Genomic DNA, 72,089 nt, shown 5'->3' with positions numbered 1-72,089 from the left:
TCCTCTCCACTCCTCCACTCTTCTCCTCTCTACTTCTATGCTACTCCTCCACTCTGAATTCTCTTCCGCGATTCCTCCTCCTCTCCTCGGTCTTCACGCCACTACTCCTCCTCTTCCTCCTCTACTCTATTCCTCAACTCCACTAGTCCCCGCCCTATCAGCTACACCCAGCCCGCAGCTGCCTCTCTGGCTAATGAGCTATGAGAGGGATAGGGGGGGAGAGAGTGAAAGAGACAACGAGAGAGAGCGAGAGCAGGACAGGGGAGCTATCCTCATTCATTAATTCTCGACCTCAGTCATTGTTAACACTCACTGCTTTTGTTCATCTGCTCACCTGCTGCCATGCAAAGCTAACACATTAGCGTGACAGGCTAGCACATCTATCCACTTCCATTCACATTTGCCTGGCTGGCTGTCTCTCACACATGCCTGTGTGTGAGCACACACACACAAAACAAAGAATCTATTGCTAACAAACAGTGCAGGGATAGAAATAAACACTCCTGGGTATTGCAGTTAGGATGTCTATACCTCACAGGGTCACACACACAAACATGATCTCACAAATCCTGTTTATCTTTCAAATCCTATTGTTATGATACCTAACAATACACACACAAAGAGGCAAAGCGCTTCCTAGCAGAAAATAGCAGAAACAATGCTCCACACACACACACATGCACACACACACATGCACACACACACTGCCCTGTCTACATGCGCCGAGTCGCTAACCCTCATTTAGCCAGTTAGCAACAAAAGACAGGTGCCAGGGGACTGATGCTATTGTAGTGTGAGTGGGAGCAAATACACCTGTCCAATGAGATATACCCAGATTAGAACCTGCCTCTTCCGAACAACAAACAATTTATACAACTAATTGGAGGCTAGGTAGGGTCAGAGGTGGGTCATATAGTACCTTCCTTCTGTATAGGTGGGAGAAATCCACTTAGCCACATCTGCTTTCACTTTCACCAAGTCGGCCTCTCATCTGTTTCCCATTGATTTGTTTTGTATAGGCGGCTCCCTAGGGCCCCCAAAGAAATGTCTGGAGTTGCCAGGGCCATCTTCTGAAGTTGTGATTTAAACCAATTGAGGCCATTTTCTTTTAGGCTTGGGGCAAGTATAGTTCAGTATAGGATCACTGGTAGGAGAAAACATTGAGACAGTTGTCTGAGATAACTTGTTATCCACAACAGTGTTTTAAAAGCCAGCCGAATAGCACCTGGGTGGTTGAAATGGTTGTTGTTGAAATGCAGTTAGACATTTCAGCAACACCCATTTCAGTGAGCTCTCTAACTGCATTTTAACAACAACCATTACCACCAAGCAGTATCTAAACAAGCACACAAGCTTATTGCTCTTAAGGCTTTAGCTGGTCTGTCTGTCTTCATTGTCAACGTCTTGTCACTCTAGTGAGTGTGAAAACATGTTTAGAGGCGTTGTTGTTACATAAGAGGAAAAAGATGGGACAGTCACAGGGACTAGTGCCACGTTCAGGTGCTAGTCGGAACTTCCTATTTCACAGTTGTGATGTTGGAAATACAACTTCCCTTCATTCATGTGCTTTTTGGTCGGAACAATTCTTCAACCAATAAGATTTTAGCTAGCTTGATAAAGCTTGCTAACATTGCTAATAATAAAGTTAGATAGCTTGCTTAACATTGACAATATGGTCAGACTAGCTACATTATCCATATTGATAAGGTTGTAATTGTCAAAAACAGATTTGTTGTCATCTTTTGGTTGAAAAGGTCAGTGGTGAAACTTCACAATGTGGGTAACAAAATGTTATCTGATCTGACTTGGAGGGTCATCCCAGCTAACTATTCTATGGAGAGAGAACGTTTTTGTAATGTTACCCGTCTTTCAATGAGAAACTCATTTTAATGAAATCAGACAAGTGTGTAACTGTTGCCAAATAATGACATTAAAACATATTGCTAAGAATGGGACAGTAGGGTAACTGCTCTAGCGGGTCTCGAACCCAGGCCACTAGCACCAATGACAAACAACCTAACCACTGTCCCAATAAGGGATATCTCTACAGTATGTGCTTATTGGACCAGTATAGTTAGGCCCTGTCCAGAAGAAACCCTAACCCCTCCTACCTAGGCACTTGTGTAGATCTGAAACAACTTGATAGGTGTAAGCAATAGAGTGAATGCACTTTGAAGTAAATCTCAGCTCTGTTAAAAGTACACTCAAGAAAATTCACTGAACAAAAATATAAATGCAACATATAAAGTGATGGTTCCATGTTTCATGAGCTGGAGAAAAAATAAACAGAAATGTTCCATACGCACAAAAAGCTTATTTCTCTCAAATGTTGTGCACTCATCAAATCAAATCAAATCAAATCAAATTTGTTTACATCCCTGTTAGTGAGCATTTCTCCTTTGCCAAGAATATCCATCCACCTGACAGGTGTGACAAATCAAGAAGCTGATTAAACAGCATGATCATTACACAGGTGCACCTTGCGCTGTGGACAATAAAAGGCCACTTTAAAATGAGCAGTTGTTTCACACAACACAATGCCACAGATGTCTCAAGTTGTGAGGGGGCGTGCAATTGGCATGCTGACTGCAAGAATGTCCATCAGAGCTGTTGCCAGATAATTTAATGTTAATTTCTCTATCATAAGCCGCCTCCAACGTAGTTTTAGAGAATTTGGCAGTACGTCCAACCGGCCTCACAACCGCAGACCACGTGTAACCACGCCAGCCCAGGACCTCCACATCCGGCTTCTTCACCTGCAGGATCGTCTGAGGAGGGGTGAGGGTGCTGATGAGTATTTATGTCTGTAATAAAGCTATTTTGTGGGGGAAAACTAATTCTGATTCGCTGGGTCTGGCTCCCCAGTGGGTGGGCCTATGCCCAACCATGGCTGCACCCCTGCCCAGTCATGTGAAATCCATTGATTACGGCCTAATGAATTTCTTTCAATTGACTGATTTCCTTATATGAACTGTAACTCAGTAAAATCTTTGAAATTCTTGCATGTTGCGTTTATATTTTTGCTCTGTATATTTTATTGATCATAGTGATTCAGGACTATCATTAAAACAGGTTAATTTGCCCCACCAACATTGGACAACTATACAGAAAGCCATTAAATTGCTGAAATAAGTAAATAAAATCAATGAGAGAATAGTCAGATTAATTACTGATACCTTACACAGACATGTTGGCGTAACATGAATATCAGAATATCATGAACCGAGAGGTTGTGAGTCCAAATCCCAGGTGAGGTCATGTTGAATAATAATTACTTATTAATTGAACAAGCACAATGTAATCATGTATGTCAAAGTGTGTCAAATATGTAAATTGAAAACACTGTCTTAAAAGCACTGTGTGTGTGAGTATCCCTAACCTTGCCAACAGACAAAGAGCTGTGAATGGATCAATGGTTCACCTATCAGGGCCTTGATTGGCTTGGCAACAGTAACATGATGTGTAATGATTTTTTTGGGGGGGACACAAACGTTTTGGACACATTCCCATGAAACATATATTATGTTCTGAGAACATGGCAACTATATTCTGTGTAGGTTTGGTGGGACATTGATGGAATATTATTTTAACCCTCCCAAAACTGGACAAATTAATTTTCTTGAAACGCTCCCATAAAACATGTCTATGACATTAATATCTTATATTCTGAGAACATGGCAACCATGTTCTGTGTATGTTTGGTAGGACGTTAATGGAATATTCTCCTAACCCACAGAAAACTGGACACATTGATGTTCTTGCAACGTTCGCATGAAACGTGTCTAGAACATTAATACCTTCAGTTCTGAGAACATGGTTACCCGTTCTGGGTAAGTTCTATTTTACATTAAGGGAATGGTCTCTTGGAAAAATTCCTTGCACATCACGGGAACATTCCTATGAAAACGTTAGTTAATGACCTAATGAGACTCTTAAGGGAACGTTCTCTAAAGTTGTGGGAACGTTTGTTGTTAGCTGGGATTCAAGTGAAATTTCCCACTGGGAACTAGGCTTTCTGATAACTCCGATTGAACGTCAAAGCGGCAATCCCTCAAAAAGACAAATTGGTGCAATAAAATACCAGGTCAACTGTGCAGGAGGCCTAAAGGCTAGACATTCAATATGTACTCAACTGTCAAAGGAAGTAACAAAAAATGTCCAAGAAAGGTAGCCTCCCTCGAAAATATGTAATTTGTGTGCGTAGTTTTGTGGGCAAAAACCACAAATTGCTGTGCGTAATTTGTTGGGAAAATCCAGAATTATAATCCGAATAAATATAATTAATTTGAACGTGCCTGGATTTTGCTGAATGCTAAAAACTGTCCCATCTTTGCCAATTTCTGCACCTTGAACGGAGCCTCCCAGACTAAAAGAGACTTGGCTCACTGCCCACATTACTTGTGCAAGTTGTGACATCTTCGAGTCCAAGTGTCAACATTTATTTATTAAATTAGTCCCGCTTGAAGCCACAGTCCTTACCTGATGTGTCCCACATGTTCAGCTCAATCCTCTGTTTCTCGATCTCGAAACTGGCCGTGTAGTTCTCGAAGACAGTAGGGACATAATTCTGAAAAGAAACATTTCAAATGGCACAATGAAAACCTATATCTGCCCAATGATTCAAAATGAGACCATGTTCCATTCCTACTCATCTCGGCGGATAAAGTCTGGTCTAGACCTATTCCTCTATCACATATCACATGTAGGCTATGTGCATATGGCATGCACCAGATGAATTCTGAGCCCATTCTAAAACACACATGACCAGCTTGAATGTATAGGGCTAAGGCAAAATTTGTGTCATTAATTAAAAAGATGTTCCATAGATTGAGGCTATTGATCCTAGGCTATAGACAGGATCTCAAGCCTAAAAACTTTAGAATCCTTTAATTGTTATAACGTCATTTATGGAGAAGGCTGATGCGCGCATGGCGCGTAGGCTACACAAATATTTTTTTAAATAAAAATAATGACTTATTTATTACAATCGTACAAACTTCGTAATACAACCGCCATAACTTACCTCTGGGTACGAGTCTTTGGCGAAGACATGAAGTAATGCCGTTTTGCCACATCGCGTGTCGCCGACCACCACGATTTTACAGCGGCTGCCCTTGCTCTCCATAGTGCGGTCTATGTGGTTATGATACGTCGCCTCCTTTTCATTTAGCTACACTCCAGAATAGTCCCAAAGTCAAAGTGTAGAAAGCAGATACCGGTGAGGTGAGATTTTCCTCCCTGTTTTCAGTTGTATTCCTCCGTGTGTATGCCTTCCGGAAGCTTTGACTGTCAGACTCAGAACTTTAATAACTCTTTAGCGCGGCTGCATAACCTACTCCACAATGTGCCTGCTTGCCACGGCTGGATGCTGACAGAGTGTGAGTTTGTGTTTTCACTTTCCTCTTTAGATCCGCCCATCAGCCACTAACACCCAATGAGAAGGACTGAGGAGCTAATGTTTATTTGCATGCCAACTGTTTGGGATTATGTCATAATCATCCATCAACAACACCTTCGATCAAATCTGTAGAATAGTTTTTTCCCCCCTGTTTGTGAAATAAATCCCCCTTTTACAAGAACACATGCCCCTATGCTATCTCTCGCTCTCTCTCTCTCAGACACACACACTCTCTTTCTCAGACACACACACTTATCTCTCTCACCTCTCTCTCTCATACTGTAATCTCCTGGCGATTTCTCTTTTTAAGAGTTGACTAAACCTTACCGTACTTGGCAGTAGTGGTTGGTGCTCGTTGTGGTTAACAAATGCCATGCTGTGAAAAAGGAGTGGCATACTGAATCCAGTAGAGGTTTAGTATTCTGTGATTATAACATTAATATCTACACAATTATCTTCATCAGTGCTCCCTTCATGACACCTCTGGTCTACAGGGCAATCTCTCCAAACATCTGCAGAGATTTAGTTCCGTGTTCTGAGATCATGGTCAGACGCAACACGTCTGCACTGGTCTTGCATTGATACAATGACCAGGTTTCTATCGCCATCTTCTGGTGAGAGAGGGCATACAAGAATATTGAGCGTCCAACTCAAATCCTACTTTTGTATTATATTATATAGACAAGTTTACGCGCTGTATCCCGGGTGGCGCCATAACTCTACACAAATGCATTTCATTTCCGCCGGAAGTTGTTTGCACAACGTCTGCCGGTGTAAACACAGCGATGTCGACGCTAGTTTGGGAACACGGTTCTACTACTTTGACAGCGAGCACAGCTAGAAAGGTGCCCATTCGCTCAACCACGGCGCCTGACAAGTTTTTGTCAGAACACTTACACCCATCCTTCCGTGGCAATGCCGCAACCCGTCAAGGAGCGGATGGGGAGGAACTTGCAAGGGACTATTTGGAAACTCCGGGCAACAGCATTGAAACCAAAGGCTTAGTGGTGTGCGAAAAGGAACCGTGGCTTGCAGCATCTCCCGATGGAGTGATAAACAACGACATTCTGTTGGAGATCAAATCACCTGTGATGGGAAACAAGTCACTTGCAGAATTTTTGGCAACAAATAACTGCGAAATCACAACTGTGGCAAACGGAGATAGATTACCATATTGCCTGCAATGGTCCAAAAGGCTACTACATGCAGGTACAAATTGGGATGCACTGCACAGGGCTTCAGCACTCCAAGTTGGTGATCTGGAACAAAACTGAGCACCTAGAAATCGGAAGTACCCTACGACCAAGGCTTTGTCCAGGGGCATATCATAAGGCTGCGCACATTCTACTTTGCCCACATGCTCCCGAAAATTGTTGATGATTTTGTTGAGGGAAGGTTACAGTTCTGCAGTAAATATCTTAGCATTTTAAAACCAAAATAAACGGCCTTATTTAGGTCATGCCCACAGGAGCCAACAGATGTCCATTGTTTACATGATCTCTTTATGCTGTGCAATATATCAGTGTGCCTACTGTTTGAGTGAAAATAAAGTTTGATGTAATTTCAATCCTTAGAGTGCTACAATTTATTTTAACACGGTTCATAATTCATAGTAAGCTCATACTGTACATAAATAACACTGGATTAATTAATTGTTTTGAGGAAACTAAACAAATGGCTTCAACAAGAAAGATTGCGTGTTTAATCTTAACAGGTATTAAAAAGTAAAATACAAAAGCAGCCCACACAATTACATCACTATGAAAATATTCATATATAATATTAAAAAATACAATGCATGCAGTATTTGTTGTGTTTATCTGTATTTAATGAACAACATGGCTGGGTGTTGGTAGACAGGGACACAGGGCAAGATTCTAAACCTCACTGATCAGTGGACTCTTCAGGTTAACTAGGCCAGCACAGATGGTTAAGATGTTGTCCAGTTTCGGGGCCATGCTGATGGGAACATTCTGGGATAAAATCTTAAACACCTTCAGTCTCTGGATTGCTCTTTCCACATGTATGCGGACATTGGCTACTCGCCTGGTGCGTGTCGTCTCCTCATTGGTCAACTGATTGCGCCTGTAGGTGAAAGCAGGGATGTTCAAACTGACCCTTCTCTCATCAAGCAAGTCTCGAATGGTGAACCCACGGTCCGCCATGACCTCATCACCAGCCCTCAGATAGTCTAGGAACCCACTGTCCATGGTGATAAACTTATCGCTGCTTCTGCTAGCATAGGCATCAGATATAAACATGATTAGCCCATTAGGGGCCACAGCGACGAGATATTTCACAGTGTTGCATGATTTATACTGGCTGAAAGTGTCACTCCTTGAGTCGTGGTTTGTGGCTCTCTGCATGGCACTTTCGGCACAGTCAATGATGCAGGTGGTTCGAGGGTAGTTCCTCTGAAACGACAAGGGCATGGTGGCACGAATGGTCTCTCTTGGAAGCCAGGGGATCAGGACTTTGAACTGTTCACCCATCACGTCAATCCAGTGACTAATCACAATGCTTGCCATGGATGTAGACACATTGAAGCGGTGAGCAATATCTCCTAATATTAGGTTTAGTTTTAGTTTCATCAACGTCATAATTATTTGGTCAACAACAGGAAGGGTAATTGATGGCTTACTGAAAGGCAACAACACCGTCACCAGGGTGAAGAATTGAACCATAAGCACTCCTGTATACAGCCGGGACCTAGCATCATCAATGACCGTGGTGCTGGTCACAGTAGGACCCATTTCTGCCTCGCACTGTGTGGCCTTGTCTACTTTAACAGACTGTGTTGTTGAACAGTAAATGTGATCAATATGTGACGGATCCTCCCATTGGGTCTGGGCATCTCGAAATTTTGGTGTAGCAGGCTCGGCCTCACAGACAGGCTGACAGGTTTCTGGAGCATCTAAAAAGGGGAAGAGAAAACATGGATGCAGCAAAATTAATGCAGGCATAGAGTCCTCTCACTACAAACATCACAATGGAAAAATGTGTACTACAACATTGCACTCACACGCACACACACAATCATCATCACAACAGCCTGCCACCTTGCATTGTATTTATGATGTAGACTAAGGCACACGCAGGCAGGCACACACAAACACACAATTAATGATGTAGCTATCGTGGGCATTGTTTGTCCCATCTCCAAAACAATCAACTGCCTTAGCAAAATACCGGTAGCAATGTTAATGTATGACAACTTCTTCATAATTAACAGTATTGTCAGCTTCATAGCTAAAGTTGCTGAACTTACCCTTAGATTCAAGTCTGCGTTTCTTTATCTGGGGGGAGGCAGTGGTCCGCTGGGTGAGTTGACGCCTCTTTGGCTGGGGAGGGCGATTGTATCCCAACCACAACTCTGGGAAAGGATTATCCTTGGTAGGTTTTTGGTCAACAAAGTGATAGGAACAAACAAAAACGTTGAGGGGTGGTTTCTTTAGATTCAATGCCTTCAGCCAGGTCCTTGATTCCGAGTCGGTATCAGGCTTGCGAAAAAATGTAAACAATGGAGCGCATGGACATTGCCTCTTCGTAGCTGGTTTGTGGTCGTAGCACTCTCTATCTAACCACTCGTTCAGGTGCTTTCTCGAGTTTTTGCAACCAACTACCGCACACGTCGTTCCCGAACCACTTTTCTTCATGTTGTAATTGTAATTTTTATATCCTCTTTGTCACTGCGATATCAGTGCTTTGTCGGCACAACGGAGCTAGCTAGCAAAACAAACCCAGCCCGGCAGAACGGAAGTGGATTGCATCGACGGGAGGAGTTCAGGAAGTAGAGCGGAAACGGCTCAAAAACTTGTCTATATGCCATTTAGCAGACGGTTTCTTCCAAAGCGATTTACAGTAGTACGTGCATACATTTTCATATGGGCCTATTACAGAACAAGCCTGGACTGTCAGACTTGGACTGTCAGACTTGGGTCCCACATTGTAGCTTACACCATAGAGGCCAGGACATACATGAGTAAAATGTGTTTTGAGAAAAGGGATAAGAATACTTTCCATCTCGTGTAGACAGACATTGTAATATCACACTCGAGGAGAGGCGATAAGCTACATGGAGCTATTTTCTTCCAAAGGCCATTCTTTCCATTGACTTGTTGGTGCGCATCCTGCACAAAGAGAATGCCATGACATCCATTCAGCTGCAGGTGGCAGCACAAGACAATGCACAAAGCAATGTACACAATATTCACTACATGTATTCATCACTCCAGAGAACTCATTTCCAATGGCGGCGAGCTTTACAGCACTCCAGCCAACGCTTGGCATGGTGATCTTAGGCTTGTGTGCGGCTGCTCGGCCATGGAAACCCATTTCATGAAGCTCCAGAGGAACAGTTCTTGTTCTGATGTTGCTTCCAGAGGCAGTTTGGAACTCGGTAGTGAGTGTTGCAACCGAGGACAATTTCTGCGCTTCAGCACTCAGCGGTCGTGTTCTGTGAGCTTGTGTGGCCTACCACTTCACTGCTGAGCCTTTGTTGCCCCTAGACATTTCCACTTCACAATAACAGCACTTACAGTTGAACGGGGCAGCTCTAGCAGGGCAGAAATTTGCCGAACTGACTTGTTGGTAAGGTGGCATCCTATGACGGTGCCACGTTGAAAGTCGCTGAGCTGTTCAGTAAGGCCATTCTACTGTCAATGTTTGTCTATGGAGATTGCATGGCTGTGTGCTCGATTTTATACACCTGTCAGCAACGGGTGTGGCTGAAATAGCCGAAGCCACGACTTTGAAGGGGTGTCCACATACTTCTTTATATATAGTGTATGTTGTCGTCAATAAATAAATTCAATAAATCCGATTTTATTTGCTAAAGTGCCAAACATCTGCATTCTGACATGTCACTCGTCATATTTTTCAGACATCTAGGAATATTTTTACCCACAGGCGGTGGACACGGAGCTACAGCAGCACGCGGTGATTAACCTCTCCAAAAAAGAGCTCACTGACGCACAAGTCTCAGTCTTATCTATGGGCCTCTCTTTTGTACCTATATGTACAGACAAACCCTTTGATACGAAAGTAGATCTGTTTAAATTATTTCACAAAATTAAACTTAAACATGTGTTTTCCCAAAATACTGTTTCTGGCTTAGAAACCCAACAAAGAACTGTTACTCAATTTAAGCCCAAAAGCAAGTTTAATAATAAAGATAAGTGATACTAGCAAGAGCAGTGTGAGGTTTTCTTATTTCTTCTCACATGTTATTCAATTGTTACCATGCACCTGCAACAAAGACAGCGAGTGCCTTTTGAATTTTGACCCACTTAATCCCAAAACGTCTCCCAAGTTTTCACCATCATTGCAAACCCCTAGTTATGTTCTTGCTTTGACAAAGTCATTTCTGAAGATTATTGTTTATTTCGTGTGATTAATGATTAATTTATGTCTGTCCCTCATTTTAAGGTCAACCCTATTATGTGAACTGAACTCTCGTTTTAATATGGTGAAACTATTCCTTTTTAAAATATATTTTCAAAATGAACATTGAACATATAATAGTCAACCCATAGTGTAAAAGCAGGTGAGCTGGTTCAACTCTTTTTGGCAATGTTCTGGTGTTTTGTGGTGGATTTTTTGCCCCTCAATCAGACCCCTACAAACCAGAGGAGATGGAAGTGAAAGATGGCAGCTCTCTATTAACTCAGGCATTTCCTGCCATGCCCCCTTGGCCACATCTTTATCACCCATATAGTGACTTCCTGTTTCACAGACTGGGACAACACAACAACTTTCATGACTGCCTTTGGCAGTTTTAGGACCCCTCAACTACGGGTTTCATTATGTCAATGGCTCCACACTGGTTCTAATTGTCTTTTTACACAATGTCATTGAAAATGTGCCTGTTTCTGCAGTAGGCCTCTTGTTGTTTCCAGAGAACCGAATGTCTTGAGATCAATAATAGATTGCAAAAGTAGACCAAAATGTTTAAGCTTGTTGAAAATTGGTCTTCTTGTTCTATCTCTAGGCTATATTTTGGTCATCATCCTTTCTATATCACTGTTGACATAGGCCTGTGAGCCCCATGCACATTGATGGCAACGCCACCTGTTGCTAAGCGAGCTCCGACGACCTCTTTCTTTCGCTCCCCTCCTCTGACAAAAAATCCACTTTCCGGCATTTAACAGTGGCCACATCCCGTCTGACTGCGCACTGCTCTCCATTGCGAAGTAGAGGTCTGTCACTTTCCTGGCTAGGGTGTACGCACGAAAATCACCTCCTGGTTTAACCTGTTGTAATAGGCTATCTATATTTTTACAGTGGAATTGTGCACTGCAATAGGCTAGTTTACGAAAAATATATAATTGTACTGCAACTTCTTCTGTAAGGTATTTTTTTAGGTTATCAGGTAAACCTTAGAAACAGAACTATAAAAAAAAGAAAAGCGCATTGAGAAAAATAGGCTATTTTCGTGATCCCGATCATGTCTGGCGAAGAGGCACCGGTACAACAGCAGCAAGAACCCACAGAGGAGAAGACAGAGAACCCACCTACTGAGGAACCTCCATCGGAGGCAGCCCAAGAGGGTGAGCCATCCCCCGCGGAAGAGCCAGTAGACGAGCCTGCGGCGGCGACCCCGGACAAAGCGCCTGTGGCTCCCGAGGAGGAAGTTTTCACCTATCGTGCTTTGTTCCTAACGGGCTATGGAGGCTATGACAAAGTGAAGCTCCAGATGAAAAAGGGAAAGCCAAGCCTGAAGAGCGCAGAGGTGCTGGTGCGGGTCAAGGCGTGTGGTCTGAACTTCGCCGAGTTGTTGGGGAGACAGGGGTTGTATGAGCTGCTGCCGTCGCCGCCCGTCACGCCCGGGATGGAATGCTCGGGCGTGATTGAAGCCTTAGGGGAAGAGGTGACGGATAGAAAAGTGAGTCTAAAAACATAACATCTTGTTTCTTTCAAGCCTTTTCTTTCTTTCTTTGTGGCAGCCTGTTGTTCATAATTTCTATTCAAATTAAATTCATGGGCGAGGCCCGCCCAATCAATAAATCAAGCGTAGCCCTTTTTGTCCATGCACACAACCGTTATATAGGCTATAATATTTTATTGAGGAGTCGTGCACCATATAATGGTTACCAGTACAGTATGACAGCACTGGTTCGGCGCTCCTTTATATGATTTATCTCTTTAATATATTTCTTTCTGCCTTCATATCATTTTGTTAGTTATTCATGCAGTCACAAGGTTGAAACAATATTGTGTCTCTGTATGACAGAGTTATTACAAGATAATAAACATTTTAGTTGTTTTCATCCTTGGCCACATTATTGTCTTGAGTTTAGTAGCAAATATTGGGCTACTGTAATAGCAGTGAGCATATTCTGTCTTCCCAATGAAAGTCACATATCCTGTGGTCAGGTGGTGTGCCTTCCTGCTCCATATCTTGATTTGTTATAACACCTCCAAGAACCTGTTGAGATGTCATTATTAGAGGTTGGGGTTAAGAACTTTGGTTCTCCCCTGTCTCAATTTGTGCCCTCTATGATACTTTCTGACCGTGAATATACGAAGTGAGGTGAGATGTGAAATGAGTGATGACACTGACACTGCCTTGCTGTGCATAGAGCATTCCCCCAAGGGCTATCAACTCATGTGGGTGTAACGCTGCAATGACATGATCCAGTCTATTTGATAAAGGGCTCTGATATAATATGTTGATAGCAGCAATATTTCCTTTGGTGTGTGTGTGTGTGTGTGTGCGTGTGCGTTTTGGCCCATGTTTTGTGCAGTTGTTTGCCGATGTGCAAGGTGAGCCTGTGTGAGTCTGTCTGTCTGTCTGTCTGTCTGTCTGTCTGTCTGTCTGTCTGTCTGTCTGTCTGTCTGTCTGTCTGTCTGTCTGTCAGACCTTCCCCAAACAAATGGCTAGAAGAATCCTATAGAAGGACAGCACATTCTTTCTGCACAACTGGCCACAAGACACCTAACCACCACCAACAACAACAACAGCCTAGAGTCAGAATGCTGCCTGATCTGCAGACAATAAAAATACAGAACCCAGCTGCTGCCTATAGAGTCTGTTTTGGGAGTAGCCTAGGCTTGGACCTGTTCCTGTTTCTGATTATGCTGAGCTCAGTTTGTGTCTTTTGGCCAACATGGTCTCATCAAACTCACTGTTTTATCCACGTTTGTCCAAACTGCCGCTTTGGCCAAATCAGTGAAGCTATCCAGAGGTGGACTGAGGGCGGGGCTGTTTCGGATGAGGTCACATGGGATATTTTCTGGGCTGAAACAGACACCAGATTTGGGTCGTATTCATTAGGGCAAGCATTGCAACATTTTAAAGCTTTTTGCAATGAAAAAACTGAAATTAGCATTTCTTACTGGACAAATTCAATTAGTCCCTCTCTGTTTCAGTCCATTTTCGTCCGTTTGGTACAAATGAATACAACCCTGTTTTAATATCTTCAGCCTTGGTGAATCCTCTTCTCCCATCCTAAAAAGACAGTAATGGTGTGATCAGATTGGTCAGTGATCACATGATGTCAACCGTTAACATATTCACTTATTGAGCATAAAGCCCCACCCACATTTCCACCTTTTCCTCAGTGCCGTTTGTTTTTTCCGTGTCCCTTGTTTTTCTCTTTTAGTCATTCTTTCCTGGTATGTGTTATTGACTGGTTCTGTTAAATACTCAACCACCACTTCCACAGAATGTTCCTGAACAATGGCCTATTTTCAAATAGAAGTTTCATAGAGGTTCTCTTAGGTCTCAATTGGTCATGCACCCTTTGTGCAGACTTTGAGATCAGTGACCACATGAAATGCAGTGTGGGCAATGTGATCTGTGAGTCATGAGTACTTTATTGTCATGTGTTTGTGAGCAGCAGGAAGAGAAGCAACCCGTACATCTTGAGGAAATACAAACAGGAAATGTTTTAGTATTCAGAGACCGATTGGACCACTTTCCTGCGTCTTCCGCCTCTAGGCCTCTTTCGAAACACAAATGAAAAGTCTATGGCTTGCCTGGTCCCAGATCTGTTAGACAATGACCATAGGAGTTGGGCAAGACCGCAACAATTGATCTGGCCCCAGGCAAGTAAGTCAGCAGTGCTCTCCTGACATGGGAGATTCAGCAGTTGCAGGAGTGCATCTCAATAAAGACCTCTCCTCCTCTCCTTCATAATATACACAAGGACCATAGAAATAAACTTCCCAGTTGGCAACCACCACAATATTACTTTCATCAGAAAACTTTGCCACTCAACAAATAGTTGTTAGGATTTTCACTGTGTTTAAGTGTGTTTTGACTTGTGACCCATGTGAAATGTACTTTAAATAAATCCTGATTCTATTTTATTTAACACAATCTCCATCTCTCTCCCCCCTCCCTCGCTCAGGTGGGTGACCGTGTGTTGGTGTTGAGTCGTCACGGTCTGTGGCAGGAGGTGGTGGGTGTGCCCGCTAGCCACACTTTCATCATGCCTGAGTCAATGAGCTTCGAGGAGGCGGCGGCCCTCCCCGTCAACTACCTGACGGCCTACATTATGCTTTTTGAGATGGCCAACATCAGGGCCGGACAGAGCATCCTCATCCACATGGCAGCAGGTACAGTAGTGGTGGACACACACACAAGAGTGCAAACACACACACACATACACACTCACACAAGTACACATACATTGTTACAAGCATACACACACGCTCACATATGTTTACTTACCGGAATGTGACTGATTAAACATTGAGTAGCACACACATGTCACATACAAACACATACTAGAAACATTTACCCCTTTCCCCACCACTCACACACAAACACACTCCACAGCCCCAGAGGGTCCCCTCGCAACCACGGTAGTACTGTATAACACAGGCCTATTCAGTGGTGCAGATGAATGGCCTTAGAATGGGAGACTGCCCAGTATATAGCGTAGGTGGATATACAAGTCTGTAGTGACTCCCCTGTCCTTTTGCCCTGAAACAATATGCCTCCATTTCCATGGCAACGCCACCTCTTACCTCTTAGGATAACACCGTACAAACATGCAGTACCTTAGCCAACTGACAACATAGATCGTTATCATCCTGTTTCTTTGCTAACACTCGACATTTCACATTTTTTGTGAGCTTCATGGCCTTGAAAAAACAAAATAAAGAAGGATAAGATAACTTGGGTTTGGTTTATACTGTACTGCAGCGTTTCCTAAACTAGGGGTCACGGCCCCATGTTGGGTCACCTGATTTGAAAATGACGATGCGAGATAAAAAAAAAAATAGAAATGCTTGGTTCATAGAACCGCGGTTATGTGAGTAACCTTCGCGCTCCGCTATTAGTGGTTGGAACAAACAGAACGGTTTCTGTTTTCTTCCTACAAATTGGGCTCTACCTTTTTGAACAGACACAAATTAGGGGCTCTATTTTAACAAACTTAACACAATGGTAAATCTTAGTGCTGGCAGTAGCGCTATAGGTCCAGGGGTGTGTGAGAAATATTTTTATGGGCGCAGTAGCTGGCAACGGTGGTGCGAAAGGGCACGCCTCAACCAACGTGGAATAGACATTGAATTACTGTCTGTGCCCAGTGGGTTGTGTTTTGAGTATCCACTATCAAATAAAATAAAATAAAACTGTATTTGTCACATGCGCCGAATACAACAAGTGTAGACCTTACAGGGAAATGCTTACTTACAAGCCCTTAAATGTAATACAATAAAATAACAATAACGAGGCTATATAAGGGGGTACCGGTACCGAGTCAATGTGCGGGGGTACAGGTTAGTCGAGGTAATTGAAGTAATATGTAAATGTACTGTAGGTAGGGGTAAAGTGACTATGCATAGATAATAAACAGCGAGTAGCAGCAGCGTAAAAAAAGGGGGGGTCAATGCAAATAGTCCAGGTGGTCATTTGATTAACTGTTCAGCAGTCTTATGGCTTGGGGTTAGAAACTGTTAAGGACCCTTTTGGACCTAGACTTGGCGCTCCGGTACCGCTTGCCGTGCGGTAGCAGAGAGAACAGTCTATGACTAAGGTGGCTGGAGTCTTTGAACATTTTTAGGGCCTTCCTCTGACACGGCCTGGTATAGAGGTCCTGGATGGCAGGAAGCTTGGCCCCAGTGATGTACTGGGCCGTACGCACTACCCTCTGTAGCGCCTTGCGGTCGGATGCCGAGGGGGAATAGGCATTGGCTTGGTGTGTTTGGACCATGATAGTTAATTGGTGATGTGGACACCAAGGAATTTGAAGCTCTCGACCTGCTCCACTACAGCCCTGTCGATGAGAATGAGGGCGTGCTCAGCCCTCCTTTTCCTGTAGTCCACAATCATCTCCTTTATCTTGGTCACATTGAGGGAGAGGTTGTTGTCCTGGCACTACACTGCCAGGTCTCTGACCTCCTCCCTATAGGCTGTCTCATCGTTGTCGGTGATCAGGCCTACCACCGTTGTGTCGTCGGCAAACTTGGCCATGCAGTTGTGGGTGAACAGGGAGTACAGGAGGGGACTAAGCACGCACCCCTGAGGGCCCCCCGTGTTGAAGATCAGTGTGGCAGATCTGTTGTTGCCTACCCTTACCACTATGAAGGGGAGAGTGTGTCAGATAAGCAGAATTTCAAGGTTTGCTAAAAGCTTTTAGAGCTTAAGCCTGCCTGTGACACAGCAGTATGTCTAAAATACTGCAAGTGAGGCTTTTTGTTGTACGTGGCACCAAATAGTATTTGAAGTCTTTCTACTTTATTTGAGCTTGATTCAGCTTGCCTAGCTAAATGGAACCAATGGAAAGCTAAATATGTGTATGCGACCAATAAAATCTGATTTTGATCTTGATTTGAAGTCCCAAAAGTGCCAAACCCGCAGGCTCAAACAAACTCTCAATGTCTCCATCACTTCTCTCCTCCATAAAATGTCACTTCTATTATATTTCCATCGCATCTCTCCTCCATTAAATTTCACTTCTATCATATTACCATCACGTCTCTTTTCTCCGTCATCCCGTCTCCACTCCATAATATTTCTCCTCCATCACAAATCACCTTCATCAGGATTCACCTCTGTCACGATTCTCCTGCATCCATGTTTCCTATAGTATCTCTCATGCTATGCGTCCCTCGTGTCTCTCTCTGTGTCTTGTCCCCTTATGTCCCTCTACTGTAGGTGGTGTGGGCATCGCTGCCACCCAGCTCTGCCAGACGTTGGAGGACGTGACCGTGTTTGGCACTGCGTCGGCCAGCAAGCACGAGACCATCGGCCAGGGGGGGGTCACCCACCCCATCGACTACCGTACACGAGATTACGCAGAGGAGATCCGTAAAATCAGCCCCAAGGGTAAGGATGGATTGGACACGTAGCCTGGTCCAATATCTGTTTGTGCTGTCTTGCCAACTCCTATGGTTATTGGTGTGACAATCACCATAGGAGTTGGCAAGACAGCCCAAATAGATCTGGGACCAGGCTAAACGGCGGTATCATCAGCATCACTGATAGTCATCTCCTCTTTGAAGTATTACACTATATATACAAAAGTATGTGGACACCCCTTCAAATTAGTAGATTTGGCCATTTCAGCCACACCCGTTGCTGACAGGTGTATAAAATCGAGCACACAGCCATGCAATTTCCATAGACAAACATTGGCAGAGAAATGTCCTTACTGAAGAGCTCAGTGACTTTCAACGTGGCACCGTCATAGGACACCAGCTTTCCAACCATTCAGTCAAATGTCTGCCATGCTAGAGCTGCCCCAGTCAGCTGTAATGCTGTTATTGTGAAGTGGAAATGTCAAGGAGCAACAACGGCTCAGCCATGAAGTGGTAGGCCATACAAGTTCACAGAACGGGACTGCCAAGTGCTGAAGCGCATAGCGTGCAAAAATCAACACTCACTATCGAGTTCCAAACTACCTCTGGAAACAACGTCAGCACAAGAACTGTTCGTCGGGAGCTTCATGAAATGGGTTTCCATGGCCGAGCAGCCGAACACAAGCCTAAGATCACCATGCGCAATGCTAAGCGTCGGCTGGAGTTGTGTAAAACTCGCCGCCATTGGACTCTGGAGCAGTGGAAATGCATTCTCTGGAGTGATGAATCACGCTTCACCATCTGGCAGTCCGACTGACAAATCTGGGTTTGGCGGATGCCAGGAGAACGCTACCTGCCCGAATGCATACTAACTTTAAAGTTTGGTGGAGGAGGAATAATGTTCTGGGGCTGATTTTCATGGTTCGGGCTAGGCCCCTTAGTTCCAGTGAAGGGAAATCTTAACACTTCCAACTTTGTGGCAAACGTTTGGGGAAGGGCCTTTCCTGTTTCAGCATGACATTGCCCCCATGCACAAAGCGAGGTCCATACAGAAATGGTTTGTCGAGATCGAGGTGGAAGAACTTGACTGGCCTGCGCAGAGCCCTGACCTCAACCCCATCGAACACCTTTGGATTGAATTGGAACGCCGACTGCAAGCCAGGCCTAATCGCCCAACATCAGTGCCCGACCTCACTAATGCTCTTGTGGCTGAATGGAAGCAAGTCCCCGCAGCAATGTTCCAACATCTAGTGGAAAGCCTTCCCAGAAGCGTGAAGGCTGTTATAGCAGCAAAGAGGGGACCAACTCCATATGAATGCCCATGATTTTGGAATGAGATGTTCGACGAGCAGGTGCCCACATACTTTTGGTCATGTAGTGTATCATTGCGTACGATGTAAACTGTATGTCAAGCCTCTGGATCAGTGCTAGTGATCCATTCGAGCAAATCAGTTTCCAATGGTCTCTTTCTCTCAGGATTGGACGTTGTCCTGGACCCTCTGGGAGGCTCAGACACCCATAAGGCCTTTAGTTTGCTGAAGCCCATGGGCACTCTCATAGTGTTTGGTAAGAGACTAAATTACTGTTGTTTGTATTAGTGTTTACATTACTCGCCTCCTGTCATCTCAACCGGCGCTCAGTGTTTACCCACCTTTTTCTGTACCATTACATCCCTTCCCTACCGGAAATAAAGATGAACACATTCCATTTGCAATTCTAACATGTTCCATGGCATGTGAAATGACTTGATAACCTGTTTCCAATACATTTCAAATGTATTTAGGGGGAATAAATGCACTCCAAACTAGCTTTTCAAGTGCTAAAATCCAATTTGTGTTACAGTAAAATGTGTTGTTGTGTAATTATTATATTTCTCTCCATGTGTCCCTTACTTAATGACTCCATTTCCCAGGTGCAGCCAACTGTGTGACGGGTCAGAAGAAGAACCTATTGGCGGTGGCCAAGACCTGGTACAACCAATTCACCATCAACACCCTGAGGCTGATGCATGCCAACAAGGCTGTGTGTGGCTTCCACCTGGGCTACCTGAGTGAGGAGGAGGAGCTAATCACCCAGACCATGACCACCCTGCTGGAACTCTACACCCAGGGCAAGATCAAGCCCCGCATTGACTCCACCTACCACTTTGAACAGGTGGGTGTCTGGGGCTCTGTGTGTGTGTATATACACAGGTGCAGTGAATATCTATGAGTAGCTCAATGGCTATACATGATATACAGTATATATATACACTACCGTTCAAAAGTTTGGGGTCACTTAGAAATGTCCTTGTTTTCGAAAGAAAAGCAATTTTTTTGTCCATTAAAATAACATCAAATTGATCAGAAATACAGTGTAGACATTGTTAATGTTGTAAATGGCTATTGTAGCTGGAAACTGCTGATTAGTAATGGAATATCTACATAGGCGTACAGAGGCCCATTATCAGCAACCATCAGTCCTGTGTTCCAATGGCACTTTGTGTTTGCTAATCCAAGTTGATCATTTTAAAAGGCTAATTGATCATTAGAAAACCCTTTTGCAATTATGTTAGCACAGCTGAAAACTGTTGTGCTGATTAAAGAAGCAATAAAACTGGCCTTCTTGAGACTAGTTGAGTATCTGGAGCATCAGCAATTGTGGGTTTGATTACAGGATCAAAATGGCCAGAAACAAATAAGTTTCTTCTTAAACTCGTCAGTCTATTCTTGTTCTGAGAAATGAAGGCTATTCCATGCGAGAAATTGCCAAGAAACTGAAGATTTCGTACAACGCTGTGTACTACTCCCTTCACAGAACAGCGCAAACTGGCTCTAACCAGAATAGAAAGAGGAGTGGGAGGCCCCGGTGCACAACTGAGCAAGAGGACAAATACATTAGAGTGTCTAGTTTGAGAAACTGACGCCTCACAGGTCCTCAACTGGCAGCTTCATTAAATAGTATCCGCAAAACACCAGTCTCAACGTCAACAGTGAAGAGGCGACTCCGGAATGCTGACCTAGGCAGAGTTGCAAAGAAAAAGCCATATCTCAGACTGGCCAATAAAAATAAAAGATTAAGATGGGCAAAAGAACACAGACACTGGACTTTTTCTTTGCAACTCTGCCTAGGTCAGCATCCCGGAGTCGCCTCTTCACTGTTGACACTGAGACTGGTATATATACAGTACCAGTCAAAAGTTTGGACACACCTACTCATTCAAGGGTTTTTCTTTATTTTTACTATTTTCTACATTGTAGAATAATAGTGAAGACATCAAAACTATGAAATAACACATATGGAATCATGTAGTAACCAAAAAAGTGTTAAACAAATCAAAATATGTCATAGATTTTAGATTCTTCAAAGTAGCCACCCTTTGCCTTGATGACAGCTTTGCACACGCTTGGCATTCTCTCAACCAGCTTCATGAGGAATGCTTTTCCAACAGTCTTGAAGGAGTTCCCACATATGCTGAGCACTTGTTGGCTGCTTTTCCTTCACTCTACGTTCCAACTCATCCCAAACCATCTCAATTGGGTTGAGGTTGGGTGATTGTGGAGGCCAGGTCTATAACATATTTTGATTTTTTTAACACTTTTTTTGGTTAATACATGATTCCATATGTGTTATTTCATAGTTTTGATGTCTTCACTATTATTCTACAATGTAGAAAATAGTAAAAATAAAGAAAAACCCTTGAATGAGTAGGCGTGTCCAAACTTTTGACTGGTACTGTATATATGTACAGTGCCTTGCAAATGTTTTCATCCCCCTTGGCGTTTTTTCCTATTTTGTTGCATTACAACCTGTAATTTAAATGGATTATTATTTGGATTTCATGTAATGGACATACACAAAATAGTCCAAATTGGTGAAATGAAATGAAAAAAATAACGGAAAAGTGGTGTGTGCATATGTGTTCACCCCCTTTGCTATGAAGCCCCTAAATATGATCTGGTGCAACAAAATACCTTCAGAAGTCACATAATTAGTTAAATAAAGTCCACCTGTGTGCAATCTAAGTGTCACATGATCGTCACATGATCTCAGTATATATACACCTGTTCTGAAAGGCCCCAGAGTCTGCAACACCACTAAGCAAGGGGCACCACCAAGCAAGCGGCACCATAAAGACCAAGGAGCTCACCAAACAGGTCAGGGACAAAGTTGTGGAGAAGTACAGATCAGGGTTGGGTTATAAAAAAATATCAGAAACTTTGAACATCCCACGGAGCACCATTAAATCCATTATTAAAAAATGGAAAGAATATGGCACCACAACAAACCTGCCAAGAGAGGGCCGCCCACCAAAACTCACGGACCAGGCAAGGAGGGCATTAATCAGAGAGGCAACAAAGAGACCAAAGATAACCCTGAAGGAGCTGCAAAGCTCCACAGCGGAGATTGGAGTATCTGTCCATTAGACCACTTTAAGCCGTACACTCCACAGAGCTGGGCTTTACGGAAGAGTGGCCAGAAAAAAGACATTGCTTAAAGAAAAATATAAGCAAACACGTTTTGGTGTTCTCCAAAAGGCATGTGGGAGACTCCCCAAACACATGGAAGAGTACTCTGGTCTGATGAGACTAAAATTGAGCTTTTTGGGCATCAAGGAAAATGTCTGGCGCAAACCCAACACCTCTCAACACCTCTCATCACCCCGAGAACACCATCCCCACAGTGGAATGGCCTAGTGAAAGCCCAGACCTCAATCCAATTGAGAATCTGTGGTATGACTTAAAGATTGCTGTACACCAGCGGAACCCATCCAACTTGAAGGAGCTGGAGCAGTTGTGCCTTGAAGAATGGGCAAAAATCCCAGTGGCTAGATGTGCCAAGCTTATAGAGACATACCCCAAGAGACTTGCAGCTGTAATTGCTGCAAAAGGTGTCTCTACAGAGTATTGCCTTTGGGGGGGGTAAATAGTTTTCTGTGTTTTTGTCTTATTTCGTGTTTGCTTCACAATAAAAAATATTTTGCATCTTCAAAGTGGTAGGCATGTTGTGTAAATCAAATGATACAAATGATAGGTTGTAAGCCAACAAAATAGGAAAAATGCCAAGTGGGGTGTATACTTTTACAAGCATTTAGGATATATTATATCGAAAAAGAGGACATCTTAAGGTTTCTAGTGAACCTAAGGTTACGAATGAACTGTCAAAATTGATTTCAGTCATGGCCTGGGGTGTTCTAGCGGTTAGGTGCCGCTGTCAGTATGGGTTCAATTCTGGCCCACACCCTTCTAGCTCAAATAACTCAATCCCGGATTGACTTGATTTAGTTACACATTTCAAATATAGAAAGTCCAGGGATATTTTACCCCCGATCTTGAAAAGAAATGACCATACCAAATACTTATATTTTAAAGACAGTTGTATTTAACGGATAACATAAATAGGAAACAAATTAAAAAATAACAGTAGGTTACACCAACATCCATTCATACAAAGTGTTGGGGAAATTGCTACAGTAGAGGAAATTGCTACAGTTGGGGAAATTGCTACTTTTTTTCTAACAATACGGAATGCTTGTCAATCGATAAATCAAGTTGTTCCGATGATAATCCCAACCAGAGGGCGAACATATCTTGAAATACTTTAGTTTCAAGCAGGACTAAGGTAACGCTGACATAATCTTTTAGGGAGCGGTAATGAGGTGACCAATAATGGTTGCAATTGAGATCAGCTGTGCGGATGACTTTAGCGCGTATTGATGGTTTAACGAGGCATCAGCTGGCGATAATCTAGTGTCATCGATTGTTGCAATAAATCCCTTGTTATTTGATTATGTTCCAATACATTCTGTAGGCTACCCGTTAGCCTATCCATTTTCACATAATGAATGGTGTGAAAACCGATAATAGGCTACTGCTTGTGTTTCCCTGGCTGAGTTGATTTGGGCCATCAGTTGATTGACAGATTTTTACATTTTTAGTCATTTAGCAGACGTTCTTATCCAGAGTGATTTACAGTTAGTGAGTGCATACATTTTTTTCATACTGGCCCCCCGTGGGAATCGAACCCACAACCCTAGCATTGCAAGCGCCATGCTCTACCAACTGAGCTACAGTAGGCATACTGTAAAACGATAAACTTTCCTCCAGTGGGGATGCTCGCCCACGTTTTATAGTTAGGCTATGTATAATTTGTCAATATAGTTATGGCCTTTGGTGTAGATGGCCCTTACAGTAGGTGAGATTTCCATTGCTAAGCTGTTATGGCAGTAACTGCTGGACCACACAGGCACTGAGGCCACCAATAATGTATTCTGCCTATTGCTTGCCTTGAACATATAATATAACAATTCATAAAATTACAGATTTTTCCTAACGAAAGATACATCTAACCCCTACAAATGTGTTCATTTATTATAATCCACATAAGAATTAACCTGCTGTAGCCTGCATGTAGCCTACATAGTCTACTTGAACTGGCGCCCAGTGGACCTGCAGTCTAAGGTACAGTGTAGGTAAGGTACTGCATTGTATACAAACACTGCTTCCAGCTGCCCCCTGGTGGTGATTCTAAATATTTCTGTATTGCTTTCATATAATCCCTCCAGAGGCTAGCACTCCTCCTTCCACTGCCTTGAAAGGCTATGTTTACACCTAGCTCTCCTGCGTCTTTAGTAATGTCTGATATTATGTCTGCTCAACAGTGTTGAACATCAACAGACTGTGTGGGAGGCAGAGAGGGTATGGGAGAGGGGGGAGGGAGGAAGAGAAGGGGGTCTTTTCAAATCCCAATTCTGTTTACAAAGAGGTGTTACAACAATTTCATTATAGACCGACTGATTTGTTTACTTAGTTTCTGCCACCCCAGTTGTTTCCATGGTGACGGTTGAGAGCCTTTCCAGAGAGGATGGAAAACCTTGATCCAGTCTCTTTGGTCTTTCACCTCTCTCCCCCGCTCCGATCCACTTCACCCCCTTCTGATTGGTCAGAAGGCTTGGGGCTTGGGGTCAAAGGTTAGATTGATTAGAGAGTGCCTTGGTGTGACAGGAAATATGACTGGTGTATAGCTAGACCTCTTGTTGCTATGCGACTGCCTGGAAGCCGGTATCATATCCGACTCCTTTTGAAAGGAGTGAATGAATGGAATTAATAGTCATAGGATTGGTAGAATTAATGTAATATTTAATCTAACCTTCCTATGAAACTTTGTGTCTATTGCAACTGGCATGTAGCCTATTTCCGTCAGACTAACAGACTCACCACTTGTAGTAGGTGTGATGCTACATACTGTTGTTACAACTAATCCAGTACAAGCTAGGCTCATTTTCTGTGTGACATTTTCATGACATTTCCAATAGTTGCATATTAATAATAATAATGAAATCAATCATTGACATTAATTGAAACTGTTTTGACAGCAGTCTCCCCACAGATATTAGCTCTTTGCCATCCTCCCTAGACTCCCGCCTTCCTCCCTCCCTCCCTCCCCTTCCTGTGTACACTGTCTGACGTGTCAGACTTACTGCAATTCTCAGCCCCCCTCGGCTGATATGGGTCTGATGACGGCAGTTGCTAGGTGACCGGCCGTGGTTGCCGTGGCGTCGGTTGTTAGGGGAAGCTTTGTTTGAGTTGCCGTGGGGTGGGGTGGGGTGGGTGATGAGCAGAGAGGGCAGGGGCAGTGGAGTCAGAGAGGCACTTGTGTGTGTGCAGGCCCAATTAAATAGGGACAAACCCTTTCACTATTCATATGACGGACAGAGAAGATGTCATTATCTGAGCTTGGTAAAAGGAGAGGGTTTGACGCAGATTTCCAATGTGTTTATTACAAATGGGAAATAAACTGGATCCTGAACATCCAACTTTTGCACAGGAGCTAAACAAAAAGAAGAGCATCTCTCTCTCTCTCTATCCCTCTCCCCCTCTCTCTCGCTCCCTCTTTCAGTTGGTTGGTCTGTCGATCTGTATTTCAACCTGTCTGTCTGTCTGCCTGCCATCTCTCCTCTCTCTGTCCCTCCATCAGGTGGGTGACGCGATGAGGCGGATGCACGAGCGCAACAACATCGGCAAGGTGATCCTGCTCCCAGAGCCAAAGAAAGAGGACAAGAAAGAGGAGGAAAAGGCTGAGTCCAACCCTGAGCCAGCAGAGACAGAGGACAAGAAAGAGGAGGAAAAGGCTGAGAATAAGATGGAGACTAGCACAGAAGAGGTCAAGGGAGAGGAGAATTAAGAAAGAGAGAATATGTATGTGAGCAGTAGACTTGAGCACTTCAACATTGGCCTTCTTCTCTACTCCTCAGTCCATGTCTCAGAAATAGACCATTGCCTCAGTGTTTATATCTGTTTATATGTGTGAGGTGAAGTTGCCCCTAAGTGCTGATCTAAGATCTTTTTTTTTTAACCTCCTTTTGGTTAAAAGGTAGATTCTGCGAAACACAAAATAAACAGCCGTATCAGGCCAACTTCAGCAACAACAACGAGCACAAGGCGAGGCTGATTTCTCCGCAATTGTTGTCAAACAGCTATTCTGTTGTAGGAGACTGAAGCATAAACCGTGCACATGCACAGATGCTTTGTGTGAGTGCGTCGTCTTGCATCGCGCTCATCTGCAATATCGTTGGCTTACCCTACTGCTTGTGCCAACGTCATATCGCTAAGTCTCAGTTTAATAAGCTGAACTTAGAACTGTGCTTAGGGGCAAATGTGCATGGTGGCCTTGTTCTACTGACACTAGTGACTTAATCATGTTGTTTGTAAAATAGCTTCTCAGACAAGTTGCTATGTTTATGGTAATGTTTCAAGGCCTTATGTTTCAATGGAAAAAGTGCCCCATTAGCAACACTTGATGAGTCACCAATGTCATCCCCTTATTGTAATTTGTCTCCCTACAAGTTGAATTGCATGCTCTTCTTGATTCAGCAGGCAGATACAGTATTGTTATATGAATTGGAGGTCCAGCTTTTGAAATAAAATGTGTTAGTATTTTGCATTAGTGAATTATGGAAAGTGTGTGTGTATGCGTGTGCATGCGTGCGCACACGTGTGAATGTGAGTGTTTCTGAGTGAAATATGGTTTGATGTTGTTTGAATTGTGATTTGCCAAAATTCTCTTTCAATGTCTTAATGTCATGTTTCAATATGTTAGTTGTCACTGATTTGGTGGCCATTTTGAGAGTACTATGAGACCAGTATTTAAGTGTAGTTTGTTAGATGGATTGTTGTTTTTCCTGACCTAGTGTGCCAAATTAAACACCAACTTTCCCCGTTGCCCATATATCACAAACATTATGAAAAACAGGGCCTTCCTTTACCTTGTCAAACTGTTTGAATTGTTCTTGATTAAACAATGTTCCGGTGACCTTGTGGTAAAAAAAAAAACATTTGGCACAAGCTTTACTTGTCAACACTCTCTGCTTTCGTTTTGTGATTATCGTCGCACGGCTCTCAATATTGAACAGTGCCTCCTCTTCAGTATATAAAGTATAATAGGAATATACTTATATACTTAATATACCTTTTATATTAAGTATACAAACAATCCCAGGTTGTAACTGTGTATTCTCAAGGATTGCCCCAGCCTTCCTCCAGACCAGTCAATTTGCTCTGACTTAAGAAACAGGAGAATATGGGAACACACTTGACTTTTGTATCAACTATAGTGCTTGCTCTCTTGACACTTCCTCGTTGGTGCCATGATGTTGTATTCATACGAATAGGCCTATATCATTTGCTATTATCTGTGGCCAAAATATCATATGACACATGCAAATAGAACACTTGATTTGTAGAATTTGTGGTAGGGAATGTAAATTGTTTTCGTATTTTCATGGTGAATTCTCACTGTGTTCCATTTCACATCATTGGATCCCTATCTTGTGGCTTTCATGAATGACTCCAGTCTTGCAGAGCCCATAGTCTAGTGTTAACACACCCAGCTGCTTGCAGATGTATACCGAACCCGGAGACTGGGGTTCGATTCCCATGTCCGTTCTTCCTACTGTCTCCCCCTCTATTTCTGTTCTGACTAAATAAAGTTTACAAATACAAAATGAGGCTATAATTCCACTCTGCTTTCAAAACTCTAAATGGTTAATATCAGAGGAAGCAGATGTTTTTTCCAGCTGTGGCGGTAACCCAACGCCGCGACGCAGCTGAGAAAGGAAGCTACTCTTCTCCCCGTCCAAAACCACGCCACCACACACATTCCACTCCTACTCTCTCACTCCACTCTCTCTCTCCGGGGAGCATTCCCATGTCTTTAATTTCATGTTAAACAAGTCAAATCAAATGTAACTTTTATTTAGGAATGTGTGTATGATTTGTGTTTGTTTATTCATTAGCAATTTTTCCCCTCTGTCAGAAGTGTAAGTGGTAAGGTTGGGTTTGTGTAGTTTTCCTACTCTTTCCTGGCATTAGAATGACTGGGGTATGAGCTAAGCCATGGCTGGGAGCTTCTGAAAGGATTGGGACTGGGAATCTGAGTATCTGATTCCTTTTCCCCCCAGAGTCCTTAAGACCCTGCAGGTGTTTCCACCCATTCTGAAACCTGAATCATACTGAACGTTGATTTGCATTGTTCAGAGCCAGTGGTTTGTTGTGGTGATGGTTTTGTTGCTCAAAGCCCTATATTTGTTTGCCTAGTTTTACTTCATCCATAAGCACCTATGGACATACCCAAGCTCTGAACATATGACACTAGTAACTTTACAAGTGGTTTGTTTATGTTATCATTCACTTCCTTGATGTATTTGAAGTCTTTGAAATTCTCTGCAGTGCTTGAATCTGGGTTTAACCACTTTATATGACGCTGTCCACATGAACTGGTGCCGCTTTTCTGCAGTTTTGCCCTATGCCTTACCTGTATTGTACTGTACATGTTTTCTGAAATTAATAAATTGCATTCCAAAATGACAAACTGGTTTATCTAGGCTATGCCTATTTCTTTGAGCTTTCACGCCCTGAGCTGTCCTATATACAGTATGCTGCTTGGGATTCTGGAAAATCTCAAATGCAGTCCAATTGCTCCCCTTGTACTTTAGTAACAGTACTGCACACAGTCCTTGAATTATTCTGTATGAATGCAATATTGGAGCTGTGGAGAGCATGACCAAATAAATCAGTGTAAGCATTTTTTGGGGATCTTTTTGGGTTGCTCTGCTTGTGGTAGATTTGTCTGTACTTTTTTCTGACCAGTAGACCGGTATAATCCAAGTGTCACCCAAACAACTCAGATTTTAAGGTGGCGCTCTACTTGGAAAAGACAACCAAATGACATCTGAACTGATATCTGTATTTTAATCATTTGATTCAACCAATATACAGTATGTGTTGAACATATGGGTCTTCACTTTATTACATGGGTATTATCATGAACATTTCCTGATTGTGACTATTTTTCATTGAATAATATGTATTGTGAACCGTACTTTTTTTTGGTATAACTTTAGTGTCTACTTTAATTATTACATTTTTAAAGCACTGTTCGGTCAGTTTTAGTTTTTCTCATGTCTTGATCCTTTGCAGTTTGTCAGCCCTCCTCGATACCCTGAGACTTCAGTGCCTCAGCTAAGCATTTGAGATATCTTGAGTCTGGGTATCCATTCCTGTAAGGATATAGAGAAAGAGGGGAGACTTATTTAGGACTACAATCTACTAAACCTATTTCAACTCAACTTTTAGGTTTACCAGGGTAAGAATCTTGGATTATAGCACTGTCACTACAGTATCACTGTTAAAATTGGTTTAATATTTCGATGTCATAGTTTTCATACTGTACATTGGACAAAAACCTCACCTGGAAATCCCTCCATCGATGCTAGTCTTGTGTGGGATGCTACCCCAGGTCACCCAATCCAAAGTGTCCCCTACTCTCACATTGAAGGTTTGGCCTCGATGAAAGGCACGTTTCAGGGATGGCAGAAGCCTGAGAGTTGTTTCATTCAGAGGCAGGAAGGCATGGAATTTGCCCCCTTGGAAAGGCCCCCCAGGGTTTGGATGGTCTTTCTGCACAGGGGTGGTATGTAGATCATGAGGAGGCAACAGACATCTATAGGTAAGACCTCATCGACAGACCCTAGACATAAAGACTTTGTAAGACTGTCATAAGGATTCCATAATGCCTGTCGATTGATGATCTCAGTGTTGATCACATGTGGCTATATACCAGGTGGCTTCAAATCAAGAGCTATTGTAATATGAAACACTGGTGCAGTAATAAATATATGTGATATAAAAGTGAAGCCTAACCAAACTCACTGTCATTTCCAATCCCTTTAAACAATTCCAAATTCTCAAAGGTTAGACCTTACCCCTTGGATGCCATCAGGAATGTTGTAGGTTATTTTCAGTGTTGTATCCTTGTTGTGCCCAACCAGACTGATGGACATCTCACTGCAGGTCATGGTCCCTCGGATGCCCACGACACTCTCCTTAGATTTGGGACAGTTTGGATGGATGTGCTTTTGGCACAAGGCCCCACCACAAGTAGTCATAGACACAAATTCCCCTGTGGTTCCACATACACAAGATGGACTGGCCTTCACCTCGGTGTGTTTCACATCTTGTTTCTCATTGGACCGGCTTGCCCCGTAATCTTCGGCAGTGGCGCTTTGTGGATCCACTTCATGAGATTTGGTACATTCCACGCAGAGGGTATGAACTTGCTCCAGGCATGATGGGCACATGGCTATTCCACAAGCCGTCCAAGATACAGATGCCCCTGCGGTTCCACATTTACAGGACAAACCGGCATTTCCTTCGATATGGTCCTTTTGGGTCTGCAGTCCCCTACTGCTAGGTATCTGGCTTTCCTCAGGCTTTGGCCCTGTCAACCTCTGACCACTGTGCTCTGGTAATGGTGTTGTACCATCATTTCCATAATTTCCTTCTCTAACTCTTACTGGCCCCTCTGCTTTATAGGGGGCACTGATTGTCCTGAAACTCTTTTCATCTACCGGACCAGCTGCTCCCAACCGAAGCTTCAAAACAGGCGCTTTCTTCACATCTGATTGGCTCACTCCCTCCAAGCTCCCTGAAGAAGCAATGTTGGTTGCAGAGGTGGTCTCCTGGTCTTGTTTGTCACTACTGGCAGAGCTCAGATGTTCTGCTGAAGTGTTTATGTCAGGGTTGGATGGAGAATCAGAAGATGGTTTCTTAAGATTAATGGGTCTCTCTTCCATGGTCTGTTCCCTCTCTGTCCCTAAGTGAAACATCTCTTTTAGAAATGACATCGCATCCATACAATCCAGTTTTGGACCAAATATTAAAATGCTCTTTGTCTTTGTCATTGGAATGATTTTCACTTTCTCCCATGTCTCTCTCACAGTGGTGCATAACACCTCAACTGTCTCATTCTTCGAGTCTGACACACCCAGCTGTGTTAGCAACAGCTCATGGGTGGAGAAGTCCTCGGCTACCTTGGCCATCAGCTCTTCCAGCACCTGCTGACACATCCTGACTTTGGCTGGATCTTTCCCTCTCAGATGGAGGACAACCTCGTTTAATGTTTTTTTCTCCTTCATCTGCAGATCGGAGGTTACTTCCTCTAGCAGTCTGTGGAAAACATCCTTTGTGTATAACCATTGAGTTAAGGCCACCACCAGCTCTACACTGAAGACTTGCCTAGTCTCTGGGCGATTGTCAAATTTAAGACTTGTAGTTTCGCCTCCTTTGGTCTTTCCAAACAGGTCTACAGCTGAGCTGCTGTCCTTTCCGACTTGTTTGGTCCTGACCTGCCCTGAGAAACTGTTGGACCGTCTCAGAGTGGAAATTGTCTTGGATTGTTTGACTGAGCCAGTTGGAACTGCCATATCCACAGACAGATCCATATGGTCCAATGAGTAGCCCTGGGATTCACTAAAGTTTGCTGCTTTGGTGGGTCTGGTTACATTGTTCTGTGCCAAGTTCAGAAGGGGTTTACCTGACAAGGAAGCAGTGGACGATGGTTCATACCTCTTGAAGAGGGTATCTTCCTGGAGATCCCTATGACCGGAACTTGAAATTTCTACCTTCTGATTCGTAATCCCTGAAATTGGTCCACTACCTAATTTCTGGTCATTAATTCTAATGTGTTTTGTGGACGAGAAACTATTTGTCTGATGATCCTCAGGAGCCTTTACGTCACTCAAACTGGACCAAATCTCATCATCTTTACGTTTCTCAGAACCCATAGTTCTCCCAAATGTGGCCGCCATTTTGAATTCTTTGCTCCCCACAGCCCTTCCTTTTCTAAGCTTGGTGTCAGGCAGAAAGGATAGAGACGCATCTCCTGAGGTGTGAAATAACTCTTGACCCTGCTCCTTTGCTGTCCCTTGCATTTCCAATAGGAACTGCTTGGCCTCCGACACGTCACTTCCACTGCCCACCAGATAGACATTGGACTTGTCTTCGTTGATCAGCAGCTTTGTGAACCTCTGTGTTAAGGCTTTACAAGCCTGCTGGAGCCCCAACCTGGGGAAGCTTTCCTTGGCCAACTGCTCCTTGCGAAGTTGGGCCTCTTTGTCTTGGTACAGCCAGCCCAGCTCCCCATGCGCAAGCCTTAGACGCTCCACCCCTCGTCCAGTGGCCCCAGCCTTAAGCTGCAGATAGAGGGTGGTGATATCCCTGGTGGTGACATCCAGTACCTCTACACCATGCCTGTTGAGTATGTTCTGGTGCTCAGCCGAGCAGTGCTTTCGGAGGTATCGGAAGATGTCTGAGTCTATGACCATTGAGAAGTCCTCCATTGAGGCTCCCTTCTCTAATGCAGCTGCATCCTCTATGTCATTGGTGTAAGATGTGTGCAATGCCCCCGCCTCCTCTCTATGATTGGTGTATGATGTGTACAATGCCTCCGCCCCCTTTCTATCATTGGTGTGACATTCTTGAAGAAGGGCATGATTCCTCTCAGTGGCTCTACTGGAACCTTCCCCTAGATCCAGTCCATTGGCCTGTCCTGAGGTCTCAGTGTCCTGCTGTCTTTCTGTCTGTCCTTGAGTAGAGTTGTATCTTTTGTCACCCTTGGTGGCCTCATCTTTAAGGGAATGGACATCTTCTGAGGTCTGTGATTCGAAAAGTCCCAGCAGACACTTGGTCAGGATTTTGACTTCTGAGTAGCGACCTTTGAAAGTGCAGAGGTCAGCCTGAACGTGAAAGGTGCATTTTATGTCGCAGACGTTTTTGAGGATGTTAGATATTGATGTTTTCCCCCCAGACAATTTGCTGTAGTCCACTGTCACAGCTGTGTCCACAAAGAGCTGAAAGATTGAATTAAGAAGAGTGAGACTAGGATTTGACTAAAACGAGAGAGGAGATGAGCTGTTTACATGATTTATATGCTTGCCTTACCTCATCTGGGTCCATTTCTTTGCTGTGCAAACTCACACTTAGCTCATATTGCTTGTCATTCACTGATAATGTGTGCTTCTGATGTTCAACCACTCTCCGAGCCACTGCGTGTCATGTAGAATTGAAAAAAGACAAAAAATATTACGTTCGCATTAACTCCTCAAGGACACACTGTAGGCTACCTGAATATGCATTCTAGGATGTGCTCTATAGGATGTGCCTTATCAAGATAATTGCATGTCACACCCATCAATCTGCTAAATCAGATAGGCCTAAATCAGATAGGTGTAGTATACACACAAAACATCTTGCTCATTGATGTAATCTTCAGTACTTTGCTTCTTAAGGTTCTCTATGTTTTACTTATCATACTATCTACTTCCTTAATTTTTTCCCAAGCCCACCGATCGACCTCTAACCTTCACTGTCCTCAAAGGTAATGAAGGTACAGCCAGGCGTTGTCTTGGAGACTGTGACAGATAAAATGTCCCCTCCTCCATTCCTCTTCCGCAGGAAATGAATGTAGAGCTTGTCGATCAGTCTGTTTTGAATTATATCCTGAGGTAACCCACACACTCTGACCGTTCCACCCTCCTTCGCCATCCTTGTTCTTTATCTGTAACAATAGGGAAGCCCAAGGGCATCCACAGTCAACAATGTGTTGCCAAATGTTGAAATTAAAATCACTAATCGCAACCTAATCAATTCAACATTTTTGAAGTATACAAAAAGTTGAGTATACAGTTATAATAGCAGCTCAGAAGGCGTATATTATTTTCAGTATTGAAACACTCAGGTTTCAGTCATTTCAATATAATATTAACAATTATTCTGACACATACACTACCGTTCAAAAGTTTGGGGTCACTTAGAAATGTCCTTGTTTTCGAAAGAAAATCATTTTTTTGTCCATTAAAATAACATAACATTGATCAGAAATACATTGTATACATTGTTAATGTTCTATTCTTTCTATTCTGGTTAGAGCCATTTTGATCCTGTAATCGAACCCACAATTGCTGATGCTCCAGATACTCAACTAGTCTCAAGAAGGCCAGTTGTATTGCTTCTTTAATCAGCACAATAGTTTTCAGCTGTGCTAACATAATTGCAAAATGGTTTTCTAATGATCAATTAGCCTTTTAAAATGATCAACTTGGATTAGCAAACACAACGTGCCATTGGAACACAGGACTGATGGTTACTGATAATGGGCCTCTGTACGCCTATGTAGATATTCCATTAAAAATCAGCCGTTTCCAGCTACAGTAGCCATTTACAACATTAACAATGTCTACACTGTATTTCTGATCAATTTGATGTTATTTTAATGGACAAAAAAATTGATTTTCTTTCGAAAACAAGGACATTTCTAAGTGACCCCAAACTTTTGAATGTAGTTTAAATGTAAATAACAAGACTACGTTAGGCAGGCCTGAATAATTGCATGTAAGCTTCCATACATACTGTGCACAAAGATTTGAACAAAGAATAAAGCAATTAGTCTGTGTAATTCACTCCATGTTTAATAAAAAAAAGTTAACTGTGTTGATTTGCATTGCTGGTAATTCAAGTAATGATGTTGTGGCTCGCAAAATATAGGCCAACCCATTACCTGGATAAGAGCAACATATGATATACCCTAATGCACGTTCAGACCTACTAGGCCTACAACATTGCAAATATATTTGATATTTGAGCAATTTATTAAAATCTTTGGATATTACCTTTCTTTTGTGTGCGTTTCTCCTAGATTCAAATATGAAACGAGTTATGTTACCGTCAAAATGTAGACAGACGAACTGAGAGATTATTCTCGGTTCTCAAGAAATAGAAAGTGAAAGGACAGTGTCAACGAGTCAATGACGGGGTCCAAAACATAAAAACAGCAACTATTTTTTGTGAGAACAGAAAAGGTAACATTAGCGTTATCACGTTCCATTCGAAGTTGTTAGATCAATTTTGGGGGGAATATTTTTTATTTTTTGGAATACATTAAGTACAATTTCCTCGAAGGTAAAATAACTGACACGGTGTGCGCACACCTACCACAAGAGGTCGCCATTACATCACGGAAAGCTAATGATGGACTCAATTCTAATGATTTAGATATACAATAGATGATTAATAGGGGGCGCTGTGTTGAAGTCGCCGTTCCTCCATCTTGGCACTCCCACCCATTGCCAAAAATATTTTTGGAAGCTATAGCAATGCATTTATAATGTCTGCATTTGTTTTTGTCACATTTATTCTATTACAGAAATCTTAATGTATACTTTTAAATTATATTATGTGAGCTAAACATCATTTTTTTCCCTTAAAGTATACTTGTTTGAGATTACTAATGTTACTGTCCCACTAAAACAACAACAAATACTTAAATACATGTAATTTTGTCCTTGAAACATTTAATTGAAATACTGTAGAATTTCATTCATTCCTATGGAAGATTGCTCTTACTGGGGAGGGACAATACTGGGGAGGCTTCAAAGCCACTCGATGGCCAATACATACAGTAGCATCCGCATTCCAGGGTTTATCATTGCTCAATTCACTCCCAGTGTCTACAGTGATGCACAAAAACAGTCCGCAGGAAGCCAGAAGTTAAATACAAGTCCATTTAAACTTTCTGTGCAAGTGGGCAGGAAGCTTGGTCATGATGACGGGAGAAATGTAAGACAAAATATATAGATTCGATTAGATGTTTATTTAGTCACTTGCGCAGGGTCGCAGATGTAGTTGCAGTGTACAGTGACATTCTTAAGCTCTGAGCTCCAACAGTGCAATTGTGAATGAAACAATAAAACATTTACAAATTAATAATAATAATAATAATAATATATACAGTACATATTCACAACTGTGACAATGATAAATATAAATGTCCATTGGGGTGTGGGCAGGGTAATTGTCCATTGAGGGGGGGGAGTAGTGGTGGCTATCTGCTAAATGACTAAAATATAAATGTATTCAGCATGATAAATGTCCATTGGGGTGGGGGCAGGGTAGATGTCTGTTGAGGGGAGGGAAAGTTTCCAAAGGGGGAGCAGCAGGGGGTACAGAGTCCGGGGGGCAGGAGGGGGAAAGGGGGAGTAGGTAGCTAGCTTACTAGTGGTGGTTATTCAGCAAACTGATGGTCTGGGGGTAGAAGCTATTGGCCAGTCTGTTAGTTTTAGCCATGATGCTCCTGTACTGCCCACGTCTGAATGATGGAAGCGGGGAAAACAGGCTGTGGCTCGGGTGGCTGAGGTCCTTGATGATCTTCTTGGCCTTCCTGCGACACCTGGTGTTGTAGGTGTCCTGGAGGGCAGGCAGTGTACACCCAATGGTGCATTCGGCTAAGCGTACCCCCCTCTGTAGTTCTTTGCGGTCAGCGGCGGTGGAGTTGCCCTACCAGGATGTGATGCAGTCCGACAGTACGCTCTTGATGGTACTCCTGTAGAGCACTGTGAGGGCCCTTGGGGACAGGCCACATTTCTTCAGCCTCCTGAGGTTGGAGAGTCACTGTCGTGCCTTCTTCACCACGGTGTCCGTGTAGTTTGACCATTTCAGCTCCTCAGAGATGTGTTCGCAGAGGAACTTGACGTTTTGACGGTCTCCACGGAGGCCCTGTTGATAAGGATGGGGGCGTGCCCAGCCTGGTTCCTCCTGAAGTCCAATCAGCTCCTTTGTTTTATAATTTGCTTCACATTGAGGGAGAGGTTATTTACCTGGCACCACACCATCAGAGTTTCTTCCTCCTCCCTGTAGGCCATCTCGTCGTTGTTGGTAATCAGGCCTACTACTGTCGTGTCATTAGCTAACTTAATGTTGGAACTGTGTGAGGCCATGCAGTCGTGGATATACAGGGAGTACAGGAGGGGACTGAGGACGCACCCTTGGGGGGCCCCCGTGTTGTGGATCAGTGTGGAGGATGTAATGTTGCCGACCTTCGCCAATAGGTACTTAGCACAGTAGGAGACCGTTCCTTCTCTTGCTACAACAAAATACGTACCTGCTGTGTACAGACCTGGTACCAACGAATCTGACAATTCTACTTGTAGAATCGCAAAGCTCTGCAGTGGCCGACAACTTGACCTTGAGCCAATCAGAGAGCCTACGAACCTCCACGTGGGGGAGTCGACAGGAGTGACAAGAAAAAGGGAAAAAGAGGACATTTTTCTGTCTAATCCAACCCGTTTATCAGAATTGTTCTAAAACAATAAAGCTGCATAATACATCTATTTTTCTAGAGCAAGTCTTTACATCTTTTACATCTAGCTACAGAGTTTTGTGTTTGAAAAAATGTTGTTTTGTTAGGTTTGATAATGTGCACTAGCTTATAAATTAGCTAGCAAGCTAACTGAGAAAGGCAGTCACACACACTTTATATGAAACTAATGGGGTGGTAAGTGCAGCACAATGCATACAACACTAAATGCTTTACCAAGCTAGCTATCTGGCCACTGTAACTAGTAACATTATAATTCAATCACAATGGATTCGTTTCCATGAAGCAGCTGCCTGTAGTTGGCTGGCTCCCGAGTGGTGCAGTGGTCTAAGGCACTGCATCGCAGTGCTAGCTGTGCCACTAGAGATCCTGGTTCAAATCCAGGCTCTGTCGTAGCCGGCCGCGACCGGGAGACCCATGGGGCGGCGTGCAATTGGCCCAGCGTCGTCCAGGGTAGGGGAGGGAATGGCCGGCAGGGATGTAGCTCAGTTGATAGAGCATGGCGTTTGCAACGCCAGGGTTGTGGGTTCGATTCCCACAGGGGGTATATAAAAATAATAATGTATGCACTAACTGTAAGTCGCTCTGGATAAGAGCGTCTGCTAAATGACTAAAATGTAAATGTACCAAGAGTCAATGCGATGTCTTTATTTTGCCTAGCTAGCACAACAGCTAGCTAGCTAGCTACTGAATCATGCTAACTATTTAGCTAACGTTAGCCAGCTAGCTAAAAATGTATCTATGGGCTGGCTATATGTGATTATGGAGAGTGAATTCAATTGTTTCTTTGTCATTTTGCTGGCTAGTTATCTAGCTGTGGCCATCTGGCTAGTATCAACAAGGGCGTTCTTAAACAATAGCAACATTAGCCTAACATTGACTAGACCAGGGCTCTCCAACGATGTTCCTGGAGAGCTACCTTCCTGTAGGTTTTCACTCCAACCCTAATCTAGCGCATCTGATTCTAATAATTAGCTGGTTAATAAATTGTATCAGGTTAGTTACAACTGAGATTGGATTGAAAACCTACAGGAGGGTAGCGCTCCAGGAACAGGGTTGGAGAGCCCTGGACTAGACAATAAAGCAACACACACGGACATGCATTGCCAAACAACGCTACTGCCACCTTCTGGTTTGGAGTATTTTAATAAGAAGGTTGAGTGGCTGATGACTTCAAGGTCTTTGCTGTGTAAACACAAAAGTGATTGACTGCTGACACTGTTCAGAGGTGCTAAGTACTGTCAGCAGGCAAACGTTTGACAATCCTACTGGTGTGTCTGAATCTTAACAGTAACAGATGCCATTCTTACCGCTTATTAAGCTCAAGCGTAATGCCTGCATGTATTTTTAGAGAGGACATTTCACGTTATGTCCAAACAGAATAAGCTTCTATGTGTTTTAATGTTGCTTCTTAATTATACAGCACACACACCCCTCTATGTGATCAAGTGTTATATAAAGTGTTCTGTCCTTAAGCTGTCTAGTAGTCATCTTCTCATAACATTAGAGAAGTTGTCTTTGTTGGCCAAAAGGCATCCTGTTTTTTTGTTTGATCTTTAGATCTCAATTTATGAAATTGAAACAGCCTAAGAAGGTTAACTGAAACCCTTCCAACCTAAGAACTTGAATTCCATTGACGATTAATAGTGAATATCTGGTCAATATACTGTACCGTGGCCTACCATTGAACAACCTTGACCAGCACTCAGTGGAGTTGTTGGCAGAGCTTGTACAAAGGGGCTTTGTTCCACCACGTCAATGGCTGAGAACAGAAGATACAGGAGATCTCTAAAACAGATTCCTGTAGCCCACATGGGGACTGTTACCATGATAATGTGTGCAGGTCACCAGTGTTGCACATACATGAATAAACATAGGCACGCTGTGTTCCAACTCTACACAAATGCAATGAACTACTATTTAATACTTTAAGAATTGTTTCTTTACCATATGTCAGTAGGCTATAGCAGTCTACTATGCTTTATTGACACATTTTCTCATATGGTATGTTTTTCTTCAGCAATATAATTAGGGCGTCAGAAAGCCTAGCGGTTAGAGTGTTGGGCCAGTAACCAAAAGGTCACCAAAAGGGGAAAAATCTGTCAATGTGCACTGGAGCAAGGCACTTAACCCTAATTTCTCCAGGGTTGCCTTTGATAATGGCAGACAATGGCCATGACCCCACTCTCCAAGGGTGTCTCATGAAGAGTTGGGAAATGCAAAAAAAAAAAAAAAAAAGTCCAGTTCCCACATGCACAGGACAAATATAAGCACCCACCAACTTATTTGTATTATTATTTGTATTATTAATAAATTATCTGTCATTATGTTATTAACCTGTTAGCCTGTGAAATAATGGTTATTGATGACTTGGGGGGGTGGTGTGTAATGAGATAATTTAGGTCTATTCTATTATATTATACAAAGAGCGTTATACCCTGTGTTATACCCTGTGTCAGTACATGGCTAGCCTAATCTACTCACGTAAACCGTGTAGCCGCTTCCTATGTTGTCGCGTCATTGGGACGCAGTTGGACGTCATCGCGGCTGTCGCTCTCCCTGGTTTTGACGCCCATGGTGGGGGAGTTGGAATGCATTTGATTCATCTGCCCCCGCTACCCGGCGAGGCGAAGCAAACGTCCCGTCGCCGACACAAGGATGCGGTAGCCGGGCACCACCAACCACTCAGGACGAGGGGCACAGAGCTGACCATTTGAAAACACATGTTCACCGGTATAATTTTTTGATGTCATAATATCGTCTATCTATTCTCTCTGTTCTGCTTAATATTGTTTTTTTTATTTTGATTCCCTGGCGCTCAAACCCCAGAAATGCACGGTCAATGTACCCAAATCGGACAGTGGAGTGGGTTGCGCTACGGACCTTCAAGGGTAACCTTTAGTTGCATTAATAATAGCTGTTCGAATGTATATTTAGACAGCTTAGTCAGTGGATATGTACTATAAATAGGGGGACCAGTGTGGGAATGGAAATCAGCGTTAATCAGTCATCTGTTGAGGTGCGTTGGAACAGTTGCATTGGCATGTGTTAAATTAGATCTGTATTTGATTTTACACAGGCTGTATCAGCAAAGTGTCTTTGATCGGCCTAGGAAAAGCCCATAATCTAACACTGTTCTTCAATAATTGACAGGACGTTTTGTTTTTATTTTGGGATTGCAATGCGCAAATGTTGCGGCACTGTGCTGCTCTTTACCCTTTAATTATTGAATATGCAGTTGCACTTCTGCTTTGCTGATAGGGCGATTTGTTCACGTAAGAGTTCTATGTTGTAACGGTCTGGATTTAAGGCCTATAAAATCCAACCATATAGGCTAACAAAGCTGTTACTTTAAATCAACAAACAGCAGCAGCCAATATGCTATTTCAATGGGTTGCAACATTTACTAAGACTGTATCATTTATCATGATTATTTATTAGGTTACATAGGCCTAATTATTATTTAGTTATTACTATGATTGATTTTAGGAACGCTTGGGACACTAGGGAATATTGAACCAATTGACTGCTCTCTGTTGGTCCACTTATGGTCAAGATATGCAGTGTGATGTAACATCCTTGTGGCCCAGCCCTCTTTCCCCACTCCAGTTACAGCAAGGCTGCAACAGTAGTGCCTTGTCCCTGCTTGAAGCCTAGCTCTTATGTCAAAATGGCATCATTCCAAGGTCTAGGCTGTGGGCTGTATCCTATGGTGCTCCATGTTCATCTATTGAATCAATGTGGAGATGTTCAGCATTGGAATATTGCCAAGTGTAGGCCTAGTGTGTTGTTTATTGATAAAGTTGTGCAGATATTATTGTATTGCACTATAGCTTAATAATTCAAGTGATATATTTGTAAAAAATTGGGATGCAAAAAAAAATCACACTTGCCATAAAATGTATGTGAATTTGCTCCTTATTGTTTATCTCTTCGAAACATTCCGTTTTGTCTCATATGATCTCTGACCCATTTTCTTATCTCAACTCCACATCTCTTCCTTTCCTCCTGTAGTCATTCTTAAATACCAAAGGCCAGTCCCGATGGACTTAGTCTGGGCTGGTTGTGATTTCTCCCCATTTCCGCCGCCTTACGTTGGTGCAATTTAAAGCTCATTAAGCTTGCTCAATGGAAAGTCTCCATTGAAAGGTATTTTCAGACACAGATTTAATAACAGGTTTAATCCAGGTCTGTGCAACACATCTACCCATAACGTGGTACTTTTACTTTTTACTTGTGGAGTGTGGACAGGAGGTATACCGACATTGACATGATATGATGACAGTGGGTGATAAGACCATTTTTCACATTCAGGATTCAAGATGCCAGCCAAAAGCACACCACAGTGGTTCCCAAAATATACAGTACTGTTGGCCTATATACCAAGTACACAGGGGCAATATTTCTAGCTAGGACCCAGTCTTAAGCCACAACTCAAAAGGAAGCCACCAGTAGGTTTTGACCCCCATGGTAGACACTGGCTTGACTCACTTTGTTCAATTGTCTCTTTTGTCTCTCTTCCTCAGGTGTGGGCGAACCACCGTCCCACCGCTCCCCAAACATGGCTGCGTCATCCGTCCCTTCCACGGCCCCGGTCCCGTCCCCTCCCAAACGCTTCCTGGTTCTCTTCGACTTCGACGAGACTATCGTCAACGAGAGCAGCGACGATGCAGTGGTGCGCGCCGCCCCGGGCCAGCAGCTCCCCGATTGGCTGAGACACTCGTACCGCGAGGGCTACTACAACGAGCAAATGCAGCGCATCCTGGCCTACATGGCTGAGCAGGGCGTCACTGAGGACTCCATTCGCTCCAAGGTCGAGCAAATTCCCCCCACGCCCGGCCTTCTCACTCTCTTCCAGTACCTCCAGTCCCACAAGCAGGACTTTGAGTCGGTGGTGGTCTCCGACGCTAACATGTACTTCATTGAGGCGTGGCTGGAGAGGGCCGGGGCTCGCCACCTCTTCCACAGGATCTTCACCAACCCGGCCAGCTTTGATGCTCAGGGGCGCCTGGTTCTCCTGCCCTTCCACACCCACGGCTGCCAGCGCTGCCCTGATAACATGTGCAAGCAGGTGATCGTACGGGAGTACCTGGCACGGCGCCAGCAGGAGCGTGGCGGCTGCCCCTTCCAGAGGGTGTTCTACGTGGGCGACGGGGCCAACGACATTTGCCCCATGCTGGCCCTGGGGCCCCGCGACACGGCCTTCCCCAGGAGGCACTTTCCCATGCACCGGCTGCTGCAGGAGATGCAGGACGCTGGGACGGAGGGCCTTAAGGTCAGTGTGGTGCCCTGGGCCAGCGGGCAGGACGTGGTGGACTGCCTGAAGAGGCTGGAGGAGGAGAGATGAGATGGAGAGAGGACACTGCAGCTAGCCAGGTCCCAGATTGTGTGCTGTCAGTACAAACAGATCTGGGACCAGGTATAGCACACAGCAGCAGGGTAGGAATGAACTAATTAGGGCACCCCCAAAAGTTACAGTTAAATTGTTAACAGTATTAAAGTGTAGGAGGAAAATGACATTACACATGTCCAGTGTTTTTAAGCAGGTGCTAGAGATCCAAGAATATGTTTGTAAAAGAGTAAAGAAGACTCGACTTATTGAAAAATTATGCTCCCATGTGCTTCATTGACAACGTTTTGACCTGAGGTAGACCTAAGGGTCGAAACATTGTCAATAAAGCACACGGAAGCGTTGATGATAAAGAAGGATAGAATAATTCAGTGTGATTGCGGTGTGCAGAGTCTTCTCTTTTGGTTAACAGTACTACTGTAAAGTATCATCTCTGTAAGCGTTAAGAATATTAATGTTGGTCCAGTCCACTACTTTGTAGGGCACCTCCAGGAGTCAAATGTGTCATTTGCACCCTGGGATACAAGGGTTCTAATCTTCACACTTGGTGCTTGACGGCTGCAGTATGTGTGGGCTTTTGTTCTACCCCAGTTCTAAAACATCCTGCAGGTATAGTGCTTTATAAGTTGTTATAAGCATGTATGAGCCTTTATAATGTCTTATAGTAAGGCTTAATCAATCTTGATGAGTAGATTATTCTTGAAATAAGATGTGTTGTTGGCTTGGGTAAAAAGCCTGTCTGCACACTCTAGCTTTTCAAGATCAGGGTTGGTAACTATTGGGTTGAAGACAGTGGCCGTGTCCGAATGCCCATACTAGCGTACTAAATAGTATGCAAAAAATAAAGTGTTATTGTATGTGAAATTTCGGACATAGTACTCCGAATGCATCATCTAATGCGCGATTGCGTTGACTCCGGCCATTCGTTCATTTTGGTCCAGCGCATCAATTTATCTGATTATCAGCTGTTGTCAAACACGTGAGACGAAAAAAAGACGGTGAATTCTACTAGATCAAACGCCAAAATGAGTATGCAGTTTAAGTATGTAGTACGCAAGTATGGGTATTTAGACACAGCCAGTGTTCTTTACATGGTCCTGGAGTGTGTGTGTTTTTTGGCCCCGGCCCAGCCTTAACACACCTCATTCAGCTAATAAAGGAAGTGATGACTAGTTGACAACAAGTTGACTAGTAGAATCATGTGTTCTAGCACTGTCTGGTACCAAAGCCCACACACACCGTGGCTCTCCAGAACAAGGCTTGGGATAGAATGACACAGAGATAGACACGCCACTGACGCTCTGGCACATACTCACTGACACCTAATATACAGGCTGATTATACTAGGGCAATGTACACCGACTTGAGATGCAAAGTGAAGCCTGTACACCTGCACTGCACCTCTTTGCACAGTACACCCTCACATTGTGAGAAACCTATGAAACACTTGAGACAGGAGACATTGGAATCTGTGTGTGGTCCCATGTCTATCATTCTATTGACCTTGGAGTGTCTCAATCTCCCCACCGCTCTAACTTTCATGGTCTCCTCAGACATTTGAACCGAATGGCCTTTCTTGAACACCCCCATCTCCAGTGTTAACTCTTTCATTGAGCTCTGAGACTTGACAGGGGAGACTATTAACTAATTGAGTCAACAACCCTCTATAGCTGGGCTGCTATCCACCCAAAAAAATGCAGAAACTAATGTCCTCCAGAAATGGTTATTGGAGACTTGCAAAGATCAGGTTTCCAATTACAGGGAATGCCTGGAGATGGTGGTGGGTTCTATCATAAGAAACCAAGGCATTCCCATAAGCATTAAAATATTAACATCTCCTCCAGTGTTAGAAATACTACCTTGGTCCAGCACACTATTTCAGTGCAACCTGACATACTGAGTCTATCTGTATGTCTATGTAATTTGAACCCTATACAAGACAAGTGTGTGCTCAAAGTCATACATCACTGTAAACAAAAGGCCATGGGTTTTAGTGTTAGTAACCTTGACCCTGATGTAACAAACAAACAAAAATCCAAAAGGCTTCCTTGAAAATGAACAAACCTGCATGTTGATGTGTTAATGTCATCAAAGAAAGTACCTTTGATGAGATAACAAATGATGAATCAGTGTTACAGCACTTGGTGGTTAAATTTGACTCCGTTGTAACAATGTAATCTCTCATCCAACCATAGGCCTACTCATAGGTCAAATACGTTCAAATACTGGTGCTGCGCTTGATTTGGTTTGTCCGGTACAATGGAAGAAATGGAATAGTCCCAAAAGTGTGAACTTCAAATCAAGGTGAATAAAGCGCACCTCAAATACTTTAAAGTATTGGTCATCCTCGAATATTTTAAGGTTTTTGAGCTACTGTATGTAATTGATCCAGCTCTGGTTGCCTAAAGCCTCCATGTTCGGGATGGTAGCAAAATAAGTTGGCCAGTAGAAACAGATGTGGCAACCAGGATAACTCATAGGCCTCAGTGATATTGGATGTCCACACTCAATAGATCCTGTCTATAGCTTGGTCTCTCAGGGAATGATGAACGATGTATAGAGCATTCTGTAATACAGTAGGAATAGCTGCTGATAGAAATAGTGTTTATTTGCATATATTATTTGCATATCAGCTACATTGCTGTGAGCCATGATCAGCACATGATCAGTAAATCACATTGGAGATCATTGATTTGCTCTGTCAGAACATTTTGAAATATTGGAGTATGATACTAAAACAGATTCAAGTATTTTAGTGATTTGGTGATAACCATAGTGGGACTTCACTGTAGCTATCAGTTGAATATGTGATACACTATGATTAGGATGGTGGTGGTGTTATAAAGCTGGGATCACTAGATAATACTTAATTGACCTGTAACTTGACCTGTAACTGCAATCCAGACATTAAGCTTTGCATAGAAGAATATCCTTGTTTGAGTTTTGTGCAATAACTGGTTTCATGTTCACAGTATAGGGTTAAGTGAAGAGAATGAGAGGAAGTGTAATACTGTGAAACTCTTATCCCCAATGTGTACCGCACCTACTGACTGTTTTCACTACATAATCTCACCTCAACTTTCACTGAAATGTGTTGCAAATGTTGGTACAGTGTTGTAGCCCCACAAAAACCAAAATGGCCAGTGTTTTAGGTGCTCCTCTATCCTAATATATTAATTTCTCTTGAAAATGATGTCTGTGTGTTTTTGTGCGTTCTGTTTTGACGGCTGTTGAAATGTCCTTCTTGTTTTGACCGGCATTACTCCTCCTGCAATACTGAACTGACTGATCCTCACTGTTCTACTTTAAGAGACTTTATGCTGTGTACTTCATGTTTTAGCCTGTTTGTCTTTAATCTAAAAATGAAAGAGATCATGTGTGTAATGTACCATTGTAATACTAACAGGAATATAAAGCCATCAACTAACTGAGCAGATTTCCCGGATTTACTTTTGTTTGTATTCAGTGCCTCAAGTCTTGAATAGGAAATCTAATGGAGAGTTTAATATATATTTGATTAATGTAGTTGAATTGCTGGCACAGCAATACCAATTCTAATTCCCATGCTTTGGAATGTATCAACAATTAAAACAGTATTTTTTATTTGAAACAACATGCTAATTAAAACATGTCGTGTCCCCCCCCCCCCCCCCCCCCCCCCCCCCCCTTTAACTATCCACTATTTATCCAATAAAATATCCTTGTAAAAGATTGCAAACACATAACTTTTTCTAAGATATGGCCATCCGTGCTCTCAAAAAATGGTGCGCATGAACCCTCTGTTTCTTTCATGAGGAAGACAAAATTTGATACCATTGGCTCAAAAAGCATACGCATGCACATAGGTCTTATTTCCACAAGGTGGCGCCAGTCGAATATGTTTCTGCCAAGCGACTGAACGTAGGCTACAGTACAGTACTAGTGGATAAACGCCAGTGTAAGGGAAATGGAATAGAATCGACAGTCAGAAGTCAATGGTGGCGTTCCAGTTCATCAAAAGATTGCTATATCATATGGATGTTGTTCCTGAGATGTCAAATTGTTCTCCAGGAATTGTAAAATCTGTTAATCTGCACAACGTAACTGCATAAAATATACACACACTATTATATCGTAAATCTTTATTTTTTCCAAGCTTCATTGGTCTTTCCGAGGGTTAATAGTTTTTTGTACTCAAAAAGGTTGATGTGTTATTACACAGTTACTTCCAAGTTACCTGTAAAAGCGCGTTCTGTTCATCTCGTAACCCAGAACCAAATGTTTAACAGTCTGTCACGAGAGACTAGGGTTCGGTCAACAGTATTGCTGATCATATACTATAGCATTGGTTTTACTGAATATGACAGAAAAGGCCTGAAGCCTTTTGTAGTGATGTAGATGACATCTGGTGTTTGTGGTTGTCTGTGTCACGAAGTGAATTGAGATGCTGCTGAACTCAGCCAAGTAACCAGTTGACTCAGCACACACACACACACACACACACACACACACACACACACACACACACACACACACACACACACACACACACACACACACACACACACACACACACACACACACACACACACACACACACACACACACACATACACACACACACACACACACACACACACACACGCGCGCGCGAGCACACACACATGTGCATTTATGCACACGCTAACGCACACACGCAAACACACTATAATAAGGACTTTTCCTTCCACTGCCTTTTAGACGGTCATATCTCTGTTTATGCATTCTTCCTCTCTCTCCCTCTCTCTTTTTTTGTCTCTCACGCTCTCTCTCTCTCTCTCTCTCTCTCTCTCTCTCTCTCTCTCTCTCTCTCCCATTCTCTGTATGAATTCTGCCACTCTGAGCCCTCCAAGCAAATCATTGTCATTGCTGTTGTCCAACTACACATTTTTAGTTGTTAGCCCTTAACAATAATGTCAGAGAGCTGACCAGCTACTGGAGTAGACAAGCTCCCCTCTCTCTATATATATATACAGTGGGGAAAAAAAGTATTTAGTCAGCCACCAATTGTGCAAGTTCTCCCACTTAAAAAGATGAGAGAGGCCTGTAATTTTCATCATATCCAGAAAATCACATTGTAGGATTTTTAATGAATTTATTTGCAAATTATGGTGGAAAATAAGTATTTGGTCACTTACAAACAAGCAATATTTCTGGCTCTCACAGACCTGTAACTTCTTCTTTAAGAGGCTCCTCTGTCCTCCACTCATTACCTGTATTAATGGCACCTGTTTGAACTTGTTATCAGTATAAAAGACACCTGTCCACAACCTCAAACAGTCACACTCCAAACTCCACTATGGCCTAGACCAAAGAGCTGTCAAAGGACACCAGAAACAAAATTGTAGACCTGCACCAGGCTGGGAAGACTGAATCTGCAATAGGTAAGCAGCTTGGTTTGAAGAAATCAACTGTGGGAGCAATTATTAGGAAATGGAAGACATACAAGACCACTGATAATCTCCCTCGATCTGGGGCTCCACGCAAGATCTCACCCCGTGGGGTCAAAATGATCACAATAACGGTGAGCAAAAATCCCAGAACCACACGGGGGGACCTAGTGAATGACCTGCAGAGAGCTGGGACCAAAGTAACAAAGCCTACCATCAGTAACACACTACGCCGCCAGGGACTCAAATCCTGCAGTGCCAGACGTGTCCCCCTGCTTAAGCCAGTACATGTCCAGGCCCGTCTGAAGTTTGCTAGAGTGCATTTGGATGATCCAGAAGAGGATTGGGAGAATGTCATATGGTCAGATGAAACCAAAATATAACTTTTTGGTAAAAACTCAACTCGTCGTGTTTGGAGGACAAAGAATGCTGAGTTGCATCCAAAGAACACCATACCTACTGTGAAGCATGGGGGTGGAAACATCATGTTTTTCTGCAAAGGGACCAGGACGACTGATCCGTGTAAAGGAAAGAATGAATGGGGCCATGTATCGTGAGATTTTGAGTGAAAACCTCCTTCCATCAGCAAGGGCATTGAAGATGATACGTGGCTGGGTCTTTCAGCATGACAATGATCCCAAACACACCGCCCGGGCAACGAAGGAGTGGCTTCGTAAGAAGCATTTCAAGGTCCTGGAGTGGCCTAGCCAGTCTCCAGATCTCAACCCCATAGAAAATCTTTGGAGGGAGTTGAAAGTCCATGTTGCCCAGCGACAGCCCCAAAACATCACTGCTCTAGAGGAGATCTGCATGGAGGAATGGGCCAAAATACCAGCAACAGTGTGTGAAAACCTTGTGAAGACATACAGAAAACGTTTGACCTGTGTCATTGCCAACAAAGGGTATATAACAAAGTATTGAGAAACTTTTGTTATTGACCAAATACTTATTTTCCACCATAATTTGCAAATAAATTCATAAAAAATCCTACAATGTGATTTTCTGGATTTTTTTTCCTCATTTTGTCTGTCATAGTTGACGTGTACCTATGATGAAAATTACAGGCCTCTCTCATCTTTTTAAGTGGGAGAACTTGCACAATTGGTGGCTGACTACTATACTTTTTTCCCCCACTGTATACATATTTATCTCGTGCTCTCAATTTTTTACATTCAGCATCACTACATCAATGGAGATATAGTAGTCTTTCTAACGAAGATATCTACACATATTTCAGGACATTGTGTATCCCTGGAAATAATCAGAATTCATGTAAACATAACAGTTTTGAAAACATACCTTGTCCCCAAAAAATTGTCTCTTTGCACAACTTACCTTGGGTATGGGGTAAATGGAGCATATGGACAGGGTAAGTTGAGCTGCCTTGGGGTAAGATGTTCCACATCTACACATTTCTGTACTGAATAAAATATTATCACCACCACCTTCGAAAAACGCATCTTGAGTTCATATGCATGACAAATTGTCAAAATACTATGCATATTACTGACAAAATGTAATAATCATTTGTACACTCTAAAAATTAGGGGTTCAACAAGGGTTCTTCTAAAAAATCCTCAAAGTTCTTCGAAGAACCGTAGGTTTCTTGGCACTGAAAATGGCCCCCAAAAGGTACTTCCAAGAACCCCATAGGAGGTGGGGTTCATCAAGGAACCTCCTTAGTTGGTGGGGGTTCTTGCAGGAACCTAACTGCCACACTGAAACATTTCGATTTGAAAGGACAGCAGGTGCAGGCACTTAACTGAAAAATGTAAAGATCTCCTCAATTTAAGGTAAGGTTTGTCCCTTGTATGATCTAAATTGATATTGTTTTATGATGATACCATCTATCTTTTCATATTTGTGCAAATCTTTCTAAAACAGAAAATGGACACAGTTCAATGGATATCAGTCAACAAAGAGGTAAGAATATGTACGCTATAAGACTATGTTGAAGGCTAGCTGTGTTGGGTGCACATGACTGAACTGCTCACTTTTGTGTCTGTGTCTGCAGGTATACGGACAAGGAGGCATGCAAAGGTATGTCAATTGGTATTGGTATGTTATGCAGATCACATTTACCATCCTCCTCCCTTACCTCTTCAATGAATATCCCATAGGACTCTACATTATGGACAAGATATGTGTATGAAAACCATTATCAAAACAGTCTTTTTCATTCACATTCACCACAAAAACCAAGATATGAATACTGTCGTGTGTATGTTTTGTTAATCATCTGTATAATTACTATTTTTGGGATTCACAGACTTCATCCTCCCTACACCTCTGATTAATATAACTGGAAACCTGTTTGATCACCATGCACTGCAAAATCATTCTGGCTATGGATATGGAGAACATCAATAACATCAACACGCCAGAGGATATACCCATTGGACTTTGGGCTCTGCTGGGAGTTTACCTCATATTTGGGATTTCTTTTATTCTGTTTGGCCAGTAAAATCATAATAAACACTGAGAACTAAAATATTGTGATATTGTTATGCGTATTATTAATAATAATAATAATAATAATAATAATAATAGGGGAGGGGAGGGTAGTTCAAACATTTACCCCAAAAGGTTATTCAAAAGGTTCTTCGAGGATCCATTAAAAGGGGTTATTTGAAGAACTTATAGGGGTTCCCCCACAGTTTCAACTTGAAGTACCCCTAAAGGATACTCCAGGAACCTTTTATTTTTAGAGTGTATGGGGTATGTTGAGCCATTGGCTCAACTTGCCCCTGGCCAAATGGCACAATTGACCCCAAAGCAACCATTTCTATTATATTACCCACATCTACAAGGATGCACTTTCATGCTAGGTTTAGGACCTCATATTGTGGCTTATAGAGACCCAAACTGATGTATAAAAAAGTATTAAAATGATCTACTTTGGTTTAGCTACAAGCGTCATGAAACCTAAAACTCAATATATTAATTTGACTCTGTGAAAATCAGTTTTTTGGGCCTAACTTGCTTACCACTTTTTCCATGTGGTTTCTTCCTTCACAGACTCCATGAAATTATGACCTTTTCATAAATATTTGGTCACATTTTGTCTATGGTTTTCTAGAAACAACGGGTAGCTCAACCAACCCTTTGGCACAACTTACCTCACTCTCCCATATGTGAGCTGTCTCTGACTGACTCTCAGAAAGACTGTGGATGGTTATTGACTATATGGACATGAGCATGTATTGTCAGTGAGCCTTAACTCATAGCACAGAGACCGTAACTAAAATTGCTCTTTCATTTTAAGCGGGCATCGGGACTGAACTTGCTATAGAGCTAATATTTTCTGTATTTATTACTGTCAAATAGGCAGAATAACAAGACATGCCGCTAAATTCAATTGTCAATGACCTAAGCGGATAAGTGAATGAGAGGGAAATCTGATTAGCGTTAAGCGCATCAAAAACTATGACAAATTGACTCTGTTGGATCTCGACCTTGAACAAGACCACCCAGCTCCTCCCTTTCTTCCACAGTCAATATCTAGGTATCAGGAGCAGTCAATTCTCAATCTAATACACCCATATCCCTTCTCTACACTAGAGGAATCCCACTTGTCGAAGCACTTTACAAGCCAATGTTATCTGGTGATTGTGGGTAACCACATTGATTTTGCTCCATTCAATTATTCCTTCCGAGGTGAAAGATAACTCAGTTAAGGGACTCTGGCCTTTTAAGAAGTCACTTTGAATTAGAACCCTGTGCTTCCTTTGCCAAAACACTATCAGGCTGATTAGACCTAAAGTGTTTCCCCTTTTGCATTCGATTAATTTGTCTACCTCTTTGATGCCTGTAGGCACTGGGTTTGCCAGAGGTGAAGCCAATTGGTTCGACAGTGTTCCTAATATGGATTCCGTTCTCTTGGCAGCAGCAGTCCATCTACAACCATGTTAAGGTGTGAGAGCAAGAGATTTGATTGAGAGAATATGCTCCTCTCTTGTCTGATTTGAAGTCGCTTCTCCAATTTCTGGTGGCATTGAGAGGAAATGTGGAAACAATAGTGTAATAAGTTTCTCTATATCCTTGTATTTGTTATAGTGCCACACGTTTCTTTCAGGAGATGATTGATGCTGGTGCTAGGCAACCCTGACCAGACCTGGGTCAAATACATCTGTGAAATACTTGAGCTGCTGCTCTTGATTTAGGGCTAGATTAAATTCGAACCACGTTATAGCGTGATTGAAATGTAAAGGTAATTTCCGATTGAGATGACATAAGCAACGTTTACTGTATATGCAGTCTCCACGAACACGGGAACATTGCCTTTAATTTCGATTGCGCTATAGTGCGGATCTTTTGCGATTCGGATTGAATCTAGGCCTTAGTTTCCCTGGTACAATGGTACCATTGGAATAGTCCCGAAAGTACAAACTCCAAGGGCACCTCTAATATTTGAAAGTATTTTACAAATGTATTGAACTATGAGTATGGTCAGATGAACTTTATTCTTAAGAGATTACATTGTTACAACTGAAACCATTATTTTTTTAAACTAGTGCTGTAAGGTCTGGTCCTGAGTCCTGACCCTTTTGTATTTCATTTTATTTACATGTATAATTTATCAGGGGAACCTTCGAGAGTAGAATTCCCGATTTCACAGACAGACCTGTCCACGCTCAATTGGGTGTTGAGGTGATTGGTAGGATCAGTAAACCTTGGTCCGGAAATGCCACAGGTATGTATAGCCTACTGCAGGGTTTTGTTCCAACCAAGCACCACACCTGATTCTGGCTTAGATAAGTATGGTAGGAAAGAATAAGAATTTAGGTTGATCCAAGTCAGAAACTTTGTTATGGCAGTCACATTAAGCACAGCACATGCTTCAACCAGAGATGTTGGCCTTTGCTACAACCCTGAAACAAGCCCTCTTCCTCCTCCCCTCTCCCTCTGTCTTACAATAACCTGCCGTGATGTCAAATGATTGTAGGCTAGTCAAGCCATGGTCAAGCCAACCTTAATCTTGGTTCATGGTATATGAAGACACAAGAAAAAAAAGTATCTTCAGAGTCAGAGGTAAGACATTTGCTCTCACAAATAACTTAAGTTTGGCACCGTACAAGTGCAAGACAAGGGCTACCTGTCATTCTGGTCATGTACAGTGGGGAAGAAAAGTATTTAGTCAGCCACCAATTGTGCAAGTTCTCCCACTTAAAAAGATGAGAGAGGCCTGTAATTTTCATCATAGGTACACGTCAACTATGACAGACAAAATGAGAAAAAAAATCCAGAAAATCACATTGTAGGATTTTTAATGAATTTATTTGCAAATTATGGTGGAAAATAAGTATTTGGTCAATAACAAAAGTTTCTCAATACTTTGTTATATACCCTTTGTTGGCAATGACACAGGTCAAATGTTTTCTGTAAGTCTTCACAAGGTTTTCACACACTGTTGCTGGTATTTTGGCCCATTCCTCCATGCAGATCTCCTCTAGAGCAGTGATGTTTTGGGGCTGTCACTGGGCAACACAGACTTTCAACTCCCTCCAAAGATTTTCTATGGGGTTGAGATCTGGAGACTGGCTAGGCCACTCCAGGACCTTGAAATGCTTCTTACGAAGCCACTCCTTCGTTGCCCGGGCGGTGTGTTTGGGATCATTGTCATGCTGAAAGACCCAGCCACGTTTCATCTTCAATGCCCTTGCTGATGGAAGGAGGTTTTCACTCAAAATCTCACGATACATGGCCCCATTCATTCTTTCCTTTACACGGATCAGTCGTCCTGGTCCCTTTGCAGAAAAACAGCCCCAAAGCATGATGTTTCCACCCCCATGCTTCACAGTAGATATGGTGTTCTTTGGATGCAACTCAGCATTCTTTGTCCTCCAAACACGACGAGTTGAGTTTTTACCAAAAAGTTATATTTTGGTTTCATCTGACCATATGACATTCTCCCAATCCTCTTCTGGATCATCCAAATGCACTCTAGCAAACTTCAGACGGGCCTGGACATGTACTGGCTTAAGCAGAGGGACACGTCTGGCACTGCAGGATTTGAGTCCCTGGCGGCGTAGTGTGTTACTGATGGTAGGCTTTGTTACTTTGGTCCCATCTCTCTGCAGGTCATTCACTAGGTCCCCCGTGTGGTTCTGGGATTTTTGCTCACCGTTCTTGTGATCATTTTGACCCCACGGGGTGAGATCTTGCGTGGAGCCCCAGATCGAGGGAGATTATCAGTGGTCTTGTATGTCTTCCATTTCCTAATAATTGCTCCCACAGTTGATTTCTTCAAACCAAGCTGCTTACCTATTGCAGATTCAGTCTTCCCAGCCTGGTGCAGGTCTACAATTTTGTTTCTGGTGTCCTTTGACAGCTCTTTGGTCTAGGCCATAGTGGAGTTTGGAGTGTGACTGTTTGAGGTTGTGGACAGGTGTCTTTTATACTGATAACAAGTTCAAACAGGTGCCATTAATACAGGTAACGAGTGGAGGACAGAGGAGCCTCTTAAAGAAGAAGTTACAGGTCTGTGAGAGCCAGAAATCTTGCTTGTTTGTAGGTGACCAAATACTTATTTTCCACCATAATTTGCAAATAAATTCATAAAAAATCCTACAATGTGATTTTCTGGATTTTTTTTCCTCAATTTGTCTGTCATAGTTGACGTGTACCTATGATGAAAATTACAGGCCTCTCTCATCTTTTTAAGTGGGAGAACTTGCACAATTGGTGGCTGACTAAATACTTTTTTCCCCCACTGTAAGTGCACTTATGTTTGACTATCTTTCTCATTTTATAACAGAATGTAATTTTAATTTATTGGCAAACTATTTTTGCATATTAGCTGATTAATCTCCACTGCCTGATTGAGTAGGCTAAGCCACATTTAATATATATATATATATATATATATATATATATATATATATATATATATATATATATATATATATATATATATATATATATACAGTGGCTTGCAAAAGTATTCACCCCCCTTGGCATTTTTCCTATTTTGTTGCCTTACAACCTGGAATTCAAATAGATTTTTTGGGGGTTTGTATTATTTGATTTACACAACATGCCTACCACTTTGAAGATGCAAAATATTTTTTATTGTGAAACAAACACGAAATAAGACAAAAAAACGGAGAACTTGAGTGTGCATAACTATTCACCATTTAAATGTTTCCCCTTAAACCACTCGAGTGTTGCTTTAGCAGTATGCTTAGGGTCATTGTCCTGCTGGAAGGTGAACCTCCGTCCCAGTCTCAAATCTCTGGAAGACAAACAGGTTTCCCTCAAGAATTTCCCTGTATTTAGCGCCATCCATCATTCCTTCAATTCTGACCAGTTTCCCAGTCCCTGCCGATTAAAAACATTCCCACAGCATGATGCTGCCACCAACATGCTTGACTGTGGGGATGGTGTTCTTGGGGTGATGAGAGGTGTTGGGTTTGCGCCAGACATAGCGTTTTCTTGATGGCCAAAAAGCTCAATTTTAGTCTCATCTGACCAGAGTACCTTCTTCCATATGTTTGGGGAGTCTCCCACATGCCTTTTGGCGAACACCAAACTTATTTGCTTAAATTTTTTTCTTTAAGCAATGGCTTTTTTCTGGCCACTCTTCCATAAAGCCCAGCTCTGTGGAGTGTACGGCTTAAAGTGGTCCTATGGACAGACACTCCAATCTCCGCTGTGGAGCTTTGCAGCTCCTTCAGGGTTATCTTTGGTCTCTTTGTTGCCTCTTTGATTAATGCCCTCCTTGCCTGGTCCGTGAGTTTTGGTGGGCGGCCCTCTCTTGGCAGGTTTGTTGTGGTGCCATATTCTTTCCATTTTTTAATAATGGATTTAATGGTGCTCTGTGGGATGTTCAAAGTTTCTGATATTTTTTTATAACCCAACCCTAATCTGTACTTCTCCACAACTTTGTCCCTGACCTGTTTGGAGAGCTCCTTGGTCTTCATGGTGCCGCTTGCATGGTGGTGCCCCTTGCTTAGTGGTGTTGCAGACTCTGGGGCCTTTCAGAACAGGTGTATATATACTGAGATCATGTGACACTTAGATTGCACACAGGTGGACTTTATTTAACTAATTATGTGACTTCTGAAGGTAATTGGTTGCACCAAATCTTATTTAAGGGCTTCATAGCAAAGGGGGTGAATACATATGCACGCACCACTTTTCCGTTATTTATTTTTTAGAATTTGTTGAAACAAGTTATTTTTTTCATTTCACTTAACCAATTTGAACTATTTTGTGTATGTCCATTACGTGAAATCCAAATAAACATCAATTTAAACTACAGGTAGTAATGCAACAAAATAGGAAAAACGACAAGGGGGATGAATACTTTTGCAAGGCACTGTATATACAGTACCAGTCAAAGGTTTGGACACACCTACTCATTCAAGGGTTTTTCTTTATTTTTTACTATTTTCTACATTGTAGAATAATAGTGAAGACATTAAAACTATGAAATAACACATATGGAATCATGTAGTATCCAAAAAAGTGTTAAACAAATTAAAATATATTTTATATTTGAGATTCTTCAAATAGCCACCCTTTGCCTTGATGACAGCTTTGCACACTCTTGGCATTCTCTCAACCAGCTTCACCTGGAATGCTTTTGCTAAAGTCTTGAAGGAGTTCCCACATTTGCTGAGCACTTGTTGGCTGCTTTTCCTTGACTCTGCGGTCCGACTCATCCCAAACAATCTCAACTGGGATTAGGTCGCAGGATTGTGGAGGCCAGGTCATCTGATGCAGCACTCCATCACTCTCCTTCTTGGTCAAATAGCCCTTACACAACCTGGAGGTGTGTTGGATCATTGTCCTGTTGAAAAACAAATGATAGTCCCACTAAGCCCAAACCAGATGGGATGGCATATCGCTGCAGAATGCTTTGGTAACCATGCTGGTTAAGTGTGCCTTGAATTCTAAATAAATCACAGACAGTGTCACCAGCAAAGCACCACCACACCATAACACCTCCTCCTCCATGCTTTATGGTGGGAAATATACATATGGAGATCATCCGTTCACCCACACCGCGTCTCACAAAGCCACAGCGGTTGGAACCAAAAATCTCCAATTTGGACTCCAGACCAAAGGACAAATTTCCACTGGTCTAATGTCCATTGCTCGTGTTTCTTGGCCCAAGCAAGTCTCTTCTTGTTATTGGTGTCCTTTAGTAGTGGTTTCTTTGCAGCAATTCGACCATGAAGTTCTGATTCACACAGTCTCCTCTGAACAGTTGATGTTGAGATGTGTCTGTGACTTGAACTCTGTGAAGTATTTATTTGGGCTGCAATTTCTGAGGCTGGTAACTCTAATGAACATATCCTCTGCAGCAGAGGTAACTCTGGGTCTTCCAATCCTTTGGTGGTCCTCATGAGAGCCAGTTTCATCATAGCGCTTGATGGTTTTTGCATCTGCACTTGAAGAAATGTTCAATGTTCTTGAAATGTTCTTGATTGACTGACCTTCATGTCTTAAAGTAATGATGTTGTTTCTCTTTGCTTATTTGAGCTGTTCTTGCCATAATATGGACTTGGTCTTTTACCAAATAGGGCTATCTTCTGTGTATGTGAGGACAGACGCTGGGAGTCGAGAAGAAAGTACAGGGAGTGAACATTTAATATATACAGACATGAAACAAAACACGGACAGCGTCTGGACAAGGGAAACATAAAGACATTAATGCAGACACAGGGATCAAACGGAGGAACAGACAGATATAGGGGAGGTAATTAAGCCATGATGAAGTTCAGGTGAGTCCAATGAAGCGCTGATGCGCGTAACGATGGTGACAGGTGTGCATAATGATGGGCAGCCTGGCGCCCTCGAGGGGGAGCGGGAGCAGGCGTGATAGCATACCCCTCCTACCTTGTCACAACTCAACTGATTGGCTCAAACGCATTAAGAAGGAAAGAAATTCCACAAATTAACTTTTAAGAAGGCACACCTGTTAATTGAAATGCCAAGAGTGTGCAATGCTGTCATCAAGGCAAAGGGTGGCTACTTTGAAGAATCTCAAATCTCAAATATATTTTTATCTGTTTAACACTTTTTTGGTTACTACATGATTCCATATGTATTATTTCATAGTTTTGATGTCTTCACTATTATTCTACAATGTAGAAAATAGTAAAAATAAAGAAAAACCCTTGAATGAGTAGGTGTGTCCAAACGTTTGACTGGTACTGTATATATATATTTCAAATAAAAAAACATTAAATTAAATGGAAAATGCACATGCCATAGCGAACTCAACTCGAATCTTTCACAAGACTATGTACTCTGACTACTGTAGCCTACATTAAGTGAGATTAAAGGCTAGTACTGTTAGCTGCTCGGATAGAATAGTAGTAGACTGGGCCAGTGAGTGTAGTGCAATGTCTGGGCCTGTGAGTGCAGTGCAATGTGAATAGGTAAAGTTGGTGAGTGGTTTCTGTAACTGAAGTGTCAGTCTGCACTGCTCCGCTTTTCAGTGCATCCCTCTCGCGTGCTTTCGGCGCCATCGGTCATGATTGCTCCTTTTGAAAACGTCGACAATTTGAAATTGAAATATAAACTTTGTGAAATATAAATTGTGTGACTACTTGTCACTGCTTGTCATACGTTGACGGCAGAAATCTAATTTGTTTGAAGAGAAACACTTTCGTTAAGCCGTTCGAAGACGCACAGACCGTCGTGGGGAATCAGAATTTAGCCAGCTGTTTAGCCAGTAGCATCCTTTCAGAACGTGAGCCAGATGTGCAGCAAGGCTTTGAAGCAGGAAAAGAAAAAGAACCAACGTGCGAGTATTTTGGGACGGAGTTTCTATCCACCCAGCAGGCAATCCCGCGGTTTTTTATATATTTAAATAGCTAGTTGATCGAATTTAGAAATTGATTTGATCAACTTTATGGTAAGATGAAATGTGGTTGTAAATGAGACTTTGTTGTAAACCAAAAGATGACAGTAAATTGGAGTTCCTCAATCATATTTGTTAAAGCCAAGTTGACGTTTGGACAAGGTAAGATTTTTTAAACCAGCTTTCAAGCCAGCTAGCTAACTAACGTTACTTTGACAACATTTGAAATGTCGTTTGCTTGCAGGCTAGCTAGCTTTCTGATATTGTTGTTCACATTTTGTGCAGCTCGGAATTAATTATGGCTAACGTTAGCTTGCACTAGATCTGTCACAGTCTTGCCCGATTTCTCCATTATTTTTTATGTATAACTTTTTCGCTTAACATCAAGCTACAGTAGCTAGCTAGTTGGCTTGCTGTAGCCCTCTGACTTCTCTAGCATATATTTCATGTTATCAAGACGGACTTTTATCGGTTTAGCTAGCCTATACATACCTCACATTACCAGTGATGAATATGACTAACATTAACTAACAACTCATAGCTAACGTTAGCCTAAACACAACGTCAAAGCATTTCAGCCCCTACTAGGTCTTGGAACAAAACTTTAAAATGGAGTAGACAATAAGTCACTTTCCCAAAGGAAATGTCATTGTTGAAAGCAGTTTGTCACACACACACACACATCAGATATTTATTCATTCACAACACCTTCAGTTAAATTAACATGTGTGGATATGCTGTTATTGAGATATGATACAGTGAGAAACAGTTCTCAAATGTGGTTGTCGCAAGTTTTTTTCTTTTTCTATTCTTTCTCCTCCTCACACTTTATTTCCACTTTCCAAAACTGTAGGCCTGTGTATTTAAACAAGAGAGTGGGAACGGGAGACACTAGGTGCAAGAAAGTGATATATTTGGGAGAATGGGAGAGAATTGGATTTGTTCATGTGATGAGCATTCTACTAATGGAGCTTTACATGCAACCAGAAATATCGCTATGGCTGACAAAATCCATACTTTATCATCTACCACAACATTTGCAGTGCAGTAACTCACCTGTTCAGTTATTAGCCTACATTCTATCAGGACTATCATGATTCCTGTTTGTTCTCTGTTTCCAGGTCTCTGGGCTTTGAAGTCCCCCAATTGACCGACATCCAGAACTGAAATAGACAGGTAATAATGCCCTCACAATGTTGATATTTTTCTCCACTTTTAGTTTTAGAATTATTTTAGACCAATATTCAATTGATTGCAGTAAGTACCTTTCCAAATAGTGCTTCCAGAAGTGCGTTTGTTTTGCACTGCAGTGGGATTCAGGATGAAGGAACTTGACACTTGATTTGAATTTGTCAATCTAGTTTCAATTAATGCATGTCTTCTCAGTCAGGTTTGCCGTCAGAACTAAACAGAGTTATTCCACGGGACACTTCTAAAGGCATTATCCTGATCTCCAATTGATTTAAATACTGGAAGTCTATGGGTATCTTCTAGCTAATGCTAGTTAGCATTTGGTCGAGAAACTACCTCTAACTTCCTTACTCAAGGGAAGTAGATAAAGGGCATCATTAGCAAAATCCTGAAGTATCCCTTTAAATTCCGTTTTTGAAGGTCTTAAAAAATGTGACGTAGATGACTACAGTGTTTCCGTTATATTGTGCCGCTGTTTAATTGTTGCCACCACGGCAAATAAATATAAAAAATTTAACATCAAATAATACTTGAGGCGCACTCAAGATGTTAGAGAGCTATGCACATGTGCGCCTCTGTGTGTGCACATCGTGTGCCAGTACGAGTCGGGCTGTTGCCAACTGGGTCCTGGACTTCCTGACGGGCTGAACCCAGGTGATGAAGGTAGGCAACAACACCTACCTCACAAGTGTGCGTGCTCCCCCTCCTGTACTCCCTGTTCACCCATTACTGCGTAGCCACGCACGTCTCCAACTCAATCATCAAGTTGGCTGATGAACAGTGGTAGGCCTGATTACCAACAATGACGAGAAAGCCTACAGGGAGGAGGTGAGGGCCCTGGCGGAGTGGTGCCAGGAAAATAACCTCTCTCTCAACGTCAACAAAGCGAAGGAGCTGATCGTGGACTTCAGGAGATAGCCATCCACATGGACAGGGCCGGAGTGGTGAGGGTGAAAAGCTTCAAGTTCCTCGTTGTGCACATCACTGAAAACCTGAAATGGTCCATTCACACAGACAGTGTGGTGAAGAAGGCGCAATAGTGCCTCTTCAACCTCAGGAGGCAAACTTCTACAGATACACCATTGAGAGCGTCCTGTCGGGCTGTATCACCGCCTGGTACGGCAATTGCACTGTCCGCAACCGCAGGGCTCTACAGAAGGTGGTGTTGTCAGCCCAACACATCACCGGGGTTACACTGCTTGCCCTTCAAGACATCTACAGCACCCGGTGTCACAGGAAGGCCAAGAAGATCATCAAGGACCTCAGCCACCTGAGCCACGGCCTGTTCACCCCACTACCATCTAGAAGGCGGAGACAGTACAGGTGCATCAAAGCTGGGACTGAGAGACTGAAAAACAGCTTCCATCTCCAGGCCATCAGACTGTTAAATAGTCACCACTAGCTGGCCACCGCCCAGTACCCTGCCCTGAACCTTAGTCACTGTATCTAGCCGGCTACCACCCAGTGCTCTACCCTGCACCTTAGAGACTGCTACCCTATGTACATAGTCATTGAACACTGGACACTTTAATAATGTTTACATACTGTTTTACCCACTTCATATTTATATGCTGTATTCTAGTCAAGGCTCATCCTATATAACTACTGCTGTACACACCTTTCCTTTGCTGTACACACCTTTCCTTTGCTGTACACACCTTTTCTATTTCATATACTGTACATTTATTTTATTTTATTTTATTTCACCTTTATTTAACCAGGTAAGCCAGTTGAGAACAAGTTCTCATTTACAACTGCGACCTGGCCAAGATAAAGCAAAGCAGTGTGATAAAAACAACAACACAGAGTTACATATGGGGTAAAACAAAACATAAAGTCAAAAATACAACAGAAAATATATATACAGTGTGTGCAAATGTATCAAGTTATGGAGGTAAGGCAATAAATAGACCATACATTTCACACCATTATATACAGTACCAGTCAAAAGTTTGGACACACCTACTCATGTGGTCCTCTTTAGCTCAGCTGGTAGAGCACGGCGCTTGTAACGCCAAGGTAGTGGGTTCGATACCCGGGACCACCCATACACAAACATGTATGCACTCATGACTGTAAGTCGCTTTGGATAAAAGCGTCTGCTAAATGGCATATTATAATAATAATTATTATTATTATAAATTCAAGTGTTTTTCTTTATTTTTACTATTTTCTACATTGTAGAATAATAGTGAAGACATCAAAACTATGAAATAACACATATGGAATCATGTAGTAACCAAAAAAGTATTAAACAAATCAAAATAAATGTTGCTTACATCAGTCATTTCAGTGATTAGGCTACACAATGTTCCTTCAGATATTTTGGTTCTAAAACCATTATTTGGTCAACAGTAATGTTCATTAACACTAGAACCGCTGACCCTCGATAGACCCCCCTTCAAACAGTGTAATTCATATATTTAATATATGCTATTGCAAAAATAATCATTTAGTTGTGTTTATGAAGGCCTTGGGTAACATTAGAAAACAATTTTTATTTTATTTCAAATAACACAATAACATTTCCATTAGTTTATGTTACTGTAGGCTGTATATAAAAACAAAAAAACACAAAATTAATACATTTTATTCGTGAAGTGCCTTTGTTACAAATATGAAAGAGAACGCATATGTGATGGAACACGGTAACAGCTTTTTTTTATAACGACAAAATAAAAATACCCCAACCACCAAGACGCACGGTAAAATTATGAAAACATCAGTAGCCTAAACATCATTATAAGCGCCAAGTGGCCTTGATAAATAGTGAAGCTCGGCACAAAAGCAATAATGACATTATAATTAATATATACAGAACAAAAAGATAAACGCAACATGTAAAGTGTTGGTCCCATGTTTCATGAGCTGAAATAAAAGATCCCAGACATTTTCCACACTCACAAAAAGCTTATTTCTCTCAATTTTGTCCACAAATTTGTTTACATCCCTGTTAGTGAGCATTTCTCCTTTGCCAAGATAATCCATCCACCTGACATGTGTGGCATATCAAGAAGCTGATTAAACTGCATGATCATGGGCCTCCCGTGTGACGTCACTACATACCCGGGTTCGATCCCAGGCTGTGTCACTGCCGGCCGTGACCTTGAGACCCATGAGGCGGCGTACAATTGGCCCAGCGTTGTGAGGGTTTGGCTGGCCGGGATGTCCTTGTCCCATCGCGTGCTAGCGACTCCTTGTGGCAGGCCAGGCGCCTGCAAGCTGACTTTGGTCACCAGTTGTACAGTGTTTCCTCCGACACATTGGTGCGGCTGGCTTTCGGGTTAAGCGAGCAGTGCAGCTTGGCAGGATCGTGTTTTGGAGGACGCATGGCTCTCAACCTTCGCCTCTCCCGAGTCCGTATGGGAGTTGCAGTGATGGGACAAGACTAACTACCAATTGGATATCACGAAAAAGACAGCATGATCATTACACAGGTGCACCTTGTGCTGGGGACAATGAAAGGCCACTCTAAAATGTGCAGTTTTGTCACTCAACGCCAATGCCACAGATTCCTCAAGTTTTGAGGGAGCGTGCAATTGGCATGCTGACTGCAGGAATGCCCACCGAGAATTTAATGTACATTTTCCACCGAGAAGGCAATTTACATTTTTCTACCATAAGCCTCCTCCAACGTCATTTTAGAGAATTTGGCAGTACGTCCAACCGACCTCACAACCGCAGACCACGTGTAACCACGCCAGCCCAGGACCTCCACATCCGGGTTCTTCACCTGCGGGATCATCGGAGACCAGCCACCCGGACAGCTAATGAAACTTAGGAGTATTTCTGTAAAGCCCTTTTGTGGGGAAAAACTCATTCTGATTGGCTGAACCTGGCTCCCAAGTGGGTGGGCCTATGCCCTCCCAGGCACACCCACGGCTGCGCCTGTCACGTTCGTTGAAGGACGGGTCAGACCAAGGCGCAGCGAGATATGCATACATGTTTATTTGAACCCAATAAACAACGACAAAACAACAAAGTCCAAGGTACACAAACAACATACCTCACACGGAACAAGATCCCACAACCCACTAGTGCCAATAGGCTGCCTAAGTATGGCCCCAATCAGAGACAACAAGCGACAGCTGCCTCTGATTGGGAACCACACCGGCCAACATAGAAATACACATACTAGAATATAAACATAGAACTACACAACATAGAATATACACACCCTGACTCCACAAATAGGAGTCCCCAGAGTCAGGGCGTGACAGCGCCCCAGCCCATCATGTGAAATCCATACATTAGGGCCTAATGAATTCATTTCAATTGACTGATTTCCTTATATGAACTGTAACTCAGTAAAATCGTTGAAATTGTTGCATGTTGCATTTACATTTTTGTTCAGTATAGTATTGGTATCGAAGCCAAAATTCGGAACACTTTGCGTTTGTGATCTGCAGTGCAGTTGTGCAACCCCATGCTTCAGCTACTACATCCGTTAGGCTACAGGAGAATGCTCATTGCTAAAATAGCACACCTGCCTGATAATATGAGCCGTGTAGGCTATAGCTTTTGGTGAAAGAGCCAGCCTTAAAAATACTACTTTTTGCCAACATGGGCTCATTTCTGGAGGGAAATATTAGCAGTTGTGTGGCACGCTGTTGTGGTAAATTCTGCCACCACAACACACAGACCTCAAAATTAGTATTAAAGGACATTCCAAGTGGCATTAAAAAGGTCTAAAATTCAACTTCTTGGAACCTGCACATACCCTGATACTGTATTATCTAGCTAGCATCTCCTCTTGGTTATGTTATGTGGTATACAAAGACAAAACAACAACCAGGGCTGGAGACACTTTTCAATAAAAATACTTCAGTTAGGCACAGGTAGTAAATCATTTTACATTTACATTTTAGTAATTTAGCAGACGCTCTTATCCAGAGCGACTTACAGTTAGTGAATACATTATATATATATATATATATATATATTTTTTATACTGGCCCCCCATGGGAATCGAACCCACAACCCTGGCGTTGCAAACGCCATGCTCTATCAACTGAGCTACATCCCTGCCAGCCATTCCCTCCCCTACCCTGGACGACACTGGGCCAATTGTGCGCCGCCCATGAGTCTCCCGGTCGCGGCCGGCTGCGACAGAGCCTGGATTCGAACCAGGATCTCTAGTGGCACAGTTAGCACTGCGATGCAGTGCCTTAGACCACTGCGCCACTCAGGAATTTTGGCAGGGGGGGAATCTGTCCTGCTTGAATATTGGCAGAGGGACATCGCTTCAATTCATGCTCTCTTCTTGGGTCTATAGACAAAGAAAAGCCTTACGTTTAAATTTGCCTCTTGTGTTTTGTTCCTGTATTGTCTTCCGGCCCTAAGTGAATCACAATGACATGTAAGATTAAAAATCCTGTCGTTAGCTACGTAAACAGTGGCGGCTCGCCACAGCCATTTGAGCTCGTCAGAACGGCTCAACGCATCATCTAGCTCCAACGGCCCCTTGAAATAGAGTGACTGACTCCTTTTTCTTCAGAGACATATTTAGATGAAGTCACATTTATGGTCTGCACCATTATACATGGTTAGGCTGTTTTGACGACAAGACAACAACAAAACATCTCCATATGTACTGTGACCTCCATGACATAGTAAAAGGGAAATGCTTAACCTAAACTTTCGGCCCTAGTTGTAGACTATATTTCCCTTCTGTTTTAGCTACTGTTTTAGCCCATTTGTTTTGGGTGGATGGTTTAAATCGGGTGGGCAATCTTAACCTCGTAATGGCCTGTGTGGTGGATGCAGGTATTTGTTCCAGCCAAGCAGTGATTCTGCTTATCAACTTAACACTGTCTTCCATCTTGGTAAGATTGCCCCAACCCTTGTTTAAATGAAGCAAGTCCAATCTTTAATTGAGAGAAAATGTAATGTAGGAAACTTAGTGTGTGTGTCTGACCATATGTCTGCGACTCTGTCAATGATGTTTCTGAGAACATGAGAAATACTCCATGCCTCTTTCGTTATCCCTCTGTCTTTATGCTTTCTTTATCCACCATCAGTGGGGACTTAGCCCCCAGACAACAGCTCCTTTCATCCCTCTCTCACTCCCCACAGCCTGCCCTCCAGTTAGGCACCAGCCCGTCAATCCTGCCCTTGTTCCATAGGGGAATGCTGTAGCCCAGCTGGGCCACACCACTCCCTGGCATCATACTGTACTTACATTTGACATTTTAGTCATTTAGCAGACGCTCTTATCCAGAGCGACTTGCAGTTAGTGAGTGCATACATTTTTTTTTTCTTCATACTTCTACAGCAAGTTCAGATACTTCTAGTGCTGAACGATTAGTGCTTTTTTAGGTTGGTTCGGTTTTAGAAAAATTATCACCGTTTTCAATTTATTTTATTTGGGGTTCAATGCTATAACAACACAGAATGAAACAATTGATGGTAGTGAGTGACTGCCCATTACTATCACTTATTAGGCTCTAACCATTATTTATTCACATTACTTTACTTAAATAAAATATTTTGGTTTTGTATATTACATATTTGTTTTTAGTATGATGATGATGATGAATTTATTATTTCATTAATAAAACCCCAATGATGGTAGTGACTGCCCATTACTTAATATCACTTATTAATAAACCATCCTTTATTCACATTACTTTAATAAAATACAATATTTCAGTTGTATATATATATATATATATATATATATATATATATATATATAAATATATATATTTGATGACTTATTATTTTGTTCCAAGTCATCATCTTATCTCTGCTCAGGCAGTAGCAGCCAGCCAGCCATCTATCTTTGTGTACCCCAAAGAGTAATCCTTCAGGCTAGTAGGCTGGTGTCTGACGAAATCACTATTTCAGTAGTTCTTCAATGTAGATAATGCACACTTTTAAGACTGCTAAATAACGACTATCAATCAATTATATGTATTGTCGGGGAGAGATACCTAAGCAACCACTTTCCGTGTCTGTCTGCCGGCCCCACAGGCTTGCCCGGCATGAACTAATGAGAACAGGCAGCTGTAGCCGCAATGGATTCTGGTCTTGTAGTTAAATACCACATTTTCTGCGCTTAACTATGGTGTTGGACAATATGTCCCAGAGAAAAATCTCTCTAGAGAAACGGCACAGAAAATAAACAAACTAAATGGAATTCAACTAATTGAACCGACACCGGTCAATTAGTTATTTAAAAAACTAAAATAAACCGACATTTAGGTTAATCGCTCATCACTAGATACTTCAGATCTTCAGTGGTGGACTGACTCATCCCTGCCCCGGACCCATGCTTGAGTCGTGGCCCTAGCCTTGGCCCGTTTGCTTTTCTTAGCCTGAGTACTTGCCCTTGCACTAACCCGGGTCTGATTCTAGCCCTTGTTCTGGTCTAGTTTGCACCCTGGCTCTAGCCTTGTCCCTGCTCTTGGCCCTGGGCTCCTGGCCCGAGCCTGACCATCGTCATGGTCTCGTTCTGGCTCTGGCCCTAGCTGTAGTCTAGGTTCAGGGCTAAGTTACTGTAGTTTACCAATAAATGTATATATATATATGAAGCAAGTCCAATCATACATATATGTATGTATGTATGTATATATATATATATATATATATATATTTGCGAGAAAAAAAAACCATGGGGGATTGGAAGTGATGCAGACAATTACATTGATGGAAGTTACAATCTATCTGCAATATTAAAGCTGATCTACTCCGTAAAATTATTATTATTTTTATTTAAAAAATAAAGTTACTGCAACCCACACGGCCTGACCTGAAAGAACCTTACAAACATCCCAGCGTGTCCCACATTATTTCCTTCCTGAACAGCGGGGCATTGGGATCAATGCAAAAGGAACATCAGAAGTACCTCTGTAGCTCAGCTGGTAGAGCACGGTGCTTGTAACGCCAAGGTAGTGGGTTCGATCCCCGGGACCACCCATACACAAAAATGTATGCACGCATGACTGTAAGTCGCTTTGGATGAAAGCGTCTGCTAAATGGCATATTATTATTATTATTATAAGTAGGCTTGGGCGGTATCCAGATTTTCATATTGTCATACTATCCTTCTCTTATCCCGGGATTTACGGTATTACCGGCATAGCACACAAGGGGGTTCTAAAAACACAAGAAAAGCCCATTGGGCCTCTATTACCAGAATGCTAACACAATTAGCACCAACTAAGAGCAGAATCACATAGACGCTGTTAGCTAAATGCTAACGAGCGAAAACAAACAAACAAATTGCAAAGACAGGCAAATCCAGCTCATAAAGTTATACAAGCATAGCTAGGAGCTACCGAATGTCATTTCCGTTGAGTGTGGACATTTACAAGCGAAAGTGAGCAGAGGGGAGAAGAACAGAGACAAAGAACGCTAGTAGGAATGACAGGGAAAAAATGGCAACTGTACAGATACAGTGAGGGAAAAAAGTAATTGATCCCCTGCTGATTTTGTACGTTTGCCCACTGACAAAGAAATGATCAGTCTATAATTTTAATGGTAGGTTTATTTGAACAGTGAGAGACAGAATAACAACAAAAAGATCCAGAAAAACGCATGTCAAAAATGTTATAAATTGATTTGCATTTTAATGAGGGAAATAAGTATTTGACCCCCTCTCAATCAGAAAGATTTCTGGCTCCCAGGTGTCTTTTATACAGGTAACGAGCTGAGATTAGAGCACACTCTTAAAGGGAGTGCTCCTAATCTCAGCTTGTTACCTGTATAAAAGACACCTGTCCACAGAAGCAATCAATCAATCAGATTCCAAACTCTCCACCATGGCCAAGACCAAAGAGCTCTCCAAGGATGTCAGGGACAAGATTGTAGACCTACACAAGGCTGGAATGGGCTACAAGACCATCGGCAAGCAGCTTGGTGAGAAGGTGATAACAGTTGGTGCGATTATTCGCAAATGGAAGAAACACAAAAGAACTGTCAATCTCCCTCGGCCTGGTGCTCCATGCAAGATCTTACCTCGTGGAGTTGCAATGATCATGAAAACAGTGAGGAATCAGCCCAGAACTACACGGGAGGATCTTGTCAATGATCTCGAGGCAGCTGGGACCATAGTCACCAAGAAAACAATTGGTAACACACTACGCCGTGAAGGACTGAAATCCTGCAGCGCCCGCAAGGTCCCCCTGCTCAAGAAAGCACATATACAGTGGGGAGAACAAGTATTTGATACACTGCCGATTTTGCAGGTTTTCCTACTTACAAAGCATGTAGAGGTCTGTAATTTTTATCATAGGTACACTTCAACTGTGAGAGACGGAATCTAAAACAAAAATTCAGAAAATCACATTGTATGATTTTTAAGTAATTAATTTGCATTTTATTGCATGACATAAGTATTTGATACATCAGAAAAGCAGAACTTAATATTTGGTACAGAAACCTTTGTTTGCAATTACAGATATCATACGTTTCCTGTAGGTCTTGACCAGGTTTGCACACACTGCAGCAGGGATTTTGGCCTACTCCTCCATACAGACCTTCTCCAGATCCTTCAGGTTTCGGGGCTGTCGTTGGGCAATAAGGACTTTCAGCTCCCTCCAAAGATTTTCTATTGGGTTCAGGTCTGGAGACTGGCTAGGCCACTCCAGGACCTTGAGATGCTTCTTACGGAGCCACTCCTTAGTTGCCCTGGCTGTGTGTTTCTGGTCGTTGTCATGCTGGAAGACCCAGCCACGACCCATCTTCAATGCTCTTACTGAGGGAAGTAGGTTGTTGGCCAAGATCTCGCGATACATGGTCCCATCCATCCTCCCCTCAATACGGTGCAGTCGTCCTGTCCCCTTTGCAGAAAAGCATCCCCAAATAATTATGTTTCCACCTCCATGCTTCACGGTTGGGATGGTGTTCTTGGGGTTGTACTCATCCTTCTTCTTCCTCCAAACACGGCGAGTGGAGTTTAGACCAAAAAGCTAAATTTTTGTCTCATCAGACCACATGACCTTCTCCCATTTCTCCTCTGGATCATCCAGATGGTCATTGGCAAACTTCAGACGGGCCTGGACATGCGCTGGCTTGAGCAGGGGGACCGTGCGCTGCAGGATTGTAATCCATGACGGTGTAGTGTGTTACTAATGTTTTTTTTTTAGACTGTGGTCCCAGCTCTCTTCAGGTCATTGACCAGGTCCTGCCGTGTAGTTCTGGGCTGATCCCTCACCTTCCTCATGATCATTGATGCCCCACGAGGTGAGATCTTGCATGGAGCCCCAGACCGAGGGTGATTGACCGTCATCTTGAACTTCTTCCATTTTCTAATAATTGCGCCAACAGCTGTTGCCTTCTCACCAAGCTGCTTGCTTATTGTCCTGTAGCCCATCCCAGCCTTGTGCAGGTCTACAATTGTATCCCTGATGTCCTTACACAGCTCTCTGGTCTTGGCCATTGTGGAGAGGTTGGAGTCTGTTTGATTGAGTGTGTGGACAGGTATCTTTTATACAGGTAACGAGTTCAAACAGGTGCAGTTAATACAGGTAATGAGTGGAGAACAGGAGGGCTTCTTAAAGAAAAACTAACAGGTCTGTGAGAGCCGGAATTCTTACTGGTTGGTAGGTGATCAAATACTTATGTCATGCAAATTATTACTTAAAAATCATACAATGTGATTTTCTGGATTTTTGTTTTAGATTCCGTCTCTCACAGTTGAAGTGTACATATGATAAAAATTACAGACCTCTACATGCTTTGTAAGTAGGAAAACCTGCAAAATCAGCAGTGTATCAAATACTTGTTCTCCCCACTGTACATGCCCGTCTGAAGTTTGCCAATGAACATCTGAATGATTCAGAGGAGAATTGGGTGAAAGTGTTGTGGTCAGATGAGACCAAAATCGAGCTCTTTGGCATCAACTCAACCTGCCATCCCCACCGTCAAACATGGAGGTGGAAACATTATGCTTTGGGGGTGTTTTTCTGCTAAGGGGACAGGACAACATCACCGCATCAAAGGGACGATGGACGGGGCCATGTACCGTCAAATCTTGGGTGAGAACCTCCTTCCCTCAGCCAGGGCATTGAAAATGGGTTGTGGATGGGTATTCCAGCATGACAATGACCCAAAACACACGGCCAATGCAACAAAGGAGTGGCTCAAGAAGCAGGACATTAAGGTCCTGGAGTGGCCTAGCCAGTCTCCAGACCTCAATCCCATAGAAAATCTGTGGAGGGAGCTGAAGGTTCGAGTTGCCAAACGTCAGCCTCGAAACCTTAATGACTTGGAGAAGATCTGCAAAGAGGAGTGGGACAAAATCCCTCCTGAGATGTGTGCAAACCTGGTGGCCAACTACAAGAAATGTCTGGCCTCTGTGATTGCCAACAAGGCTTTTGCCACCAAGTACTAAGTCATGTTTTGCAGAGGGGTCAAATACTTATTTTCCTCATTAAAATGCAAATCAATTTATAACATTTTTGACATGCGTTTTTCTGGATTTCTTTGTTGTTATTCTGTCTCTCACTGTTCAAATAAACCTACCATTCAAATTATAGACTGATCATTTCTTTGTCAGTGGGCAAATATACAAAATCAGCAGGGGATCAAATACTTTTTTCCCTCACTGTAACTCATCCAGAGCTCTTTGACTTGTGGCAGAAATCCATTATAAGATATCAGATGGCAAACATTTAGTAGTGAGTATAACTTCATCATCTCATGTGCGCCGCAAAACAGAGACTCGCCAATAGATACAGTGCATTCGGAAAGTATTCAGACCCACATTTTGTTACATTACAGCCTTATTCTAAAATGGATTAAAGTTTAGTTTTTTTAATCAGTCTACACACAATACCAAAATAATGACAAAGCAAAAAAACTTTTTTTAGAACATTTTGCAAAATTAAAACAAAACTGAAATATCATATTTACATAAGTATTCAGACCCTTTACTCAGTATTTGAAGCACCTTTGGCAGCGATTACAGCTTCGAGTCTTCTTGGGTATGACGCTACAAGCTTGGAACACCTGTATTTGGGGAGTTTCTCCCATTCTTCTTTGCAGATCCTCTGAAGCTCTGTCAGGTTGGATGGGGAGCGTCGCTGCACAGCTATTTTCAGGTCTCTCCAGAGATGTTCGATCGGGCTCTGGCTGGTCCACTCAAGATCATTCAGAGACTTGTCCCGAAGCCACTCCTGCGTTGTCTTGGCTGTGTGCTTAGGGTCATTGTCTTGTTGGAAGGTGAACCTTCGCCCCAGTCGGAGGTCCTGAGCACTCTGG

General features: G+C 42.6%; 4 protein-coding genes across 5 annotated transcripts in view; 2 read left to right on the top strand and 2 right to left on the bottom strand.

Annotated features, from left to right (window-relative positions):
* The window catches only part of LOC311137038 (rho-related GTP-binding protein RhoN-like), a 57,749-nt gene extending 51,815 nt beyond the window's left edge, over positions 1 to 5,934 (bottom strand). Inside the window, exons 1-3 of one of the 2 annotated variants that reach the window (XM_084171351.1) lie at positions 5,726 to 5,934; positions 5,024 to 5,170; positions 4,480 to 4,567 (exon numbers count right to left, since the gene is read on the bottom strand). In XM_084171351.1, coding sequence (XP_084027477.1) covers positions 4,480 to 4,567; positions 5,024 to 5,170; positions 5,726 to 5,794 — 304 coding nt within the window. In that variant the 5' untranslated portion in view covers positions 5,795 to 5,934. Of the gene's footprint in view, positions 1 to 4,479; positions 4,568 to 5,023; positions 5,360 to 5,725 lie in introns of those variants that run through there. The other variant, XM_084171352.1, reaches the window with a different exon arrangement.
* A 5,635-nt stretch (positions 5,935 to 11,569) lies between these two features.
* Positions 11,570 to 27,616, top strand: LOC311128088 (synaptic vesicle membrane protein VAT-1 homolog). Its single transcript, XM_084160056.1, has 6 exons — positions 11,570 to 12,281; positions 14,752 to 14,959; positions 17,508 to 17,678; positions 19,127 to 19,216; positions 19,563 to 19,804; positions 25,607 to 27,616. The coding sequence occupies exons 1-6, from the start codon at positions 11,844 to 11,846 to the stop codon at positions 25,811 to 25,813; spliced, it is 1,356 nt and encodes a 451-aa protein (XP_084016182.1). The 5' UTR covers positions 11,570 to 11,843; the 3' UTR covers positions 25,814 to 27,616.
* Positions 27,617 to 28,864: 1,248 nt separating this feature from the next.
* On the bottom strand, positions 28,865 to 34,747 carry LOC311110981 (uncharacterized protein). The gene is made up of 6 exons (XM_084153640.1): positions 34,635 to 34,747; positions 33,327 to 33,523; positions 32,908 to 33,011; positions 29,892 to 32,816; positions 29,378 to 29,586; positions 28,865 to 29,186 (listed from the first exon to the last, which is right to left on the bottom strand). The coding sequence occupies exons 2-6, from the start codon at positions 33,508 to 33,510 to the stop codon at positions 29,111 to 29,113; spliced, it is 3,498 nt and encodes a 1,165-aa protein (XP_084009766.1). The 5' UTR covers positions 33,511 to 33,523; positions 34,635 to 34,747; the 3' UTR covers positions 28,865 to 29,110.
* Positions 34,748 to 36,232: 1,485 nt separating this feature from the next.
* On the top strand, positions 36,233 to 42,464 carry LOC311133806 (putative phosphatase phospho1; the record flags this gene model as incomplete). Its single annotated transcript, XM_084167382.1, has 2 exons — positions 36,233 to 36,323; positions 41,644 to 42,464. The coding sequence occupies 2 exons, from the start codon at positions 36,233 to 36,235 to the stop codon at positions 42,462 to 42,464; spliced, it is 912 nt and encodes a 303-aa protein (XP_084023508.1).
* Between the last annotated feature and the right edge of the window lie 29,625 nt (positions 42,465 to 72,089).

This window comes from Coregonus lavaretus (genome assembly GCF_964263955.1).
Source record: "Coregonus lavaretus genome assembly, chromosome: 1".
NCBI classification, from domain to species: Eukaryota; Metazoa; Chordata; class Actinopteri; order Salmoniformes; family Salmonidae; genus Coregonus; species Coregonus lavaretus.
This window is presented reverse-complemented; position numbering and strand designations above follow the sequence as displayed.

Coding starts and splice junctions, on each gene's coding strand:
- LOC311128088 (XM_084160056.1), top strand. CDS start 11,844: ATGTCTGGCGAAGAGGCACCGGTACAACAGCAGCAAGAACCCACAGAG. Junction 12,282..14,751: donor AAGAGGTGACGGATAGAAAA/GTGAGTCTAAAA, acceptor TCCCTCGCTCAG/GTGGGTGACCGTGTGTTGGT. Junction 14,960..17,507: donor CCTCATCCACATGGCAGCAG/GTACAGTAGTGG, acceptor CCTCTACTGTAG/GTGGTGTGGGCATCGCTGCC.
- LOC311110981 (XM_084153640.1), bottom strand. CDS start 33,510: ATGGCGAAGGAGGGTGGAACGGTCAGAGTGTGTGGGTTACCTCAGGAT. Junction 33,012..33,326: donor TACCTTTGAGGACAGTGAAG/GTTAGAGGTCGA, acceptor CATGACACGCAG/TGGCTCGGAGAGTGGTTGAA. Junction 32,817..32,907: donor AAGAAATGGACCCAGATGAG/GTAAGGCAAGCA, acceptor TCAATCTTTCAG/CTCTTTGTGGACACAGCTGT.